At 45.5% G+C, this 70,047-nt stretch overlaps 3 protein-coding genes, 1 long non-coding RNA gene and 1 other non-coding gene across 8 annotated transcripts; 4 read left to right on the top strand and 1 right to left on the bottom strand.

Moving 5' to 3' along the window:
* Nucleotides 1–5,006: 5,006 nt before the first annotated feature.
* On the top strand, nt 5,007–7,268 carry CITED4 (Cbp/p300 interacting transactivator with ED-rich tail 4). The gene is made up of 2 exons (XM_009468396.2): nt 5,007–5,134; nt 5,384–7,268. Exon 2 carries the CDS (start codon nt 5,396–5,398, stop codon nt 6,008–6,010), a length of 615 nt encoding a protein of 204 aa, XP_009466671.1. The 5' UTR covers nt 5,007–5,134; nt 5,384–5,395; the 3' UTR covers nt 6,011–7,268.
* A 20,623-nt stretch (nt 7,269–27,891) lies between these two features.
* On the top strand, nt 27,892–41,966 carry STX12 (syntaxin 12). The gene is made up of 9 exons (XM_087760843.1): nt 27,892–28,100; nt 31,341–31,410; nt 33,118–33,217; nt 35,100–35,237; nt 36,132–36,175; nt 38,132–38,237; nt 38,687–38,759; nt 38,930–39,012; nt 40,505–41,966. The coding sequence occupies exons 1-9, from the start codon at nt 27,989–27,991 to the stop codon at nt 40,595–40,597; spliced, it is 819 nt and encodes a 272-aa protein (XP_087616969.1). The 5' UTR covers nt 27,892–27,988; the 3' UTR covers nt 40,598–41,966.
* Nucleotides 29,133–40,485, bottom strand: LOC148055340 (uncharacterized). 2 transcript variants are annotated; one of them, XR_015705467.1, is made up of 4 exons: nt 40,321–40,485; nt 40,126–40,240; nt 34,345–34,454; nt 29,133–29,332 (listed from the first exon to the last, which is right to left on the bottom strand). It is a non-coding gene; the product is annotated as an uncharacterized LOC148055340 (long non-coding RNA). The 2 variants fall into 2 exon arrangements; XR_015705468.1 differs by lacking the exon at nt 40,126–40,240.
* Nucleotides 41,967–43,276: 1,310 nt separating the features above from the next.
* On the top strand, nt 43,277–69,821 carry PPP1R8 (protein phosphatase 1 regulatory subunit 8). Of its 3 annotated transcripts, none has more exons than XM_087760841.1 (7): nt 43,277–43,431; nt 56,327–56,387; nt 63,052–63,205; nt 63,910–64,058; nt 64,732–64,876; nt 66,053–66,117; nt 67,127–69,821. In XM_087760841.1, exons 1-7 carry the CDS (start codon nt 43,370–43,372, stop codon nt 67,478–67,480), a joined length of 990 nt encoding a protein of 329 aa, XP_087616967.1. In that variant the 5' UTR covers nt 43,277–43,369; the 3' UTR covers nt 67,481–69,821. The 3 variants fall into 3 exon arrangements, with proteins under 3 accessions (XP_087616967.1, XP_087616966.1, XP_087616968.1); XM_087760840.1 differs by having other exon boundaries at nt 43,278–43,431; nt 63,838–64,058; XM_087760842.1 differs by lacking the exon at nt 63,052–63,205 and having other exon boundaries at nt 43,380–43,431; nt 63,838–64,058.
* LOC148055339 (small Cajal body-specific RNA 1) lies at nt 59,449–59,614 on the top strand. The gene has a single exon (XR_015705568.1).
* Nucleotides 69,822–70,047: the final 226 nt, after the last annotated feature.

Genomic DNA, 70,047 nt, shown 5'->3' with positions numbered 1-70,047 from the left:
ACTGCCGTGATGTTTAATAGCGGATCCTCCTGTATGCTGTGTGTCCTTGACATTTTCCACCCTTCATGGAAGAAAATGTGTGCTTTAGTGATTCAGATCTGGGCTTGTCCAACCCAAGATCTTCCCAAATGCCACAGTCATCCAGCTGCTGTGCCCAAGGGAGCTACTGCAAGCCAACAGCACGCAAGAGGAGCAGCTCACCTGATGCCTGGCGTCTTCTGGTAAAACAATACTTCAGGAATCCTTTGTGAGACAGCTGAGAGCTCCAAGGAGTTTAAGCTGATTTATGCACACTGCTGCCCTGTGTCTGCCCACCGCCAGACCCAGATACAGCAATGTCAGACAGTTATACCTGGTGGATCTCAGTCTAGGTCACAGCTCTGCACATTTCCAGCCTTCCACTGCACATTTCTGCTCTCTGCATTTGTCCTTCAGTGAGTGGGGGACTGCAAAGGGGCTTCTTCTGGACGGTTGTCCCTCAAAGGCAAGCTTCTCCCTTAACAGATGATATTTCAAATTGCTTTAGCTTCTATCTGCAGACCCCAATTGCTTTGAAAGTTGCAGGAGCTCTGCATGGACTTAGATGGGCATCCAGGAGTCTTTGAATCATGGGGCTCCTGAGATCCTTCCGTCTACACCCAAATGCATAGCTCACATTGCTACTCAAATTGTCCTGCAATCTCCATGCAAAGGTAAATCACACCCCACAGCAGTGGGTGGGTTGTAAGCTGAAACGCATAGTGAGAATCACTTGGTCAGAGGAAATTCCCCAAAAATCCTCCACCCGCTCTCCATTCATCAATACATCTTGCATCCTACAAAGCTGTTTATAAAAATTTTCTGTTTTTTTTCCCCTCCCACCCAAAACTGAGTCTTTTAGACTGTTGCGAAAAATAGATCTTGGACTGTAGATCAGCAATTGGAATTAGCAAGAACCAGTTCTGACACATGCAAAACATGGCGAGATAAAAGTGTTCACATCTCTGCTTACAAAAAGCTCTCACCCGTGCCACCTCTCATCCCTGGGGGGCTTTGGGGACATGATTTTATCACAGTAATACCACTGGAGCTGTGCAGTCGATGCATGATGATCAGGGATCAAATATGAGGAGGGAACATCTTACATAAACAAAATCATAGGTAACACAGACTCGCTGTACATCACACTGCAAGCACCCTCCTGAGAGTGAAAAGAAAAGGTCTGCAATGTGCTGGTGATCACATCCCTAAACTGATGCCCACCCACACGGATGCCTTGACCTGGGACACAGACACACAGGCGGTGCTTCTACCTCCCCAGTCATGCAGAGCCAAACTGGTGCCACTGGAGCAACAATCTGATTAATTCCCAGCCTGGGTAATCCACCCTCGATAACACAGGGCTGATGACACCAGTACAGCCAGACTGGGGAAGTCCCATGTCAGGAAGCTGTGAATGACACGCTCCTGGAGGTGGCTTATGTGGTGACTTCAGTCAGGGCTGAGCAGCTGACAGCCCCAGGGCTGGATCTGGTACACAGGCAGTTTATCTGCTTTCCCAGAAAGGCCAGTCTGTCCATGGGCTGGTGAGAGATGTCAGTATGTGGGGAGATGGAGGAGAGACTGCAAGCCTGGGGTTATATCGAGTCCTACACAGTGCCCTGTAAACACAGCTGCAGTGGTTTGGGTCCTTAATACTTGAGACCTCAGCATGACAAGGAACCACTGCTTGTTCTGGGCCAAAAAGACGAATGAGAGAGATGCTACCAGGACTAGTCATCCCTTTCCCAGCTCTGCTAGCTAGCCATTGGCTGGGCAGCGTGAAATGCAGCAGGCAGGTCTATGCTGGTCCCCGTAAAATAAAATATTACTGGTTCAAGAACGGCAAGTCCTCAAAACACAAGAGCACAGGATGATGGCACACAACATGGCAAACATGGAGGCTGTGGATCTGTGGACAACTCTTGCCACTGCAATGCCTCCCATCCCCCCATACCCTTCCTTTTTTCCTCTCAAAACACCCCAGTTTATGCTGGTGAGACATCTGGGGGACAACGTAACAAGGTAGATCAGAGAGTGGATCCCAGCCAACATAGTTCCATTTCTGGTCAAATTATTTTCAAACTGGATTAGTTGCTGATCTGGCTTGCCCTTTCCAAAGGAGAAGGGACATAAGTCAGTGTAGAGATGGAGGGGACTTTCACACTTGCGTTCAGCAAGTGTGCTCTCTCATCCGCCAATTTGATTCCAATATGATGGGCCATTTACCACCCCTGGCATCTTCTGTAATGCAAATGACTGTGGAGAGCCCCTTCCCACCTCTTACTCCTATCCAAGAATTCCTGGCCCTGATCAGGACTTGTGCTACACACCACACCTCTCCTGCGAGTGAGAGAGGCTTTTATGGCTGGATGCATCTGCAAAGACGAGGGCAGACACTCCCCTTGTATTTGTTCCTCACCTGGGTGTGCATCTGCATGTGAACTCTCGGGCAGGTAGGTATATGTATGTGAGCATGTATTTATTAGCACTAAAAAATGCATTTGTCAAAATCTCTAGAGTTAAAAAACAATCATTACGTAATTACATTAAACAATTAAGCAACTGATTCATCAGTTAGAGGCTCACCAACAACACCTGAAACCCATCCCAGCCACTTAACAAGGCAGAAGGTGGCACAAACAAAAGCGACTCCCAGAATGTCCTGGAGGTTAATGGCCCTGTGCTCTGTCCAGGTAAGAGAAGACGCTTTCCATTCCTGGTCGCTGACATGTGGAAGCTGATGGCTTCTGGGCATTATCTGCTCTGAGCTGCTGGTTTAAGGTGTTTTGATATAGAGATATTTCATATAAGTAACTCTTCAGGTCCATACTGTGTGGTTAGGCACTCACCCAAAATGCCCGTGCTGCCTAACTTCAGTCCCTTCATGACAGTATATACTTAGACCTCATTTCTCAAGTAATACAGTTAGCAACAAACAACTTCTTCAGCAACCTTTGAAACACTTTGCTGGCACGGCACTTCCTTCTGCTCAACAGGGTCCGTGAGCAGAATGAATACGCAGAACACAAAACTCCATGAAACAGCCTGCTCCAAGTCTCCAGAAAACATCTGTCTGTTATTATCGGAGCCGTGATCTGTAACGCTGTACTTAAAGGCTGCACAGGAGAGCACACAAACAAAGACAGAGTGAAGTTGGGGAAGCAAGTTTAACCACTGCTTGTTCTGGGCCAAAAATACGAGTGAGAGAGATGCTACCAGGACTAGTCAGCCCTTTCCCAGCTCTGCTACCCGGCCATTGGCTGGGCAGCATGAAGTGGAGCGGATAGGTCTACGCTGGTCCCTGTAAAATAAAATATTACTGGTTCAAGAATAGGAAGTCCTCAAGACCATCACCTGCCTTCCAAGTGGGTAACCATGCAACACTAATATCTTTAAAAAAGAAGTCTCTGGGTTCCTTCAAAACAAAAATTAAAGGGGAAAAATCACCACTGTGCTTTCTTACGCTACTGGAAAGCACCGTGTCCTGTAGAGACCACCAGTGCCGCCGTAGTCTAGGCCCATGGTAAAATAATTTGGTAAGCATGGCTCAGTGGGTGAGCCCGTGGGTTGCACTGGGACCCCGTGAGCCAAAACTGCACTCAGAGGTGAAAGACACTGCTACAGACAGAGTTATACCAGCAAATCTCTGCTTGTAACATTCACCTTGCTACCAGCTGGGTTTAGACGATGTCGGTGCATCCTTACTGGGAGGGCACTGCTGGCAGAGTAACCAACCATCTAGCTGATGCCACTAAGTAACTAACCTGAGTCACCTTGGCTGGCAAGGTCTCGCTACGTGGTAGTATCCCCTCGCTGACCCTGCCACCAGAACTGCCATTGAGCAAGGACCCTTCTCGTGACGGCCAGCAGCCTGCTGCACCAGGGCACACGCTGGCAGGGGCCAGTGTGCAGTGGCCCTGGAAGCGCTTGACAAAGGTCTGCGTGCAGATCCTTCAGTATGAACAGGAAATTCAGCACGGCCTCCGCAGTGGGCACCTGCGCCCCAGCCAGCCGTGTGGTCAGGCAGAAAGGCTTGGTCAGAGTGACACTGGGGGAGAGGAAGGCACTGGAGGGATGGCTCTCTCCAGAGAGCTAATCTTATGCCCTTTGCGGTATCAGAGGCAGACAGGGGCCCTGCTCAGGAAGCAGAGTGAATACAACACAAGCAAATAGCGTTCAAAATTGGTGCTTCACATGAATACACCACCATTCCCAGCACGCATGGGCTGGGAGCAGAAATGGCCTGCCTGAGGTTCCCCGGTCATCCCAGGCCCAATCCTTACTCCAAGGCACATAAGTGGGGTATTGAATAGGGACGACCCAAGTTTTCCGCAGCCGAGTATCCCTGGAGGAATTGTGGTGCCCATACCACACTGAGGGATCCCCAGCCCAGCACGCCAGGGACACTGTCCCTTGTTCCCAGTCGCCTCCATGCCCCTTGCCCTTGTTGATGCTGACACGGAACAGGACTGTGCATGCACCATCTGTGAGGACAGTAACACCAGGCAGCATGGCTGGACCTTGGCACCCTGCTCAGGAACAGAGCGGGCACTGGGGGGCTCCTGGCCCCCAGCAGGGTATCGGCGGGAAACTGGGGGCGCTGGGTCGGGGGCCCTGGATGCCACCCATTCCTTTCCTCCCCAGCCTGCCCAGGGTGTTGGCACCTCGGCTGGAAGGGGAGAGGGCCCGATCCCAAAGCCCTGACAGTGGGGATTTGCCAAGATCAGTGCCCTACGTGCTGGAGGCAGCCAGTCCCCCTCAAGCTGGGCCGTGCCGTGACAACGGAGCGTGTCGCGACCAGGGGGCGTGTTGCGAGCACGGCTCGGAGAGCCCCACCGTGCGGTGCCGGGAGCGAGCCGGGCAGCCGGGGAAGCGGCCGGGCCATTGTGCCGCCCGCCCGCCCGCCCGCCCCGTCGGGGGCCGGGCAGCACCGGCAGGGCCGGGCAGCACCGGGCCGCGCTCCAATGGGCGGCGGGGGGCCGGGCCGGGCGGCCCGCCCCTGCCCGCGTCCCTATAACTGCCGGGACCGCGACGCCCCGCAAACGGCGAGCCGAGCCGAGCGAGTGCGGTGCTGCTGTTGCGCGGACCCGCTGCCCGCCGGAGCCCCGGATCGGTGCGTACCCGCGCGGGCACAGCCCGGCTCCCCGGGGCGGCCGCGGGGCGCTGCGCGGGGGCGCCTCGGGGCGCGTCGCGCTGAGCTTTGTCCGGCAGCGGGACTACCGGGGAGGCTGCAGCGCGGTGCCTTCCTCCCGGGGCGAAGGTGGGGGGTGCTCCGGGATCCTCGGTCGGAGCCGTCTCGGACGGGAGTGGGAAGCGGTGCTGTCGCCGGGAGCCTTGCCCTGAGCCGTGTGTCGCCTTGCAGGGGCCTGGAGCCATGGCTGAGCACATGATGATGTCCATGAGCCACGGTGGCACCGGGCTGCAGAGCTACCGCATGGGGGTGAGCGGGCTGCAGGGACCCCCGCAGCACGGGCAGCATATGCTGAGGACACTGCCTGCCGCCAGTCAGATGATGCCCTACGGAGGGGCTAGCATGGATGGTGCGATGAGGCCGAGACCCAACCTCAGCGGACAGATGGGCCACCACCAGATGCAGAATGCGATGATGTTCAATGGCCCAAGTCAGCAGCAGCAGTACATGGGGCCGGTGGGCACCCAGCAGCTAATGGCTAGCATGCATCTACAAAAACTCAACACCCAGTACCAGGGTCACCCGCTGGGTATGAGCAACGGGCCCATGGGAGCTGGTGCCCAGCAGTACAGAGTGGGGCCAAGCCAGCACCCAGGCATGCAGCACATGCCCGCACCAGCGCTGACCTTGAACGTTATGGACACTGATCTCATAGATGAGGAGGTCTTGACATCCCTTGTCCTGGAACTGGGGTTGGACCGGATTCAGGAGCTGCCAGAGCTATTCTTGGGACAGAACGAGTTTGACTTCATTTCAGACTTTGTTAGCAAACAGCAACCCAGTGCCATCAGCTGTTGAGGGGCTTTGAGCTCCTCCTTGTGTCTTGGTGGTTTTGAGTTTGTTTCTAACTTCCTTTTCCACCTGCCATCCTCCTCCCTTCCCCTGCCTTGCCTTGTCCTGGATTCCTGACCTCCCCAAAGAGACAATCATCGGACACTGGCTTGCAATGGATTGTTTTTCTCTTCTGTGTCGTTTTTCATTTGGGAGTCTCTGGGGAGGGGGTGTGTACCCCAAACAGAGAGCAGATCAAGAGCTCTTGCTGTAGAGCTGCCTCTAAATGGCATTAACAGGATTTCTGGCTTAAGTAGAAATAATGGACTTATGACTTTCCACAACTAGGCTTTGAGCGCAGGAAGCGATGGGCAGCTGGCAGCCCTGCCGATAGCTGGATTTGCTCAAGGATTCTGTGGTGCCAGCGAATTTAAAGGATCCCCTGAGAGAGGATTGTCTCTCTGGTGCATGGTTTGAACCAGTTTCCCTTTGCAAACATGGGTGGGGTTAGATATTGGGACTTCTTACTGTGACAGTAAATAGGTCTTCAGTCTTGTCTGTTCAGCTCGGAAAGGGGGCACTTCCCTTCCAGCAGGCTTTTTTTTTTTAACTGGCTGAGCAAAATAAAGTATGCCTTGGGGAAGGGCGTGTGTATGTGCCTAAATGTTCATCTCTGGAACTTCGGATCTCCGACCTGTACAGCTAATCAACTGTAAAATTTACGAAGTGTTTGAGGTTGATTCAGGCATAAGGCTTAAAGCTGCAGTCTAGCTCCACTTTTTTCCACCTCTGAAACCAAATAAAGACCATGTAACTGTATATTCCAGATCTAGTCTTATTTATTTTCCTACGATTATTTATTTGCAAAGGGCTTCTTTTGTTATTTGGCTTTGGGACTGCTGGGAAGGATGCATGGAGAGTACTGCAGCTTTAAGATGCTGGCTTCAAAAAAAGAAAGCCTGGGATAGTTTTCAAGCTGCTCTGCAGATAGTCACTTCAACCTGAGATCTTTATGCTGAACGCATAGGACTGTAAATCCAACACCTTTCTGAATGTGATAAAGATGACTCGATTTCTAATTCCCTTACTCAGAAGAGGTTAAATGTAAAAGCTAGTGGGGTTTTGTTTCCTCTGCTGTCTCTTGTTTCCAGGCACTGTGGAAAGCTCCTGTTAACTCCTAGTTGCTGCTGCCCCCTGCTGCTGACAGCTCCTGGCAGCTGTCGCTCAACAACCAACTGAGAATGTACAGACGAATTTGCAAATAAAAGCTGAAATATCTCCAGTGTGCATTTGTTTAGTGCTTGTCTCTGGCACAGGTGCGGTGTGGTGTCGAGCATCGGGGAGAAGTGCTTTCTTCGTTCCCGTCAGTGGGCTGTGGATCCAGTCACTAGTGACCCCCGCCTGATACCTAAGTTGTAAGGATTGTGTTTCTAGTTTAATGCTTGGACTAAGTCAATCCTCAAAGTGTGGCTGGGAGGATGAGATGCTCCTTCTCCGTACTGAGGGCAAATACCTGATGTGGATGGTGCTGCCCTGTTGCAGAGTGGCTGCTGTTGCTTGCAGCCCTGCTGCTGGCTGATCCAAGGCGCTCAGACAAGTGGGTGGTGACTCCTTCTTTCAGACCAAGTGCAGCTCTGATAGCTGGGTTGCAGCAGAGAGCTCCTAGCAGAGCTGCAGCTTTCTATACCACAAAGGCTCGAAAAATCAAGACAGCCTTTGATCTCCTACTCTTCCGGCGCTTAGGTTTTTCTTTTTTAAAGGGTTCTCAGCCAGCCCTTTTGCAGAATTCAGGAATATTCCCATGTGTCCCTTTCCTGCTCTGTAGCAATGGGGCTGTGGATGCTTGCTCATACTGGAGTGGCTGGATCGCTTTGACCACACTTTGGATTGCCTGTCAGTGTCCCCTGGCCTTTTTCCTTGCACAACTCGAGCAATTGTTGGAGTCCTGTCCTGTCCTTTTGGTGGTTTGCCTGTGCAATCTGGAGAGCTGGTCAAAAATTAAATGGTAGGGCTTGTGTTGCAGGTGGGAGAGCCCTGCTTGGGCTCAGCTCTATGGTGGTGGGCTATCTGAGACCTGGAAGAGCTTTGCTTTCTCTGTGCATCTGTAGACTAGCAGATGGCTTAGTCAGCAGGTTGTAGGTAAGCAGCAAGGAGTTGGCAACTGGATTTATTCTTCAGAGTAAAAGTAGCTGAACCCCCAAATAAACAGGCATGTTCTAGGCTGTCAGTTGTGGGGGGTGCAGGCTGTGTGACACACCATTGTGGCCTACAGTGTCCCAGCTACAAGTGGGGAGCTATGTCCAGCGCACAGATGCAGGACTGTCAACTTGAGCAGTTTCTGCAGAGGCTTCCCAGGAACAGGAACACGTTTCTTTGTAAGAAGCACTTGGCATTTGATGTAAAATGGGCAGAGGAAGAATGTCTGTACGTCCTCTTGGAGGGCTGTGCACTGGGAAAGGGGCTGTTGATTTAAGTCGGAGCAGGGGAGCTGATATTACCAGAGATGTGGAGTGACTGGGGGGTCCCAGTCGGGATTTTCTTGGGAGTCTGTCCTAGCAGGCTCAATTGAGGTTATTTCAATGTCAGCTTTCATACAAATGCAAATTTCAGAGCAGGAATGAACTCCTCGGGTGTGTTACCTCTTCATTTTCGCAAAAGATACTGTTAATTGTGGTCAGCCTCTATGATTTCCTGGATAACCCAGGCCAAAAACACTTAACGATTTCTGCTACAGGCTTATTGCTTCTGCCTGGGTTAGACTGGATGAGTCCAGTGATCGCCTCCTTTCTAATGCCTCCTTGGTTTAGGTGCAGCTTGGACCACCCCTCTTCGTGCCGCCTGCTTTGTGTGCCCTGCATTAGGCACACGGGACCTGCTACAGCGGTACAAGCTGCAGCCTGGATGGCTCTGGTTCTCCCTCTCCACTCGGCTTTGCAGTGCAGCCTGCCTGTCCAGGTCCCCTGGCAGGGTGGCTGGCACCATGCAGTGAGCAGAGGTGCCAGGTGGCACAATGGGGTGACCCAGCTACCTGGGTCTGCAGACGAGCTTCTCAAAGTCATCCAAGATCACCAAAAATATAACAGGGCTGAACTCTGCTTTTCCCATCTAGCTGACGCTGACCTCTTCATCCAGCAGCGGGGCAGGAGGGCAGCAGGGTGTTGCTCCAAATCTGTAGGAGGCTGGCAGGTACCATGGTTGCTGAATGACAGTGCCAATCAGTTTGGGAGCTTTGAGGACATAAGTGAACTCCTCACATGGAGAGTTTGTGTTTACAGGCAACCGCTGGGAAGCACGTCTCCTCGGAGATACCGGGAGTCTGTTTTCTGTGTCGGGGAAGAAGGAAGGTTCTCCCACCCCACTGCCTAGTCCAGATGGGATGGCTGGGACACAGCCACCTTGTCCCCTCACCTAGGCTGGATCCCCCTGTTATACTCCAAATAGACTTTGTAGCTGTTCTTGTGAAGACCAGGTCTTGAGGGAGCCTCTGAGAGCATGTGAGTGTGAAAGTACAGTAAGACAGGGCTTTTCTCTACATCTCTGTCTTTGACCACATGTGCTCTCAAGGTGATGAAGTTTGCTGATAATGCTCGGTGATTCAGAGTAGCAAAGATGAAAGTCCAGTGCAGAGAGCTGGTGAAGGATCTGCTAATAGAGAGTGACTGGGCAATAAGATGAGCAATGACTGGTGAATATGAAATGATATATGTTGGGCTGATCTCTCCTGACTTCACACACAGTGCTGGGCTCTAAACTAACTACAGCCACTCAGGAAAGATCTTAGCGTTACTATGAATATTCCTATGAAAAATCTCAGCTTGCTGTTCAGGAGGAGCCAGACAAGCAAAGGGACGGTTAGAAATCATTAGGAGAGGAATAGAAAGCAGAATCAAACAGTGAATGCCTTACAGTATCAACATGCAGTTCAGCTGCATCCTGTGCACTGCCCACACTAGCAAATTGTCCAAAATTCTGGTCTGTTCAACAGAAAACTGATAACGTAAAACTAGAGACACTGTAGAGAAAGAGGAAATGACTGAGGCACAGTAATGTTTCTCCAAAGAAGCCACAAAATAGACTGGGACTCTTCAGTCAGGAAGGAGAAGGCTGGGTAACAGAGGTTTATAAAATAAGTGAAAGGGGAAGGTGACTAGGGAATTATTTTCCCCAGGTGTAATCGAAGATATCTGTTGACCTCTGGAAATTTAGGTGGCAGGGGCCAGGTTCAAACCAAGTGAACAAAGGCATCTCTGCAGGCAACGGATAGTTCAAACAGTGAAGCTCTTTCTGACAGCATGGGAGATATAGGAACACTTGTGGGGCTGCATGAACTCTTCTGTATGACCAAAAAGTCAGTTGACTGTTATGAACTGCGAAGAGTGGACTGGAGAACACAGCAGAGGCCATCGCTGTCTGCCACTGTATGTCTGCATGGTTCACTTCCAACTTGCACGCTGTGTGCTGTCCTTGTCCTACCATCTTCCTGGCTCAGAGAGGACGGGGTGGAAATTGAAAAGATTCAGAGAAGGGCAACCAGGATGATCAAAGTTGTGGGGCAGCCTCTGTCTGAGGCCCCACTAACCACAACTCTTCAGAAAGTATCTGAGAAGGGGTGCAGTTGTTCAGTCTTCTTCCCATGCAAGCGATAAGGCATCAAAGGAGACTGGCAAGTTGCAGGTTCAAAGCAAATTAAAGGAGGTGTTTTTTTCTACAATGAATGGTTGAGCTGTGGGACTCCCCTCCACAAGATCTTGTGGATATGTGAGGTTGCTGAGGGTCTGAGGGATGGCCAGACAAGTTCCTGGAAGAGAAATCTGTGAAGGGTCTCTAAGCACATAAAAATTATGTCTGGCTTAGGAGGTTGCAAGAGCAACAGAGAGCTAAGGGCTGGAAAACTGGCCAGGCATGCAGTATCGTGCATGCTTGCCTTGTGCTTGTGTTCTGCTGAAGGCATCTACGGGAGGACAATGTTGGAGGCAGGATATGAAACTATCCGTCAGGTCTTTTGGCCTGACCCAGGACATCTCTTATGCCGCAGGATGTGATAGGTGCTGAGACACATGGCTTCAAAGAACAGATAGACAAAAGACCTGGGGGTAAAAAATCCACCCTAATAAAAAGGTCCCGTTTCTGAGTCAGGAAGTCTTTGAGCACAGATCAGTGCTGGAGAGTGAACCTGGGAAGGACCACGGCAAGTGTGCCAGCATCCCCTCTGCCCTAGGCACTGCTGTCAGCCACAGGTTGAGGCAGTGCTGTGCACCCCAGGAACCTGTGGTCTGACCAAGCCTGGGGGTTACCCATCTCCATGTGTACCTGCTCTCACTGGCCATAGCTGGAAATCTGGGCATGAGCCAGAATAACACTGCCAAAAAGAGACAAAGTCCCATTTGCAGCGAAAGGGATTGAGAAGACCAAGTGAGAACTGCCAGGGAAAGTCAAGCCAAAAGCCCATCTAACCCTACCTGCTCTCTGGGATTGGGTAGTCAGGGAAGAAATTTGAGAAACCAAGTGATTGTACATGGTTCTTCTTACAATGCTCCTTCACAACTTTCAGAAAGCAGTGGTCCAAGGAGTTCTGAGCCACAGGTTACGTTTTTACCATGTTAAATACCCAGCTATGGACCTACCCACCCTATACCTGCAATCACTTTTTAATTCATAGGTACATTTTATTTCAGCAATATCTTGTGCTAGTGAAATCCACAAGGGAGTTACGAAGATGTAATCAAGCTCTTCATAAGAAGCTTAAGCTCTGTAAGCTCCTCTTCATTTTAAACCTGCAACCCACTCACTTTGTTGGGTGTCCCCTAATTTCCAATCATTTCTTGGTTACCTTCTCCACACCAGTAATGATTTTATAGTTCCTGTGATGTTGCCTCCTTAGTCTCTCCCCATTCAAGAATCACTTTGTGTTGTAGATTGTTGTGATCACCTTTTTTGTCCTGTCTCTAGCTTTATGGGATGGGGGAGGGAACAGCACTGGTTTAAGCCGTTGATGTGTCATGGATTTCTCCAATGCTATAATTAGGTCTGGTTGTTCTATATTTCAAACATTCACCACAGAACCACAGAAAGATTTAGACTGGAAGGGACTTTTGGAGGTCACTCAGTCCAATCTCCTGCTCCAAGCACGACTGTGTTCAAAGGCAGGGCAGGCTGCTCAGGGTCTTGTCCAGTCAAATTTTGAAAACTTGAGAGGATGGGATTTGTCTGGACTGTTGTTTCGGTGCTGCGCTGCTCTCGTTTCTTTCCTAATTTCTCCCTTTCCGGTTGGTTGCTGGCTGGCACAGGCACTGACCTAATGTTTTCAGAGATCTGTGTGCAGCGCCTTCAGATATCTCTCCCAAGGGATAATACTGTACTTGTAGCCACCTTTGCATGTACTGGCAGGGTTCTCTCTCCTATGAGCACTCTTGGCCTAGGAGATGGTGGATGGCCACCTCTGCATCTAAAATACAAGTGCAATTGTTGCCCAAATACCCATGTTCCTAAAAACCGCACCCCAGCACCATCCCTTTGTTCTCCCACCAACTCAGACACCTCCCAGGGGCATCCTCAATAGAGTCATTCTCCCAGCCACACTTCAGCTGTCGGCTTGCCCAGACTGACACCGTGCTGCCATGAGACACTCCTCCCTCTTTGCTGCTCATGAGGTGGTACAATACCGCTTCCTCCCTGGGCCTCCCATCAGTGAACCTTCGTCCCTGTGCCCCTCCACCCTGGCCACATCGACTTCAGGAGACAGTGCTCTCCCTGTGAGATCCAGGCCTCTTTGTCTTGGGAGCTCACAGTTTCTGCATCCTTCTCCCCTCAAGCCTTTAGAAAAACCTGTTTGAGTTTTCTTGATCATAAAATAGCAGGAGTAAGCTTTGCTCTGCTTCTCTGCAGCACATTTCTGGGGACAGTTTGTTCCTACTGAAGACAGCCAGGATGAGAATACAATTTGCTCTTGAGACATCTTGACTTTGCTTGTGAGTCCTCTGGACTACCAGAGGGGTAAGGAAGAAAGGGAATTTTACAATTTACCTCATCCTCAAACTCCAAAACACTGTTACTAAAAAATATTCAGTCAAATAGCTTTCATATTCTTGGCTACAAGAGAACTGTCTCAGATGTGGTTTTCTCCTCTAGCCATACTGTAAATGCTCCTAGTCAAATACTGATGTCTTGTAAGAATAAAACTATGGCTGTGCCTGATGTCATCCTGTGCAGTTCCCAAACCAAATCACAGCACTTACCTCAAAAGACAAGCTGGCTGCTAAGGACACCCCTCGCAGAAACAATGGCACTGTACCTATGGTAGGGTTTAATGGAATGCTCTGCACATTAGCTCCTGTCTTACAGGTAAGTCCTTCCTCATGTCCTAGCTCTCCTCCTAGGGTATGTGGCAACAGACAGAGGCAGGGGCAGGTATCAGCTGTGGGGCTGGTGCCTCCCAAGGAAAGCATTACCCCACCACCTTCAACTCCATCACACACTGTGTTTGGACAGCACTGAGACACTTGATTACTGCCAGTTAGCACAGGCTCCCTGACGATAGCATTGCCGCACTGCATTGTCAAGGAAAAAGACCAATTTGGATAAAAGAAGCCAACGGCAAACAGATGACAAAGAGCCTCACAGCTGCTGCAATGGGGCAGAATCACTTTGGCGTGGTGTGGGATTGCAGCCTTTCCCCGAGGGGACCAAGCAGGGCATCCCATGTACCAGGTGCTTTTATTGCTCACGGCAGAAACTAGAGTTAAGCCCGGTGATGTGAATGCCAGAAACATCTGTGTTGTTCCCTCTTCTGGATCCTCAGGTCACAAGCACTTGATGATGAGGATATCCCTGAGATGCATGGTGTTAACCTGCCTGAGAGAAGAAGAGCCAATGACCTCTTCCAAGGCATAGATCAAAACCAGTTCCTGAGTCCCTTAGCAGCTCCAGAAGCCCTCTTTTGACATGTCCTACTTTAGCCACGTAGTCCATGCACCACTGAATATCAGCTATCTCCTGCTTGATGCTGAGGTTAGAATGGAAGAGAGAAATTTCCTGCTCCCACATTCCCACGTGCTCCATCCCTGATGCAGAAGCTCCCAGTGAGGAGCCAAGAGGTGCTCTCTGTCCTACTCCTGATGCTACTAAGTCAGTATGAGAAGTGAAGCCACACAAACTTTGGGCCACTCGGCAGAGAGCCATGGCAGTTGAAACACATTGAATCCAGCCTGTCTTTCCCTTTGCACATTATTTAGGATCAGCTCACAAGTCCTGTATCTTTATCTGTAACCAAACTTGTTGAGCAGCAGTTTTGTGTCACAGAGAGGTTCCAGCACAGCTCACGCTGAGCTTTGCAAACCAGCAAGAGGAACCAAGGGAGCTAAAGCTGTCCAACACAACAGCCTGCAGCACATTCCCATCTCCAGCCATAGACATTGCTACTAACAAGTTATTTGCTACAGTAACTCCCTTCCATCTTACTTTGTAATGTCACTCTCTTTCCAGAATACACTGGACCAGGTAGGATATTTCCCTCTGTGAGCAGAGCTTGCTTTCTGACCCATCATGTGTGTTCTCCAACGTGCGCTTAAAACTGAGCTTTACCATGGCACCTCCCTGCAACTGAGGAGAGGGAGCAGGGTTGTTGCTGGGGTGTTCCCAGTCCCACTGCTGGTGCCTACCATCTCCTCTGCTTCCAGACCCCCAGAGTGTGTGCCTAGGCTTCAGACCAACAGTCAAAAGTCAGTCTTGTAGAGAAAAAATCTGTTGGTTTGAAGGTAAATTCCACTGAAAATTCAGAACAAGGCATGGGACAAAAATACTTGCAATGCACACAGCTCCTCTCCACAAAGCTAATGCCACCTGACTGCAGATTCATCTGTATGTAGATGACAACAGATAGCCTGTAAGAAATAACAGCATTCCCAGAGCTACAGGATGTGGCAGACATCAGGTCAAGACTTACTTGGATTTCTTCAGAGGGAGGAGGAAGGTCTAAGAGAATTTGGTAAACCTTAGAATAAAGTCTGTTGTTTGTAATTTCTCAACAGGATTGTCAGAGACTAGAAGGAGCATCTGGTACTGTTCAGACATCAGCAGAGCTGCTTTTCAGATGTGATTTAGGTACCTTTGGGGTCTGTCACATCTGGGTATAGCATTCTTACATGGATAAAAAGGTTTGAGTGGGAACCTGGAGTAAATGTGTTACAGATCATCTTCTTATCTGCTAGATTTGACCTCAAAAGCCTCATGGAAGATGTTTTAGTCCAGGCAAGACTATTGAAAACACCAAGAGGACATTACAGTCCCAGACCAAGAAAAGAATTTTTTTTTTCTGTGTGGTTAAAGATCTCTTCAAGTATATAAACGTCTTTGAGAGAGGCTTGTATACGGATCTCAAGTAACATTTGCCATGCAAAAGGAACTGACAGTCTTTACTAGACTTATACAGCAAATCCATTGCAACACCGAATTTCCAAACATTAGCCATTTCAAACAGTATTTTCCATCCTAAATGTCCTAGTTCATTTCTTAATTACACGGCTTTCCCAATAAGACAGCAGAAATGAATCCATGAGGGCAACATACCAGCACGAACAAATGAGCAAAACATCAATGAATGAACAGATCCAGTTCTCTGCTATGGAAACCGCGAAATTTCTTGCAATAAACCCATGAAATACCACTTTGTTTCTTTGGAGAGAAAGAAACTGACTGGTTTTGCACATGTGCATTTGAGAATGATCCAGATTCCTCCACTAGCGCATGAGACAGTCACCTGCTCAGAGTACAGGAGTTTTGTAGATACTCTACAGCCGAGGCACTAGAAATCCCCTAAAAACCCTCTTGCTGTATATCATGCTCTCTGCTGGGCTGCACAGTAGATACAGCACCCTGGATTAGAGGGGTGGAATTGGTAATTCAGGCATTTCGATTAAGGCAAGTGCACACAGCTTTGCCAAAGAAGCCACCTGCCTTCATACGAAGGCTGTTCTGCGTTTCAGGGGACAAGCCAGGTCCTTCTGTGGACTTCAACAAAATGATACAACGAATGATCCAGCTTTGAGAGAAAGGTTGATCCCAGGTCTGAGTCTGAAACTGCTGGCAGGCAACTTCAGAAGATGCCTAAAGAAGCAAGAGTCCTTCACTCAGATACAGCCTGCTGTGGTCCCGGGTGAAAACGCAGCTTTGTGAACCGGCACCAGCACCAAGTGCGCATCATATACCTGCTGGCCCTGGAATGCCAGCTTTGGTGAAATGACTTTTCCAACTTAAGGAGATTTCCGAGAGAACTGCTTTCATGTCCTTCTTCGTTGATAGCTGTGGGAAGCAGAGCTGCAGTCCCAGCCCCATCCTACGTGGGCTAAGCATTGACTGACCAGTGGGACAAGAGATCTGCGGCTGTAGCAAAGGATGCTAGAGGCTTTCTTGGCTTCCTCCGTAAGAGCCAAATCTTTAGAAGGGAGGACTTTGGGGTTTCCAGGAAATGGCAGAATCAGGTCAGGGTGTTTCTCTACCACCTTCTTGCTTATTTAGAATAAAAAACCATATCTGCCTGGTGCACTGGACTGTGAGGGCTGGTGTGACCTACACAGCACTGCCATGGCACTGGGTAGGGGTGAGAAAGCCAGAGGTGGACAAAGTTCTCAGATCTGAGATCTGCAGCTGAAGCATCCTCCTTACACACACCCAGCAGCAGCCTGGGGCTGACGATGTCCTTCTCTCCTCCTTTTCCTGACCTCTGCCATCAATAGAAGTGCCATGTGTGAGGGCTTCCCTGTACTCAGACACATCTCAGTGCTTAGATACACCGCATTCAAAAAGCAACCGGTTCCTTTCCTTTCCTCCTCCTGGCTGCCTCTGCAAGCCACCGTGGCTGGGTTTAACCTGCAACACCAGCAGCAGGGCAAAGAACCAGGCAACAGGTCTGTCCTGGGAAAACAGTGTGAGAAATAGGTAATAATTCACCTCCTTGTTATTAACAATGCACCAAATTAAATTTGGAGCCACAAAAGGGCAGATTTGGGCCTTTGCAAAACACGGGCTCCCCAGGTAGGAACCAATACCCAGCAAACAGCAGTGTCCATGGGGAAGAGCTGACACATGTCTCTGATGCATCACAAAGTAACACCATGCTATCCAGGACTGGGGGCAAAGGGGGGTGCCCTCCTCCTGCACCATCTCCACCAGTCTTTGCACAGAGAAGCAATGCTGTGGGGTCGGGGGGAAGCTCAGCTATAGCCTACCACAGCTCACCTGCATGTCCCTGTGGATCTGGAGGAGCCAGCCCAGGGCTCAGCATATGGATACACAGATGAGGCTCTGAAAGCACTGGCTCAATGTTTCATCTCTCTTTTGGGTCAGCAGCTCTGTGTATTCACATGTCTCTGGATCATGGGGAAGGACACCACAGTCAAGAAGACCCATGCAGAGCGGCTGTGCATCCCTCCCCAGAGCCAGGCAGGCAGGCTGGGCTCTCTTGAGGGTGCTACTGTGGAGTACTCATGGGGTGTAGTCCCACTTTGCTGCACCCGAGCCCCTGGTGCAGCAGGGATTACCAAGAGCTTCCACGTGTGCCTGCATGAATAGGGATTAGGGAAAGCAGCTCTTTACCAAATCCGAGTGATATTCCAGAGACAAAGGACTAAGCCCATAGCAAAAGCTTTGCAAGTGGCTGCTTTTGCAAGTATCTGATCCCAGCCCAATTCCCAGTTCAGCCTTTGCCCTGAAGGAGGGGGAAAGAGGGGGGGTCTGCACCTCAAGTCTTCGATAAAACTCTGTTGATTAGCAAGCACAGTAGGTTACTCTATGGCCCACCTCTCAGAAGTATTTGAAGGCTGAGGGTCTCTTCTGGGGCATGTGGTTGTTTCTGGCACATTACAACACATGATTTTCAGATGCTGGTTACAGTCTGCCGTTAGGTTGCTTCATAATTGCTACAGCAAGGTATGGACCAAGTCCTGCTTTTCCTGTTTCAACTGTAAATACAAAAGACAGTTGATTGCAGGCATTATAGTAAGTTGAGAAAATTTCTGACAAGTCAGCCAAGTCCTGTTGTCAGTTGTATATGCGCAGCTCAGAAGCACTGGGGCCTTTCAGTGTGCAGGGGGCTGTGCTGCATCCTGCAGCCTCCGGATGGAAGATTATTTCCTTTCCAGATTTGCCAGAAATATCCCTGAGTTCACATTTCCAGGGAATTCTGCAAGTTCAGCCTGCTACAAAAGTCCATGACCTGCTCACGACCACTGAAATACCAAGGGGGTGAAGAGACCTCAATTCAACAGTTTCCTGATCTTCTCCCACTCTGTTGGCTCTGAGCCACATGTCCATCCTCACGGCTCCAGCTGTGTTTGGTGTGCAGAGCCGCACTGAAATCTGGCTCTCCCTGCATGGCTGGAGAGCTGTGTAGTCTGCCCCATCCTCTCCCGACCCCTCTGCACACCTTCCTTTCTCCGACAGCGCCAAGACAAACATCAGAAGGGGACAGAGAAAAGAATTTCATTATTTCATTCTCAACCAAACTCCTGTGTATTGTTTTGCTAGGCACACTGGCCTTTTGTGCCAGACCACTAAGAGCCACAACCAAAAGCCACCACATCACTACAGGTGGGAAAATCTGGGTAATACTGCGGTGCTGTACTGTATGAGCAGTACCAAGAGCACACCTTGTTTGCAAAGGAGGCACAGCTAGGTCAGGGAAGGAGCAGTAGTTTTAATAATTAAACCTAGTCCTAGCTACCTCGGAGTTTCTGGTGGGGTTCAAAAGAGGATCCTAGTGTCCCTGGAGGACGAGGAGCTCAGCACTACCCCACAGAGCCACTGGCCTGCTGGAGCAAGACAGGAGGAGGTAGGAAGAGTGTTGCCTGGCATCCCTACACAATTAAACTAGGTAAAATCCTAAGAAAGGCATCTCACGGAGGTGAGATTTGAAGGTGCCTATTTCTCTCCTTTGACAGGGAAGGAAAGCTAGCTAAGGCTTGGAGACTCTGTTTTAGATGTCTCAGAGCAGACAAATCCTACCTCAAGTGTGTGCATGCAGTGAACACTGCACTGTTCAGCAACCTGGAAGGATACAGCTAAAACTGCTGCCAATTTGTGCCCGTACACCGCAAGGATCATGCCCTTTGGACAAGCACAACTGTTTCATGCATTAAAGCTATGACTGCCACAAATGACTAATTTCTCCTGCAAAGCCTTTGCAACGATCCAGAGCTGTGAATAGCACCAACTGCAAAGCCAAAGCGTTTAGGGCTGAATTAGATACTCACTGGAGTTCGGTAACTCCAAAGAGTTGTTAAAAGCTGTTGGTGCTGTAGCGTGTCCCCAGCAGATGGTCAGCAAGATCTGCTTTATTCACTCCTGTCTGAAGGATCGCTGGGTGAATTCAAGGCAGTGAAAGAAAAGCTGCAAGAGTCCCTGCCCCCTTGCAAGAGAAGGCTCACACAGCAGGCTGTTTATAAATAGCCAGTTTCAGGAAAAGGCACTTTCCGTTCTGGTGTCAGTACGCTGTAAAGAATAAACAGCTTTCAGGGCTGAAAAAAGCCCTCCTTATCTTCTCAGTATGCAAAACTCTGCATCTGCCTCCCTGTGCTCAGCAAGCTCAGGCATTCAGGGCACGGCAGCAGGGCAGGAGTCCCCCCGGCCCAGCAGGGAGGCAGGCAGGGGACCCTGGTTCACGTCCTGCACAGAAGCGTTCGCTGCAGTTTTTACACGGCCACCAGGCAGAAGGCAGCCTCGTTAAAGCGGGATGTTCAATCAGTTCCCTCATTTCTGCACTGCTGACCTAGTTTATACGGGATCTCAGAAAAACGACGAGGGGCTTGAGCATGCTGAAATACCGCCAACAGTGCAAGGGCACAGCTTCTCATTAAAGCACCTTACCGCACTTTCACAAATCACCCGAGCTGGACCACAGGCTAAAATACATAGATTTGATAGATGAATTCTCTGTTGTGGTGTGAGAGTGGCAACAACAGAGCTAGGAGCAAAGGGAGGGATCCTGCGGCTTCTGCTCTGAGCGCAGGGCAGCTCAGTCCAGCAGCACCAGGTGGGAACTTCTTTAAGGACCCAGTTTAAGTCAAAGCGGCTCTCAGACCTCTCAGTAAAGACAGTTTCTGAAATCCTGGCACTTTCTGAAGAGCACACCCTCACTTTCCCTTTTGTCTTCATCCCTGGGAGCCCAGGACTATTTTGATGCCTGATGGAAAGTGGGACAGGAGGCTTTTTCCATTCGTAGGGTGGAGGGGAGGCAAAGCCCCACAGATAGCTGGGTCCGCTTCCACACCAGGGCCTTAAACTCAGCTTTTTGTAGTAGCCAGTGTAAAGCAGAGGAGAATCAGGACACGCTGCAAGGAGCCCTTTCTCCCCATCCCAGCATGGCTGTCCCCAAAAAAGGAGGGATGTTTGGGTGCTGGGGGCGTGGTTGCTCAGGGGCCATCAATGGTGACAGCATCGCCCTGGCACGGGCACCGCCAAGCAGCCCTGGTACTCTGGCGGAGCCAGCGAAGGCGGGAAGGGTCCCCAGACCCCTGGCGCCCAGGGCCACCTAGGGCCACCCAGGGCCACCCAGGGCCACCCAGGAACTCCCACGGGGCGCTGCTGCCACCCGGTGGCACCGGGCGAGAACCACGGCTCAGTGCAACCACAGCCCTGCGGGAACTGGGTGCTGGCGGGGGGGGGCTGGGTTTCAGGCCACTGGGGTCATTTTTCGGAAGCTGGTGCTGGCCCCCTCTTTCCCGCAGCCATGCTGTTTGCTCCAAAGACGGAGGGATGCATGGGCTGAGCGTAACGGCGGCGAAACCTTCACATTTTGCACCCTCAGAAATCGGAACAAGAAGCCAGAGCCCTGGAAATCCTCCCCCTCACTGAAGCAGACTATACTGTAAGCACACCAGCATTATGGGGATCTCCCCCAAAACTATTTCTGTTGCCTTAACTCCTTCTGCAAAACTCCTCTTCTGCCCCATGAGCTCCCCATCTTCTCCCCCGCCCCCAGTTGGAGCACAGCCAGTCCTGGTCTGCCTGTCAGCTCTGCTCCTGCACCAGCACCTCATGCATTGGGGACTACCCCTCGAAACTGCTTAGCCGGTCAGGAAGCTGCAAGTGCCTTCAGATGCTTTCTGTGTCCTGGATCCAGGTAAGCTGGATGTGCCAGGGAGTGGCAGCATGGCCCAGCCACTACAGCAGCACAGGACTGGATTCGTGCACCTATTGTAAGAGAATGATGGTCTCTTATTAAGTCTAAATCAGAACTTAGGTGGCACAGGTCTCCTTTCTAGCTCTGCCACAGACTGCCTGTGAAGTCTTGGACAAATCATTTAGTCTCCCCTCCGTTCCAGTTTCCGCTCTGCTCAACGATGCTGAGTCCATGTTTCATAAAAGCTTTGTGATCATTGTCCCCGTGCTCAGGTAACACAGGTATGAAGGGCACGATAACCCACGCTGCTGTAGCCAGGAGCATCCTTCTCCAAAAATCTCATCTGTGGCCATGCACTAGAACAGGGCTGTAGCACTGAGCCCTACAGACTCCCAAAATCCTGCATCGCCTGGCATTACCGATACACAGAAACGGTCCAACTGCAGCAAGTCTGAGGTCCGCCGAATCCACTGTGCTGCCTGCATGAGCAGCCACAACCAGCTGCTCCCGCCAGAAGCAAAAGCGATTTGCCATGAGACATCTTCAGAGAGCCTGTGCTTTGATGTGTGCAGCACAGCCACCCTTTGAAAACTGCTGAAAGCCTCTCAGGATTATCTTTTGCTCTCATTGTCATCCCATCCTTTTGCTAAGCATCCCTCAGTTACTTCCTACAGCCGTGAGTTCCATAGGCCAATTATGTGAATTGTTTTGAATTTCCATCAAATATCACCTTGTTCTTGGTACGAAACAAAATATAGATGGCTGTTGAAAAACTTGCGGTTAACCAAGATTTTCCAGCTGACTGTCCCACCTGCTCCCCAGCCCAGGACTGGTGGCATGCAGACACAGCTGTACTGCTCCAGGGCCACGTGTTCCCCTGGGTTTTCGAGTGTCCCCCACCTCCCTGTCTGCACCGCATGCTGTTGTCCAGTTTGTGCAAGGTTTTCCAGTGTCAGGAACTTTACTGACTTTAACAGTGAATTGGTTTTGTCCCGTGCTGGCTCAGCTCTATCACATTATTGTTGTACAGATGCTCTTGGTTTGCCAGCTATGGATAGCTGGGGCTTGTCCCTGCTTTACCATTGCCAGATACCATCTACGGCCTAATTTTAAAACCCTCTCAGATGCTCAGCTCCTCGGAGCGTTTGACCTCCCGATCAACACTGCCGTAGCCTCTCCTGAAATAAGTCAGAGCCAACAACTTCATTTCTGTCTGGTGCGGAGACTGGTTATTGCTGTAAGCACAGCGGGAACACAGAGGTCTCGGCAAGGCACAGGGTGAGTTTGGTGGAGGGGAAGCGAGGCCTGGCTGAGCGCACAGGACACTGTCTGGTACCCAGGCAGCAAGACAGCTCTGCTGACAACTCCAGTCCCCTGTTTTGTCCACACAGCTACAGGTCAGTTCATTCGCAGGCTCTGTTTCTAGAGAATTCCCAAGGATTTTGAGGCACTACAGAAAATGAAGGCAGTCTGTCAGGTCTCTGCCACTCCTCTATGCCAACATGCACCAGATGGTCAGACATGTTATCACCAGTGTCCTGTCCTCCGCATCCCATCAGTGACAGTCATCAAAGTGTGGGATCCTGGAGACAGACTCTCCTGCAGAGCTCCAGTGCCACCTTCTTCCTCCAGCACGGTCAGGAGGATCCTCCAACTCATGCACGGTACAGATATGGCATGTCATTTGAAAACACAGCAGAAAGACGGGTCATGCTTAGGTAACATACCCAAGCAGGACTGAGTGCATGATGCCTAAAGAGGTTTCCAGGGCTTCCCAACCCACTTTTCCTTACTGCTCAGGTTCCAGGCTCTCCAAACATCTGGCCTCCACGACCTGCTCACTGCCAGCCAGAGGGCACTTCCACCTGGCAATGAGCTGCTTTCCACGACTGACCAGGAGCAGTAAGTAGCAATTATGTGAAAAGTACCTCTAGAGCAGAACTGATCTTGTCAGGCAACTCTGTCATCACCTCCTTGCCTGCCAAACATTGCTGTGTTCACTAGGAATGCCACTTTGCACCTATGCACACCTGTGGTCTCAAAACCAAAAGCAGCAGCAGGCAGAACCGCAGCTTGCTGGGCTTCCAGGCATCACCTCGATTGTGATGACCCACGGTGCTGCTCACTCTGTAGTTTTCCTTCTTTGTATCCTCTCTGTGCTTTCAAATCTTCCTTTCACCTGACAGGGCTGTAGTGCATACAAGGAAGCGGACACGATGTTTTCCACATCCTGTTTCCCTCTCCAGGGATCCCTCCAAATTAGATTTATCTTTGTGAAGTTCTTTGAAAGATCTCTGAAGACTCTGTCATGAAGAGGCATTACAGGCACTCTGGATGTGCCAGTTGTTTTCTTCCATGATTGGATTTAGCCTATGAAGAAGAAAGATCCTAAATTCACGCCAGCAGCATGCAAGCTGGTGACTTTTGTTATGGCAATTCAGTGTAGACAGCGGTGTGTGAATCCAGCCTATCCTTCCTTGCATATGTGTGCTCTCTCTGCCACCCACTATTGCTCCCCACAGCAGTTTCTTGGGGGAGGATTGTTCCTTCAGTCCCAGGACAAATCTACCACCGAGAAAGGACTAATCCTGGAGATTTTTTTAGATAGATACATCTAGAAACTAGGATGAATTCACACTGCCGAGTCTGTAGGCAGAAATGCAGTGCAGGTGCAATCCCCGAAGGGCAGCACCGAGCACTGGCGGAGGACACGTGCATCACCCTGCGTTGTGCATGCCACAAGCTTCCTTAGACCCGAGAGATTACCCCGGTGGTCTGCGAGTCGTTCCTCTTCTTTCTACTGCTCATTTGGTCTGCAGGCTTCCTTTCTCTGTAGATGGTCCTATTTCACTGAAGAAGTGTGCAAAAGAAGATACTGGCAATTCTTCTGCATTTGAAGAACTGGTTCTCCAAACACTGAATAAATGCCCCAACTTAAAACCACTGTAAAATTTTTTTCTTAAAACCAAGCTTTACTTTTTCCACAGGGATGGACAGAATTGGAGCTGGGAGATCCAGGTACACAACACAGATTGACTTTGCGATCAGTTATGCCTGATGATGATGAATGTATATAGAGTGTGAAATAGCTGGCATCACGAAGCTTGAGCTGCTCTCCCTTCCTCCCCCATCGGTCAGTCAATGTGTGCAGTGAGATCTCATGACCCAGAGATTCCCTTCTTTTGGAATTAACATTTTTATTGGTTTTTCCAAAAAAAAACACCAACTCCCAGGGCACAAAAGCACCTAGAGAAGACGATGGTGCTTTTCAGCCAGACAATATCGAGTGTAAATCATCAGGCCAGAAATTTACACAATAAAGCACGTCCATCTTCAAGACACTGGCTGTTTGTCTGTCACCTCTTCAGAGCGGACACTGACAAAACAGAACAAAAGAGAAAGAAAAAGATCTCTTATTCTCTGAGATGAGAGTGTCATTATTCTTCAAAGGAAGGGAGGGAGCGTGGGATTTTATCACAGCAAATGCACCACGCTAAAATGGACACTCTTTCAGAAGAACAGCTCATCCAGGAGAACGTACTGTACAGCTTGGCTGCAGCCAAACAATTCCAGCATCATTACAGACCTTCAGAAACCATGAATCTGATGCAGCCAAGACAGCAATCCGGATTTTCACAGTAACCTTCTGTCAAGAGACAAGGAAAACCCTTTTAAAGTGCTGCTTCTTTTCTTTAAAGGGTATTTTCATCTCCTGACAACAGTTTGCTTATTTAGCGTATGTAAAAGAGACCACTTGCAGCACACATTATTTGCTACCACAGTCCAACACCACCATATGTTTGTTTTACTTCTGTTTATTTTACAAAGCCTTTCTTAGGAATATAATGTTGGAGGGATGAGGGTTATTTCTCCTAGAATACTTCTGAAGCTGAAAAGCAAGTTCCAGTTTGTTAATACTCTTAAACAGAGTAAAAAGCGGTGCTTCACTAAAATTTGTAGTACTGTTTATTGTTATTTACTACATTCTATTTCAAATTAGTTTCTGTCACAAATGTGGTCAACCTGGGAATTTTCTGTGCTACTCTCGGTGCCCTCTCCAACGCCTGCCGCCTTTGTCCTAAGCCCCTTTTGGTGCTCACCGAAGATTTGTTCAACGTGAACAAGTGTTTTGACAGTTCAGGAGCTGCAAGTATTTGCCTACATGCTGTTTCAAGCAAACCAGCGGTCAAACCAACCTCAACAAACTGCTCCTGTCCTTCACGTTGAATAAATCTCTCTTGCACATACAGGTTTCATCCATAGCCCTGCTCTACATTTACCATAATTTTGACCTGTTGTGGACACTTCTGTAATTAGAAATTTGTTACTGTATCAGGCATTTCTCAAAGAAATATTTACACTCTTACTTTTAATCATACATACACCGACTTCTTTGCTTCTTACAGGGCATGACCTCAGATCTTTTATTCAAAGACTGGATGTACTTCTGTTAAAACACTATAGCTGCTGTAGAAATGGAGCAGAAATGGATGTTAACTTAAATTTCTTTACTCTTTATTTGAAAGCTAGCATTGTATTGCTAGCCGAACAAAAAGAGGTAAGTTGAGAAACTGTGTAAACATATTATGATTTTTTAAATCATTTTAAAATGTAAATTGTTTTCAACATTTAAAAAGGTTCTCTATTTTTTATCTAATTGTTTTCCTCCTAGTTTATATTCTGATATTGCTAAAGTGATTATTTTGTAATCTCTGTGAATACACATTGAAATATTCGTGCTTTTTATATCAAAATATCTCACTTTTATTGTGCTTATAGTACAGAAATGGACACACCAACAGCTTCACTAATAAATAAACACTGAAACGCAAAACCAAATACGGAACGGGACCGAATGAAAACCGAATTGCTTCAGCGAGGCGACACGTCCACCTCCCCTGTCTGCACCTGCCACCTGAAACCAGGGAGAACACGGACTCTTCAGTCACTGATGCATTTTGCCTTTGACTGACACCTTAAGCGTGGACTTACCTGTGCAATAAATGTTCACAGTAACTTTGGTAATTTATTGGAAGGCACTGTTAGCAGTGAAGCAATTTTCTTCTTTAGAGGCTGCATTTTCAGGTAACGGGGCTATTTATACCAGCAGAGTGAGGACCGCTTTGAGTACCACTTCAGGACCGGCGCAAATGTTTCTGTTTGTTGACAGCAATCATTTTTTTTAAGTTCAGACACTTTTTAAGTTCAGATATGATTACCTCCAGTGGTGGCATTAGAAAAGCACCTACAATTTAGTTCATTATATATTTTAAGCTGAAATTAAAGCAGGACAAAAGGAAACTAATTTTACAGCCTTGGTTTGATTAAAATCAGTTATCTGACCAAAGAAATTATACAACTGATTATTCAAATTAAATTGCTCTGCTGTCTTGAAACAGGCATTTCCCCAGGAGCCAGTGTGTGTGTGTCATGTTTTGAGATGCAATTTAAGTTTTGAGATGCAATTTAAAGTAGTGTTATGTGGAAAGAATCTCATAATTGTCTTTGACAGCTCTGTAATAACGGAAAGATAAGGGATAAAGTTTAATTGCAAATTGTTATGTATGCTCTACTTCTAAACACTTACTTTGTTATTCTCCCACTGTTTATTGACCAATTATAAATTCTAGGCCTTTCAGAAAGTTTAGAGCATTCACTGCCTTTCAGAGGCGCTACAGCAGGATTTATCTCATCTAATGAGGCCTAAAACGGGAGCGATCTTGTTCGGCATTGCATTCATGCAAGCACAGGTTATGACTAAAACAACCTTGGCTTTATCATAGAATCACCGAATGCTTTGGGATGGAAGGGACCTTTCCAGGCCATCCAGTCCATCCCCCTGCCATGGGCAGGGACATCTACAACCAGACCAGGTTGCTCAGAGCCCCATCCAGCCTGGCCTTGAATGTTTCCAAGGACAGGGCATCTACCACCTCTGGGCAACCCCTGCCAGTGTTTCACCACCCTCATTGCAAAAAATGTCTTCCTCATATCTAGTCTGAATCTCCCCTCTTTTAGTTTAAAACCATCACCCCTGGTCCTGTCGCTATTGGCCCTGCTAAAAAGCCTGTCCCCATCTTTCTGATAAGCCCCCTTTAAGCACTGCAAGGCCGCAATGAGGTCTGCCCGCAGCCTCCTCCTCTCCAGGCTGAGCACCCCCAGCTCTCAGCCTGTCCCCACAGCAGAGCTGTGCCACCCTCGCACCATTGCTGTGGCCTCCTCCGGCCCCGCTCCAACAGCTCCATGTCCTTCCCGTGCTGAGGACCCCCGAGCTGGACGCGGGGCTCCAGGGGGGTCTCCCCAGAGCGGGGCAGAGGGGCAGAATCCCCCCCTCGCCCTGCTGCCCACGCTGCGGGGGATGCAGCCCAGGAGACGCTTGGCTTTCTGGGCTGCCAGCGCACATCGCCGGCTCATGGCCAGCTTTTCGTCTGTCAGCACCCCCAAGTCCTTCTCGGCAGGGCTGCTCTCCATCCCTTCATCCCCCAGGCCCTGGCAGGGACAGGGCGCAGCCTCCCCTCACAGCCGCCTGGCGGCGGCACCGCTCGGCAGCGAAACCGCGCACTGGGAGCCGCGGCTCCTCCGCAGCGCCCCGCCAGGCGGTCGCGGGGCCCCGGGCGGCCGGGCCGGGCTCCTCCCCAGCGCCTCCCCCGCCGCCGCGGCGCCCCAGGCCGAGCGCCCCCCGCCCGGCCGCGCTCCCCGCCCCTCCAGCGCGCAGGCGCCGGCGGCCGCGCCCCGCGCATCTGCGGGCGCTCCCTCAGCCGCGCCCGGCGGCGGCGGCAGCGCATGCGCGGAGGCCGGCGGGGCGCTGTCAGCTGGGCCCGGCGGAGCCGCGCTCCTTCCCTGCCTCCCCTCCCTCTCTCCCTCCCTCCCTCCCGGCCCGGCCCGGCCCGGCCATGTCGTACGGCCCGCTGGACCCCTACCGCCCCGGGGCGCCGCCCCCGCCGCGGGACTTCGGCGGCATCATCCAGACATGCAGCGCCAACGTGCAGCGCATCGCGCAGTACAGTGAGTGCGCCCGGGGGGGAAGGGGCGGCCCGGCCCCGGCCCCGGCCCCGGCCCCGGCCGTGAGGAGCGCGGCGGCCGCCGCGGCGGTGGTGCGGAGGGAGCGCTCCCCGGGGCTGGCGGGGGCTCGGCCGGGGCGGTGTCGGGCGGGCGGACCGGGGGCCTCCCGGGGGCGGGGGCCTCGCTGCCAGCCGGCGGCTGAGCTTCCTTCTCCATCCATTGTAATTAAGCGCTGGCCTGGGCGAAGCAGCCGCTCCGGCCGCTTTAGATGCGGGGTTTATGTGGCTCTGGCCGAGCCGCGCTCCTCCCCAGCAGAACTGAAACCCGCCGCCACCCCTGGCAGGAGCCCGGCTTCTCATCCGCCTTAGGCGCCTTGGTGAGGTGCCCGAGTGGCCGCGGGGAGGCAGAGGCCGTCCCCCGCCGAGGGCCGGTGTGAACTTGCCCGTTGCCTCGTAGCTGAGCCGGCCGAGTTCCGCAGGGAGGCGTCCTGCTGCCGGCAGGCTGCCGTGGAGGAAACGGTGGTGCGGTTTCTTGGTCATATGGTTGTCGTTAGGGAAAGTTATTGGTATCGTAAGCTAATCATTGAAATCCTAGTATTGATCGCTGAAATACTGCTTACTAAATGAGTCGCTTCCAAAAGAGTCTTTGATATAACCCCTTCCTACAGATACCGCCTTCGCTAAAAAAGGCATTAATTACCCAAGTACCCGTGCAGTGTTTTAGGGGCAAGGTCAGTTGAACATGTTGGTTTCTCTAAAAGTTGGTGACTTATCCAATTTGACTATACAAAGCTATTAACATTGCTGAAACTGCTTTGCTTTCACTCAGTCATGTTCATTCCCTCTTGGTATAGGCATGGCTGCTAGTTGAATTGCTTCTAAGTTCACCAAATAACATGGGTTGTCTGGGTTTTTTTCTTTCTTTTCCTTTACACCCCCCTCCCTTCCATGGGACTTCTGTGAGCTTCCCCTTCGAAGCAGTTCAGCTTCTCTTTCTCACAGGACAAGCTTCCACTGTCTCATGGCCAGCAGCCATCCTATCTCAGTGCGCTGCCTATCTCAAATGAAACAAATAGCCTTACAGTTTTTATCAAGGTGGGTGGGAACACACAGAACATCTGACTTAACGTTACAGTAATTAACTTTATTACACATTTTATAAAAGCTTTCCATTCAAGCCTAGGAGGAGAAGAGATATTGAAGCCTTGAGCTTGTCCTCGTTTCTCCTTTCATTCCCTGTAAGGAAAACAGCAAGCAAACAGTGGACACAGCTGACTATTATTCACTCCTTTTGGGAAACTCTGTACAGAGTTAGCATTTCACACAAAATGTACAGAAAACTTTTGACCTGAGCTGGCAAAACTGTTGCTTGCAAGACTGTTACATTACCTGAGCATCTAGAGCAGAGACTGAAATGTTTTAAGTAATCTTAAGTGTAAATTAGTCAGTATGTGGAAGGCTTTACAGCCTAAAATTGAAAGGGTTTGGAGACTGAAAGCTGTTGACTGAGGGGGTCTCTCTGTGTTGATAAGTATACCCATCATCCAAAGAGTAATGGTCAAGAGCTCCAACCCCTTCCTTTGGCCTCCCAGACGCTTTGCTCTCATTTTGTGTAGGCTCTGTGCCTTGCTGTTGGCCGAAACAAACTAAGCACAGCAAACTGCTGAACCTGGCTCAGATCAGGACAAAAAGCACGTTGCCTGGCATGGAAATGGGATTCATGCAAGAATCTCCCCCAATGGACAAAAAAAACACATCACAGAATATCTAGATGTTATAGTGCAAATACCACTTGCAAAGTCCTTGATATCGGCGCACAGAGTATAGTCCCCGAGCTGTTTGTCAGCTTAGCTTGACTGTGAACTTTTCTGACCCTCCTGGGGCTGACAGAGCTGTGAAAGACGTGCAGTCTTGCTTTCTAGAAGCCATGTTCACCTGAGCGTGTAGGAAGCTGCTAACAGCTCCTCACTGTGTGAGCTAACAGAGGTCTAGAATTCTCAGTGAGAATACTCTTACTGGATGCAAAAGCTGGAATACTTGCCTAATTGCTGATTAAATCATATTGCAGCCTTAGCTGAGCAGCCGTTGTTAATAAGCGATTGGACATCACTTTAAAAGAAGTGACAGTTGTAGGAATCTGATGTTTCTTCAGCAACACGTTTAATTAACTGAAGTGGCTTGCTCCAGGCTGAAAGCAGAAATTACACCAGTAGGATGTCACCGAATTGGAAGTAGCTCTTGTTAAACTCATGGGGTATTTCAACTCAATTCAGCTGCCTGTAGAACTATATTAAGTCCTTGGTCTTGCCTCTTTCAATGCTTGGTGGGATAGCATATGACTTCGTGATCAATTTGAGCCAATCAAACTTTGTACTGCTGTCATAACTGGTGCACCCAGCATCTTTATTAATGTTAAAAATTGTGCAGCTGCAGAATAAAGTGGATGAGCTTGTTGATCTGTCAAAAAAAAAAAAGTCTTCTAAGGTAGAGGGAGCAGGGAGAGAAGGTGGTACTTGCTTTTCAGGTAGGTTAATGGTTTGATGTGATTCATGTGGTTGCATGAGCACTAGTGCCTACACAAGGAAAACAGTGGAAAAACATAGGAGATGGGGAGAAAGAGGGCTAGAATCTCTCTTCTCGCTACAATGTGATTTCGAATTGATGCAAGCTAACTGTGAAGTGCACCATTGCTATCTGCTGGTCTTGAAAGATTGTTTGTGCCAGTATTGTGAAAGGTTTGTGCTATAATGAATAGAAAAATTCAGAGTTTTTTTTTTTTTTTAACTGATAGCAACCCTTGGCTTTTTTTTTTTTTTTTAACAGAGCCCTAATAATTTAAGTAACTTTAGAATATGTAAAAGTGGCAGCGCAGCATAGTAAAGTTGTTCTGCAGCAGTGATAGCCTAAAATAAAGAAATAACAAGGCTGGTAGAAACAAACAGCTATGTTAGTTGGTCTGGAAAGGTTGAGGAAGAGGAGTGCACAAGCTTTTAGCTCCACAGACTTGTCTTCAGAGTATGTATGCCTCACTATCACTTTCTTATCTGAAAGTTAGTCTTTTAGGCTGGATCATGTCTAAATGGGGATGTTTAAAGCGAAGAATGTAAGTGTTGTCTTACCAGCTTGAGTTAAGTCAAACATTGAGAGAAATCCTTTGGGGAAAGTTAGAAGAATACATTCAAGAAGGAATAAAATACACTAGAACTTGTCTTACTGACTCATCTTGTGATCTCTTTATCTTCAGCTGCTCAAATAAAGAATTTGATGAGCCAGCTGGGAACCAAGCAGGATTCCAGCAAGCTTCAGGAGAACTTGTAAGTATTAAATGAGCTGACATTTGTATAGGTTCTCTTTCATTTCTGTCTGTATTCTTAGAGGAACTGGGTTACTTGCTTTGGGGAGATGCTTTATTAGATAAATTTAATACTCCTACAAACCAAAAATGACTAGCTGCATTAAGTAGTTTACTGGACGAATTAAGGTGTTCCTGCAGGACTCTGGAGAAGCCATTCAAAACTGCTGGATAGGAATGGTTAGAAACAGTATAGTTTGTTTAAAAAGGGTAGTAGTACATCAGCCGTGCATTAGCTGTACTCTGAGGACTAGCCATAGTAGCTTCGCTTGTGGTTTAGAGTAGATGAATGCCATGCTAGGTACTTGGTCCTCACATAAAAGCAAGAAGGAAAAACAGCAAGGAAGACCCGTAATTGATGAAAAAGTAGCTTGTAGTACAGATGAATTTAGGCACTACAAAGATTAGCAATCCTATATGGCAGCCAAAACACCACATGTAATTTCAGAAGAATAATATGCCAGCGGGGGACAATAGAGAAGACATTTAAACAGGCCTAGCCCAAACTGACTCCTGGAGACCCTCAACAGGGAGCCTGTATGTCTGTGCAGCTTTTACAAACTTGAAAAGCATAAATAGCAAGTTCTGAGAAGAATAATTTCTGGAGTCATAAAAGAAAACTTGAAAGTCAGTCCTTCCATTTAATTTCATTGTAGAAATGGCCCTCCTCTTCAAGGTGAGAGTGGTTGCACTCCACAGGTTGTCAGCTGCCATGCAAATTTAATACAAAAACGCATGGGTGGTTTTTTCAGCTCACGTATTGCAGGTCAGCTTATACAATAATGCAGCCTGAATACTTTGATTTGTGTATCTATTGGGCTGAATAGGTGACTTTCACTTAAGCATCTTGTATCCACTGAATGCCAAAAAAATGGTTCTTGTTTTAGTATTTTGTGTCTTCCTGGTTTGCAGTATTGGTTTTTGTGCATATGGCTGCAAAATAAAACTTGTGGTTCTGTTCTCTGTGAAGCACTAGCATTCTTTCGAATAAACTGTGTCTTTGATGTAAAAGATGATGTCTTTACATTAAGTTCAGTGTAACTAATGTCTTTCTGTATTGTGGTACTAATGAAGGTGCTGCTGCACTAGATTCTTTGCAACAATAGCTTTAAATTGCAATGTTGTTGGAAAACATAAAGGCTCAAAGGAAAGCCTTGCGTTTCCCAAAGTAGCAGCTGGATCATTCTTCTCTCTGACCATTAATTTTCACAAAAATGTAAGAATTTAATATCTCTGAGCCTCTGTACTTTTGTGAAATGTACATTTAACCAATGGAGCTGGCGGTTGTCAAGTGAACCGTTAGTTGCCAATTGGTACCACAAGGAATTCACCGTAGAGGAGTGATTATGTTCACTGAATAAAGTTGTCTCTCTCTCTTGAATTCCTCTCTTATGCCATTGGAGAAAAATCTTTTTAAAACTACTGAATTATACTAGTTAGCAGGGAGCACAGAACTTCTTTGAATCTTTTTTTAAAACATAGTCCAGATTCAAGTTGATGGTAAAAGCTAAAAGTACATCTCGGTTCCATTAGGGTGGAAAAAAAAAAAAACACCATAAAGACGTGTGATCTCAGAACCCCTACTTGGTCATTATTTTGGAAACTGAAATGCTCGGAGACTGCTTTTTAGGTAGAAGCTTGTGTAACTGCTTTTGAACTTTTATTTCAGACAACAGCTACAGCATTCTGCAAACTGCCTTGCCAAAGAGACCAATGAATATCTAAAGGAGCTGGGGTCTCTACCGCTTCCTCTATCTGCTTCTGAACAGGTAGGCACACAGAATTTGTCTGGATGTATTTTTAAATCACTCATTTCATGAAACTAGCTTAGACCGCAACCTCAGAAAGCTTGAGCTGGCACAGCTGAAGAGACAGCAGCCTTTTGCAATGAAGAATGTTGTTGAAGTAGGGAAACACATTAAACTGGCTTCATCCTGGCTGCTTATATGACACTGGGAAAACAATGTTTCCCAGTGGCAAATAGGTATAAAACTTACTCGCATGAGAATAAGAAGCCCTAAATGTTTGGGGAAAGCTGAGTATGCAATTCTGGGTTTTTGAGTAAATTTCTGAAAAAATAATCTTGTTTACAAAGTGCCTGGTGATGCAAGGCAGCGTTTGAGGATAACAACTCATAGCAAACTGCATGTCAGTATGAAATGTGGTCACGCCAAAAAAACTTTCCCTTGCATGTGATTTATTAGCCGGGGGGGGGGGGCTGACTCACCTTGCTCATATGTCAATAAAGCAAAATATAGTGCGGCCACGATTATGACTTTATCTCTTGCCAAATAGTCTTTTGAGTTCCCCGTCCCTGTGGGAAAGGGAAGGGACAGTCCTCTGCTGTGGGCGCTTTCTTGCTCTACTTTAAATCACTACCACAATGTTGATATAACTGCTTTTGTGATACTGTTGTGGGATGACCTGTGGATACGGGACAGCAGATGTTGTTTTAGTCTAATTCTGTATTTAAAGGTTTATATGCCGGTTGTAAGCATGGCCACGTTTTGCTTGTTTGTTCAGCAAATATTTTTCAGTTAATCTCCCTCTGGTGAACAAAATCCTGTCATCTGCATCTCAGTGAATGCAGCAGTGACTTTTGAAGCCTAGTGAAGCCTGTTCGAGCAGTCCAGTCAAAATCTGCAGGAGCTAGCATCAGCATGCTGAGGATCTCCTCTGGCAGAAAGGTTGTTGCTTCCAGATGGCTCAGATGGAAGCTGCAGTGTATTATGAGGCTGCTGTAGTGGCTTATTATAAAAAAAATTAATTGAAAACATTTATCTCCTTGAAATGGCTGTTGAATTGATGCAAACTTGTTGAAGGATTACAATACTGGAAAGCCTGCAATTTGAGACAGCTGTTGGGAATCTCTCTAATGGAAAACATAAGAACTCACCAGAGTATTGAGTGTCCTTGGGACAAGCTTTTTCAGATCTTCTTGTTTCCCATAACTGAGATGTCACAACACTCGAAGGAGACATTCTGTGGAGGCTAAATAAGTTGGTACTGTAAAATGAGGATGAAAAGGAATATTACAACTAATGCATTTGGAGAAAAGGTAAACTAAAATGGTTATCAGGACTAAGAATATTCTCTGATCAAATAACACTAGCCTCGTAGTGTGTCATGGCTGGGAGAGAGAGCTTATGAAACTGGGGTAATGGGTGTTGTCATTGGTTCTGGAAGTGTGGGGCTCCCTGTATTTGTAAGAAAGTTAAGGGAGTTGTCTTATCAGGACAAGAGAAAGTTAAGTATTACCAGGTTAACTAAGTAGAGGAATGGAGGGTAAAGGCATTGTAGGTATCCAAAAGGTACGTAACTGAATGTGGTAGATTACTGGAATGTGATTTGAATAAAAGTAACAGTGTAGAAGACCTCTGTACTTCAGACTTAAAACTAGATTGAAATGAGAGAACCTTATTGCACAAAAATGTTCTGCAGTAGGCAAGGCGTAGAGCATTTGGTATAACGAATTAAAATATGGTGGGCTTTTTGTTCTCTTCAGTGCCCCAGAATGCTGGAACCAAAAGATCACTTGAATGCCAGCATTCATTGTTGTTATTATTGCAATGATGGTTTTTTTGAGAGTCTGACAGTTACATTATCGTGAATGGGAGTATGTGAACACTTGCTTTTGTTTCAATTCTTTAGCGCCAACAGAGGCTTCAGAAAGAACGTTTAATGAATGACTTCTCCGCGGCCTTAAATAACTTCCAGGCAATACAGAGGCGAGTGTCAGAGAAGGAAAAAGAGACTGTAGCAAGGGCGAGAGCTGGCTCCCGTATCTCTGTAAGTATTGATAGGAATTTTGTATTGATACAGTGAACTACAAATCTTTGAGAGATCTTGTACTTGCCTACCAACTTCATAGCCATCTACTGACACGTTACTGAGCGCAGATGAGGCCTTGGTGCATCAGTTTTGTCATTCCAGATGTTGTAAGTACTAGGCACTCATTTCAGCGTGCTGCTGGTCAGTTAGTAAAGGAGGGAAGGAATCCTGGTAGTTGCAAATGTTACGGAGGATGAGATGGGGAGTCAAAGTATAGTTAATGGTAAAGTATTGCAGGCTGCTCTTTGCTTGATGTCAGCCCTAGACTATAAAATTTAAGAGGTCAGTTGGAAGCTTACACACCTTAAATTATACCTTAAATCTCACACTATGTTTCTTTATTTTGTTATAGCTTCTGTCCTGCTAATATCTCCAATTTACGTTCAAACTTTCTCCCTGTTATGTTTTGACAAACCCCTGTGGCTACTAAGAATTCATAATAAAAAGGCCAGTGAAAGCATTTTTCTCCCCTTGCCTTGAGAGGCTTTGTGTTAAGCATGCATTCTTAATTTCTACAAGGGAACACATTTATCAGTTGGATTATGCTCCAAATTTTTGTCACGTGTTCAGAAAGGAAGTGACAATGACGGCTGATCTGAGTAAATGGACTAGCTGCTTTTGATCTCTCAGTTGCCTCTGATTTGCAGAGACATCCTGAATCTAAAACTTAAATCTAAAGATGAATCTAAATCTAATCTTAATTAACCTCAATTAAATCTGAAAGTTGAAGTGACAGTGGCATTCTCAAAGAACTCTCTGGACAATATATGCCTTTGTCTTCAAGATACTCCTGTTGATTTTGTGAGTGGTCCTGGTAGTCTGCAGGACTAATAACTCATTTCTCTCTTCCAGGCTGATGAGCGGTTCAGAGAAGAACAGCTTGTTTCATTTGATAGGTAACAGCTTCTCGTACTCTTGATGTATAGTTTTAACTATGTATAACTAAAGTTTTTGTAGTAAGATATGTTATTCTAACTTGGGCCAGGGTCTGCTAGCTGAATGCAAAGCAAAAAGATTTGAAATGCAATTATTACAGTACTTGTAATATACAAGGTAAAAAATTGACTGCATATGACAGTATTTTATGCTCCTTAACTGTAGGTTGTGTGATTACTGCCCCGAGGGGAATAGTAGAGTCCCTAGTATGTGGCAGCTGGAGCTCCTGGTTTTCTGGACTGTGAGCACAAGATTACCAGTCGGGATTTCCCTCACTGTGACTCTTTCCACAAAGAGCTGTATATTTATTTCATGGGCTTGGGTGTTATCTAGCAGCTCAGTTGGAGCTATTACAGAGTAGTGGTTGAGGTTGCCTTAAATTCAGAAGTCCTGGACATTGCACACTGGCAAACTAATCCTAGAACATGCACAAGACAGCATTACTGTCACCTGTCAGATAGTTCTATCGGTTTTGCAGTAACGGTGTGCCTGCGCAGTAGGTAGGTTTGTAAAATGTTATATCAGCTCTACAGTGTGAGTAAAGAGAACTCAAGACACTCCAGAAGTATCTGTGATTACTGCATTGGTTTCTACCGTGCATATGTTTGAGGAAACTGGGATGAAATCTGTTGGCCCCATCTGTATAAATCCTTTAACTTTCGAAACCAAGAGACCAAGCCTACATGTCTCATCTGTACATCCTCCCTCTGGAAACTGCACTTCATCTGATCAGCTGCTTGGTGTGCATCCCCTTCGTTAGCCCTGTGCTTTCACATACTGAGTCAGGAGTGAAAACCCCAGGTTGTTCAGCTATGCAGATGCTGTGATAGGTTGGAAGACCTTGCTCACTAAAGCAAGGGGAACCAGACAGGTCCCCGTTCATGCAGAGGCTCGTAGCTCAGTGAGAGATACTGGCACACAGCAGCTGCTCCACATTTGAAGTTGTTCTTGTGTGCTATATATCAGAAACTTCTGCCTTAAATATCTGAAAACCCTACTGCCATCTCAGAGCTGAATTGCTGGGATGGTCAGCTGTCTCTGACCTACTCATGTAGTTTATCTTCATTTCTTTTTGGCACTTTGAGACTTTTAAAAACTTACTATTTAGTGTTATATACCTAACACTGGAATGTTACGGTGCTTTCCAGCACACTTCTCTTTGAGAAGAGGGGGATGTTGCCCTTGAAGAACTTTCTATGGTGAACAGACAGATGGCCTTGTATTATAGGTACGGCCTTCGCTATAATTGGTGTAACTTGTGCAGCAGTTACGAAGTACCAACTCATCGGGAGAGAGGTAGACTGGGATGCAGAGTTACTTGGTTTTTAACACCTCTTTTGATTTAATTTGAAGTTCTGACTAGACTAATGAATTAAAATACTAAACCACTTTATTCTTATCTCCAAATGCCAGATAGCAAGTGAGAATCTTTGAATCCAGATGCTTGTCAGGTGTTCTTTTGTTCTGATAATGTTGTGCTTGCAGGCTACTGTCTATCAAAACTTTCACCCTGATTTCTCCCTTTTTGGGGGATGGCGAGAGGGAAGGAAGTTACAGGTTTTTGGATTGTTGGGGTTTTTTTCAAAAAAAAAAAAAAAAAGCAGAATTGCAATAAGGAGGTTTCTTCTATAATGCTATAGATAACTGTCACATCCTAGAACAGAGTATTCTATGCAAATAACGGCTTTCCAGTTTCTTCACTTTCCCTGATCTGTCCCTTTTTCTCAGTTGTTGCAGTCTGTAACTGCTGTCACAAATCAGTTCTGTCTCTCTGTATACAGTTGCAGGGCCAGGAACCTGGGGGTTGTTCTGTAGGAAACTTTTCCACTTTAACTCGCTGGCGCTTTGCTGTAAATGGAGTGTGGAAGTACCTATACTCAGAGAAAGAGTCGTACTTTCTTTCCATCTCTTTCCAGTGGTGAAGATTGGAATCAAATGCAGTCTCAGGAAGAAGATGTGGCAATAACTGAACAGGACCTTGAACTCATTAAAGAAAGAGAAACAGCAATCAGGCAATTAGAGGTGACCAGTAGATCCTGCACAGTTAACAGTATTGGGAGATAAACCAAAGGAGTCGTGCAGTGCTAACTAATGGGATGGGCTGAGGAGATCTGAAGGTGGAGGAACAGAGTTCCTTGTAGAGAGGATTGATGCCAAGATCAATCTCCCTGCTCCTGTTGAAGGAGACTAGGTATATTTTCCTTCGGCGTTGACTGGGGGTCCTTCAGAGATGGTAGGAGCAACTCGCGTTACAATGTTCATCTCAGTTCCATACTGCGCTAATTGCTAGCGTGATGAAACAAATATTCAGTAGCAGGAATATTGTAGGCTCGTGTCAATCCCAAGTTCCATAGGTAGTAGCATCACGTCACCTCAGTCAGTGAATGACAGTATCCACTCTGACACTTTGAGCAATGGTCAGAAAAATTGTAACCAATGTTTGTTATAACTTGTCAAACTGTTGTCTTCAGGCAGACATTTTGGATGTCAATCAGATATTTAAGGATTTAGCCATGATGATTCATGACCAAGGAGATATGATTGGTAAGTGTGTTTGGATAATAGGAAGTTTCTTTTTAGTTCAATTACATATTTTGCCTACGTAGATTAAATTTTCCAGTATTTTGCATTAAAAGTATTGTATTTCTGATTATTTTTTTTTAAACACCGAAGCTCTGAAATATTTTACAATGAGTTCTCTTATTTTTCCATAGATAGCATAGAGGCAAATGTGGAAAGTGCAGAAGTCCATGTGGAAAGAGCCAGTGAGCAGTTACAGAGAGCTGCCTATTATCAGGTAAATTCTGTATGCTTGCATTATTGTCAATATACAGTTGAGCAATAATGGAACGGGAATAACAAGACACATACTGAGGACTACAGCACACCAAACAAGTTATTAAAAACAGCTTGTGCAAGCTGGCAGTCACTCAAATTGTGCTGCAAGGAACAGATAAAGCACTTAAGTCAAAAACACAGTACTGAAATTACCCTTCTACTTCAGAGGGTATATTGTCAGTCTGTGCCTTCATGTAGGTGTGCTCAGCAAGTTTAAGTGTTTAGCTGTCTGCCGTTCTCAGGAGTTAACAGAACAGTTAAACAAGAACAAATTCTCATGTTGTATCCACCTTGTAAACCTATCAGCCAAGACGCTGATGTGCAAAAATCCTTGCCCAGGCTTGGGAAACTTCTGGTGACCGGGATTTGCAGCCCCCTTCTTTCTAACTGCTGAGTGTCTATCCCGTAGTCTGTCCTCCCTGTCCCATCAAATCTCTTGCAGTGGTTCTCACTGCTGCTTAAATCTCCTTTGTGTATGATATTCAATGTTTTCTGTAGGTTCCTTTCATCACTATTGTCCCCATAGGTTCAGGTTCTGTGAAGGAACAAGGGATTCTGCTTCAGTCAGTCCCATACAGAGTTTCAGGGCTGGGACTTCAGGCTTCCACAAGATAAAAAAATTGGACTCTTTCAAGCTGTTAAGTGGGGAGGCACTAGGAGGCAATAAAACCCCAGTGCTGCTGCAAGGGAGGGAAAGTAGCTTTTACCATCTGGCAGCACTTCGTAGTATTCTCTCTCCCCATGGCTTCCTTCATAAAATTTTGAGGTACGTTATAAATCTAAGTTTGGGAGCTATTGGACATGCATTGGATGTGTTTTTCTGGATGGAGCTGGAAGTGGTTATATATAACGATCCTCAGATCCTTAGATACCAAGTTAAAAATATTTGGTGTATATGGACAGACTGTAGTTTCCTATGATGAATAAAGTGATCAAAGCTGTAAAATCGAAGTACAGTAACTGTATATTAAATCATTTGAACTGTAGAAATGCAATACTATTTCTACACCAACTCCAAGTGGCCAAGGGGAGATTGTATCAGAGAACTGCTTAGCAGTTTTATTAGTCTTACCTGGAAAATCTAAATAGCTAGAGATGTTTGGCTTTCCTTTGAAGCCACGGTGTTGTCCCTTGGTATGAAAAGCATATGGTAGGTGTTGTCAAGTTGAAGTAAAGCTTGCGTTTTCCTTAAGAGAAGCAAAACTTGTCACATTTTGACTTAACTGTATTTCTTAGACTGCTGTGCTCCTAAAACTAAAAACATTACCTGTAGGATCATGCAGTTTAAGGAACATGTAAAAGCGTTCGGTCTACACTGGCTACTTCTCTTCAATAAGTACGGGTATCAAGTGCTCCAGTTCGCCAAAGTTAGTAACGTTAACTGGTAGGCTTGCTCTTTCCTCTTGTCATCTGTTCCTGGTGTCAGTGGCTTTTTTTTCTTCTTTTATTAGAAGAAATCCCGTAAGAAGATCTGTATCCTGATTCTTGGTCTTGCTGTGGCTTCTATAATCATAGGATTCATTATCTGGCAGACGACAAAATGAAATCTTCACATGGAACCTAGTCTCATTGCTGAGATTTTTTTTCCCTCAGAGCAAACAGGCTGACTAGTCTCGGAAATGAGTTAACCACCCTGAGAGAGCACAAGCTGGACCTACTTCTAGTAATAGATATTAGCAACTAATGTGCAGATAACTAGTATTTGGAATTAGTGAACCATGGAGACAGTATTTATCAGTTTATATACAAATTATATTGTTTTATGTAACTAAAATATTGTGGTTTTGCTTTCTGTAATGTATTATTCCCTGTCCCAACTGTATGCTGAAGTGTGATTGATAATTGGAGATGTCTTGTTTTTGACAAGTGGCACAACTTTAACATTTTATATGTATAGGTAACTTTGTTGGACTGGAATCAGAATGACATTCAAAGAGGGCACAACACCAATTCACATTACCTTAATCCAGCAGTTTCTAAAGTCTCCAGTATCTGCCCCATGGTTTTATTAGTCTCCAAGTGGCTGTGGTTCTAGATTCTCTTGAAGAGAAAGATGCTACAGGTTTGAAAAGCAAGGAGAAGTATGCATGCGTGACAGTTGGAACCGCTGCGTGCTGGTCAGTTTAGCCTTCAGACTCATAACAGTGGTCTTTAATTTTTTGAGCGTGGTTGGGGTTGGTTTTTTTTCCAAAATGCATCATTTGAGGACAGGATGTTCTTTGACTTATAATCTAACAATGCAACTTCCTTAGAGAAACTAGCTGGTGGTTTTTTATTGGACTAATAAGTCTCTTCCAATGCTGACTCTCAAGCACTAGAAATATAAAGTTTAGCTGCTCGCTCCTAATTGTTTTTAGAAGCTTCCCAGGAGAAAATCACGCAAAGACGAGGAAGTGGGCACCTAAGTTTACAAGCTAGCAAGATAGATGAGCATTAGCTGAAATCTTGCTTCTGAAGAAGTACTTTTGAAGCTCACTTGTAGTGTACTAGTAAATATTATGTGTGGTTTGTGAACATCTGGCATTTTCCATTCTTTATGAAACAGAAAGTGCAGAAACTGGCTGAGTGAAGTGCTAGGTTTTTCAGACCGAGGATGTGTGTGCAAATGAAAAAGACCGCTGGTTCCAACTGCCTTGCTAGTAGAGATGGACAGAACGTAGCAGCCACTTCCCACTTCGATGTAGCTCTGAACTGACATGCACTGAGGGAACAGTAATCTGTCCAAAGCCCAACGGAGTGTGGTAAATGCAGCATACTGACCCATTTTGTATTTAATCCTTATTCTATGTCTCCTGTATAATAAAGTAAATGTGAAAGCTGGGAAGGGAGTGTGTTCTCCCAATTGCACAGTGGTTTGCACTATTGCGCCATCATTCCATCTAATAACCGTCAATAAACACTTTTAAAAGCCTATGTCAGAGCTTCTTTCTCGTGCAGTTGAGGCATCGGCACAGGTATGTTTGCAGCTCCCTCTGTAAGCAGGGTAGAAGACTTTATATCAGCAACAGCAGTGTTTCCTCCAGCTTCAGTTCTGTGGTCCCTGACTCTTAAGAATGAAACTAACTGAAACCACTGAATTACTTGGACACGGACATACACAAAACTCCTGGGCTGAGCCCTGTGCAATAGCTGATCACGGAAAAATGAATCTGATGCCCCAGAACAGTGTTGGGTCAACTTTGACTAGTTGCCTGTTGCTAGAACTTCAAGTCTTTGCTGAGCCTGTATGGTAAAATTTGGGAAGGCAACTGTGTGTTGTTCTGCTCCTTATTTAAAACATTCCTCCTGAATGGTAGAGCCTGCTGCAGGGATGTCTCATCTCCATGTGAAAATGAAAGCACTTACCCCCTCAGCATGCTTAAAAGGGAGCCTGGGTGTGTTATTTGTGGGATCCATCCTCACTCTAGCCTGTTTTAGTCCTCTGGAAACTGGAATTGAGAACAGCAGTCCAGCTCGCTGGACTCGAGATTGCTGTAACTGCTTGACTCCTTTCTCCTCTTTACATCATTTAACTTAGTGCTGGAAACTGTTTTTAACAGCAGCCTTGACTAATGTTTCTGAGTGTGAAAAATCACCGTCGGAAACTCTCATCGCTGCTGCTGCGGCATTCTGGCACGAAGCGTTCCTGGCTCTCGGATCTCTTGTCTACCAGTCAGGGAGATGCTGGAAACTCACTGTCGGCAGCCTGGCGCTCGCCGTGAGAGCCGGTGCGGGGCCGAGCTCGCTGCGCTGCTCGTCGAGGTGGCGGTTCCTGCGCTGTGGCGGTTCCTGCGCTGCTCGGGGGCGCCGGGGCCTCCGAGCAGCAGCTGCTGGGGGAGCTGCGGGGATAATACTGGAGAAATAAGATTTTTCCCTCATACAAGCTCAATTGTCTGCACTTGTAACAGAGTACGTGACCCGCGTTACCTGCCATCTAATCGGTTTTCTGTCTGCTGTTCTCTAAAACGCTGAGATGCTAAAATGGGGTTGTGAAAGCCTGCCCAGGAGGGTCCCATCCGGGTTGCTCCCCTGCTGTTACGCTTCTACCGCCCCTCCCGGTCAGCCCCCTCCGACCCCCGCAGCCGCGAGGGGGGCGGCCGCCGGCTGGGACCGAGCAGGCGCCTCGGTGGACGGGGAAAGGGAGCAGCGAAAGGGCCGGGCCCCGCGTCCCGCTCGGCGCCGGGCCGCCTCGCAGCGGGCGCCCGGCCTGGACGGGGCGGCGAGGCCCCGCCGCTGGGCCCGCCCCGCGCCGCGCGGGGCACGCCGGGATCGCCTCCCGCGCCGGTCCTCCAGCTTCCCATCCTGCCCTCGGCCCGCCTGAATGGGGCAGATGCAAGATGGCGGCGAACGCGAACTCCGCCGGCGGCGGCGGCCTCTCGCTCTTCGAGTGCCCCAGCTGGTGAGCGGGCGGGCCGGGGCCGGGGCCGGGGCCGGGGCCGGGGCCTGCTCCGCCGGGCCGCTCGCCTCCGGGCGTGCCGCGGGCCTCCTGCGGCGGGGCGCGGGTGCCCGCCGGGGCGGGCTGGGCCGGGGGAGTGGCGGCGGGGCCGGGCGCGGCGGGGGCCGGGGCTGCCCGGGCGTGCGTGGGGCGGGAAGGGCCGCGGGGCCGAGGCCGCCTGCCCGGGCCTGCGCCCCCCGACCCCGCCGAGCGGGGGCTGCGGCGGCGCCGGGCCCGTCGGGGCTCCAGGCGGGGCCGCGCAGCCCTGCGGTGCGTCCGGCGGCGGCGGCGGGCGGCCTGGGCCGGGCGCCGCCGTGCAGCGCTGGCCGAAGCCCGGAGCGCTTCCCGGGGGTGCTGCGTCCCTTCCCGGGGGCTTAAAGGGAACGTGTGATGTCGTACACGTTACATTTTCTGCTCGCGTTGTGTATGCAGTGCAAGAAATCTGTCGGCTTGAAACTAGCCTGGATTTTTATTCTACTGAGTTAAGAAGTCAGGGGAGAGCGATGTGTTGGAGAAGCAGTATCAGGGCCACGGATTTGGCTGGGTTTAGAGTCGTAGAAAAGTCCACGTTGGAAAGGATCTCTGCAAATCGTCTGGTCCAACCTTCTGTTGAAAGCAGGGCCTAAGATTAGGTTACCTGGGGCCCTATTTCATTTGCTTTGAATTTTTTGATACATTGCTAAATAGATTGCCCTACCATCTTCTTTGGGTGCCAGAGCATTCATTATTCAGGGGACGCATGCAGTTATATTTTAAATCACATAGAAAATGACACAGCGTTACAGCTGAAAAGTCAAGCATTTGTATATATATATGAGCTAGCTATGTATGTGCGTGCACGATTGCAGTCTTTAATTGCATAGTCATCCGGTTTTTACTACAGGTCCCCTACGTTTCAGTGCTCTGATGATAGTGCTCAGTGAATGGATGCTTACTGAAGATGCTTTTTAATTTTGACCTGGTTTGTAAGTGCCTGCTTTAGTTAGTAAAACCATTAACTCTCTCGTGGAAGAGAATTGCTCGTGTATTTTAGTATTTTATTTGTGCTGAACATATACAATAACAAACACCTATATGAGACAAGATGGTGCTCCATAAAATGATGACACAATAGAGTAGGCAAAGCCAAAAATTATTCAGTGTTAGTACTTTCTGGATATTCAACTTGAAATTTAAAATATCATATCTTTAATTTTTTCTTAGTGTTTTTATACAAAAGTGCTCACAACTTGCATCATATTCTGTGGTAAATTTGAAGACTTCTGCCTTTGAAAGCTATAGATTGAACAGCTGGAGAAGTGTAGCTTGTGAAATGCTAGTTTCAGTAACTTGCATGCTACTGCAGCAGAACTCCTAAATAAATACCACCTGGAGGGGAGGACTGTAACCGCTATAACTGTGAGGGCCTCTTCAGCTACGTACTTTCTGGCTTCCGCTACAAACAGGGCAGGGTCTTACAGGCAGACAGCTTGCTTCACTGTGCTGGCGCTGACCTGATTGGGTTTTGAAGCACAGTCCATTGCACTGAACGATAGAGAAATGGGGTGTCAGGGAGATGATCCAAGCCAGAGTTTTCACACCCAGGAGTAAGGGCGTCATGTTTGGGTGCCAGGGTCTGTTTCATTCTGACATTTCTAAAATTTCTGGTAATTTGCTTTTTGCAACCTGAATGTCCTTTTACTATAATGTTCCAAAATCCTTCTCAGGTAAAACAAAGCTCGTATATGGACTCTCTCCTTATGCGTTCTAAGGAGGCTCTTTATTTTCCCTTGCACCTCTGTTGTACATATGCATATTGTAATATTTTAAAGACCGAGTTTGCGCAAGCTGTACGTTTATACCAGTGTAGTGAAAGGCCTACCTGATACAGTTTGATCTTAGACAAATTGTCATGTGTAGATGTGGCAATTAATATCGGTGAAAGATTCGTTTTAAGATAACTTAACATTTTTCCTTAATGCTCTTTTTGAAGCAGGTAAGCTGTTGTCTCGTAAGGGGGGAAAAAAAACCCAAACAAACCAAGAACGTGTAGCAGGAAGCCAATATGGATAGCTCCCAGTTACAGTGTTTATATTCTGCTGAATAGGCAACTGAAAATGGGAAGTATTAGGTAGTTATGGCTGGTGGTATTCTACTGCCTCATCTGATAGGAGGGAGGAGCTCTCCTGCCAGGTGGATTTATTTACTTCTGGTTTATTTTTCTAGTCTGCAAAAAAAGTAGAATATATTTCATGTTAAAGCCTGACATGACTTCTGCTGGCATCTACTGAATTACAGACTCTAGCTCACAGCTTCAAAGTATTTATTTCTTTCAGAGCAAGCCAAAGAGCACACAGTTATGATATTGAGTAAGTGATGGATCTTGCACAGGTAGGATTCTCCAGAGTGAAAATGGGTTGCAGTAGCAGGCTTGGACCAATTTGAAGCTCTGAGTACCAGAAAGTCTCAGTGTAAATGTATCCTGCAGGCTCCCTGATGTCTTACGCAAGCACTGAAAAGTCTTCTGTGTAGGTAGCAGTGTAGATCTTCACAGGGAGAGCTTTGGGTGACCAGAAACCATGGAGTTGCAGAGAGGCTTTGTGGTCAGTAGCAGCTTCTTCTGTAGTGAATTATCTTCAATCTCATCAACCTATATTAAAATCAAAATCGCAGTCTTTACCTATGTATTTATTTTTCTGCCTCTAAGTAGCGGGACTTGGGGCCTGCAAACACCGATCATATGAGAAATGTATCTTAAATATAATCGACGAACTAGCTTTTTTTTCCTTGTCTTTAAATTGTTGCCCATGCTTTTGAGGTTTGCCTCCATCATTGTATCTGTTCTTTCCTAACATGGATAGTGTTTTAGTATGCAGTTTTCAGAAGAGACTCCTCTACTGAAATTCAAGGGTTTCATCTGTTTTAAGTTCTGCTTTTGATTTAGTTTTTATGCTGTTACAGGTTACTTCTTCATAGTCCATAAAATATTTATTCTTTCTTTTCTTTTGTTTCCAACAGTTAAACTAGCTCAAGACAGATGAAAAATAATGAATGCTGTCTTGTAGTACTCGCTTATGTCTGTACTTGTTTATGCACGTACTGTAATTTAGACGTACATGTTAGCAAAGACATGAGCTATGCATTTAAAATTGGAATAAAGTTGGAATAAAGATGTTGCCACTACTTTCTGTGGGTTAAAATTTAGCCATGCCATGAGATTGGAAAATGCCTTCAGATAACAATTACATATCCTAGTTTTATTAAGACTTTTGCATACCTTCTTGAGGTGGTGTTAGTGAGCAAAAGTAATTTCCATGGGGTACAAATGGTCTGGGGTGCAGTTTTGGGGTGAGCATCAGATGTTTAACGGATAGTGCCTGTCTCCTTTTGTCCTGGTTTAACCCGCATTTGGGATTGTGAATCTTTCTTTACTCTCTGTCTTGACACACCATTAGTTGGGATGTCAAGCTTGTTCTGGAATGTGCATACATTTGAAATAGTATGTTTTAAAGGCAACAGTCATTCCTCTTCAGTTTCTCTGAGCCAAGAAGAAGCTATTCCTGGCAATGACTGTACACAGATTTCTGGAGAAGATGAGCTCTTGAGTTCTGGAAATTCCACCTTGTCCTTGAAGTTGGGCATGAAGGTGTGTACAGTAGTCACGCAGGCCAAGATTTTTAGGAAGTGGCTAAATTTAGATTTCTGAGTCCGCATTTAGAAACCTAAATAATTGGCCTAATTTTCAACTAACACAATAGAATTAAAGTTGTCCTGTCTATGTCCTTAATAGCTACAACTCAGAATTTCTCTTTAGTCTGGGTAGGACTTACTTCAGTGAGGATGCTGAGTTTCAGCTGGATATAGCTGTTGTAACCCAGGTGGCACGTCAGCATTGAATCTTAGCCTTGTCGAAGAGATACTGTCAGGTAATTTGTAAAACTTGAGTTCTGTTATTCGGCACTTCTAGCTAGCATCACAGCCCAAAGCATTAACAGCTTTGTGCTCTTTTTCGGAAATGTTTTATTTTTGTTACTCAATGTGCTCCTTCCAGAGTTAAGCTCAGCTTGGGCTTTCCTTCCTCCTCTTGGCTGTCTGTCCCTGCTTTTTCCCATTACTCTGTAGTTTTGCAGTAGAGGGTTTGCCATCAATGGCAGAAATAATCTACGAGATTCCTCACAGAATCATCCTGATGTTAGGCACAGAGCAGCAGACTGGCCTGTAGCGCACAAGGTAAAGAAACTGAAGAAACACATTTCTGTTTCTAATACAGCAGCAAGAATTCTTGCTTGTAGATGTTTTAATCTTTTAAAAACCTACGCTGGAACTTGTTTATGTTCAGTGGCATCTCTCTTAAATATTTCATTACTAACCATTCTAAGCAATTGGTGTCTTCTGTAAGGCCAACAAATCCGTACATGTAGCTGCTGTGGGAAAACCTGAGCTTCACCGTGTCCAGCTGTTATACTACAGTGTGAAAGAACTAATTATTCAAGGCAGGGAAGTAGATGTCTGCCAAAGACTGACTTTGTCAGATGAACCAGCTTTCTTCAAGACTGTTTCTTTCAGAACACGCCGGAAAGGATCGTTTTAGGGATCAATAGAGGGGTGCATACAAAAACTGTGAGTATAAGGAATTGACTTTGAGGAGGCAAGAGCAGGTGAATAGTCTGTGGGCTGACCTGACCCTTTTAGTGTCGGGGGTTTTTTATTAATTACTTTGACAAAAGTGACCACCATGCTCATTAGTGACACAAGCATGGCCAACATAGAGGCCAGAGTATCATCCAGTCTTTTTGCTATAATTTGAAGACCAGAACAGTAAAAACCAGATAAAATGCAGAAGTGTAAGATGGAAAATAGGGACTAAGAACAAGAACTTCTTAAAGCCAGAAGCTCACTATTCAGAAGTAAAAGGACACAAGTTCATATTCAGAAATAAAAGGGACGTGTACACAAGTACATAGGCTAATCACAGAATGACCATCAATCACTAGTGACATACAACTGTTCAAAAATAGAGAGAGAGAGAGTAATATTCTACTGGATGTGTAATAATATATATCTATTTGTAAGGTAGGGAAGTGTCAGTGCGGTTGTAGAAGGCACTGATGAAAATGCATAGTCTATGTGTAACCTGTACTTAATAAAGCTGAATTCAAAGTGGAACAGATGCAGTGGGAAGATTCATTGATGGGGAAACAGCAATCTTACTTTGAGGCAGAACAGAGCTTTAGTTGTCTAGTAAAATAAAAACGACACTGGTTTACAGTGGCTGAAGTATTTTTAAGGAGGGATAGTATTGGGGATTTTTTTTTTATAGCTGAAGGGAAAGAACAAAAAAATTAGGATGGAAATCAAAGGATTTGGTCAAAAATTTAGGATGGAAATCAAACTGTCAGGATAACAAGGCTTTGGAACAGCTTTCTGGTAGGCATAAAGGTTACAGCAAGATGACCTGCAACAGCAGTGGTTGGACTTGCTGATTCTGGGGGTCCTGTCTTTTCTTCCTCTGATTTCTACAGGTAAATTACACTTCCAACATACCAGTTTTTGCTCTGAAAAGGTAGGAATAATCTTATCAAATAATCATTGCATTGTTGCTCACTACTTAATATTCATTTTCCTATTTAATTCAGTGCCATTTGAATTCATTTTTTTGGTGTCATAAAACCTGTAGTTCTCTCTAATAGAATATTTATGGCCCTGCTCTCAGGAATTAAATTTTGTATACAATTTCCAAATTTCACTGTATTCCATGGAGACTTTGTTCCTGAGTAAGTAACCAAGGGAACCAGAGTGAACCAGTAAAATCTAGTTCTGTGTGGAACTGCATTGTAACAAGAAAACATACACAGTGCCAAGGTGAAGTTGGGCAAATGCTTTAATACAAATGGAATGCTTTGTTCAGTTGAGGCAGCTACGTTTCTCATCAAATCTTCCATAAAATATTCCTAAAACACAGTGCAATTTTTTGTGTTCAGGAAAGGTCTGTAATTATCAAGTTTGAACCACAGGCTTTTTTAACTGTATTTGTTACAGCTGGAAGTTTGGCAAGACTTATTTTAATGGTTATAAGAGTAGAGGAAATCATAAATGCCTCCCGTCAACCTGTACTTTTTTTTAAAGTTCAAACGCCCTAACCATCATATTTCCTCCAGACATAACAAGGTTGGATCAGAATTATTGGTCAGCTCTTTGTGCAGCCCTCTTCTTCCACATGGGAAGAAACCATTCTACGTGAACTAAAATAATTATCTGAAAGATTTTGGCCTTAACTCTGTCATAAGACCTCTTTGTATTGTCGAAATTAAGTCATCCAAGCAAATTCCAGTGCTAGTTTGGTCTCAGTTTCTGTGGTGTGTATGCTGTGCTTTGAGAAAGGCATATGACTCATTTCCATCGCTGATGCACAACAACTTTGGGTGCAACAAACATCTTGGTAAGAGGAGGATTTTTCTCTATTGACTTCTTTCTATAGAAAAGAGCATAAAACCAGCCGTACTAATTGAAGACAACAGCCCAGATGGTTTCCTATCATATTGTGGTAGTGGCCAATAACTTACGCCTAAGCCTGAAGTACTCCATTCCCTTGCGTGCACTCCAGGCTTTTGGCCGTTAGAAGCAAAGGGGGTTTATGACCTGAAGACTATCTGGGTGGTCATATTTGACAACTAACTATTTCTATTAAACTAAATTTCTATTAAGTAAACTACACTAGGTTTGTAGCATTCATTAAGAGGACTAAGGGAATGGATGCTTGCCTGTTTTTTTCCAAGCTTCTGAAGTGATGTACTCCTCCTCCCCGCCCCCCCCCTTGCGTGAAGCCATCCGTACTGGTTATCATCCTCGTGCCCTTCTCGGCAAGAGAACCAGAACTAATACAGCATTCAAGATGTGAAAACATTGTCGTTCTATAGTTTCCTTCCTTATGGTGTCTTTGCTTTGTCAGCTGTTGATGAGTGGTCCTCTGATTCTTTCTGAACATAGTCATGATGGCTGGAGATCCTTCCTGAGTGGCACTAAGGAGCCTGGAGCTCCTGGTTGTGTTTGCGTGGTTGAGGTGGTCTTTCTCTAGCAAGTACTAGCACTCAAGAGTGCTGATTCCTTCCCCCCCCCCGGGATGTTTTCTCGAGCAGTGTTTCAGTATCGAGAGATTCATTTGCAGCATTGTGGTCTGATTTGAGTTTCCTGGATAACTGTTGTCATAAGTGATTTTTCTCATTTGTTTGTTGGCTCCTTTTTTCCAGGCTGCATATAAACATCATAGAGCCCTTGCAGAACCCTGCTCCTTCCTGACTCTTAATCATTTACATTCCCTCGTGGATTAGTGTTTCTTTTCCCTGTCACACCTTAATTTCCATAAGACCATTTGATAATTTTGTCAAAGCTTTTTTAAAAATGCCAGTCTAGGGTAACGATAGCCTTGCTTATATCGTCTTGGTTGTCTCCAGTAATTCTGGTAGACTGTGTGATGCTACTTGCCTCCTCAAACACATGAATTCTTTCTCTCAAGTATTATTTTTAAGTATTATCTCAATCAAAGATACAGGAGGCTGCACTACAGATGGTTAGCCTAGGCTCCTCTTCAGTCTGGAAAAGGAACAACTGAGAGATGTTGGGTGTCTTGAACAGTGAACAGAAAGTCTGTAGGAGACAAGTGTTTGCTGTCCTTTTGAGGAGAACTAGAGTTTGCAAAATTAAATTAATAGCAAGTAGATTTCTGTTCAAATAGTGGAGAGGATGCTTCAGCTCTATGTAGGTTATCTATGAAATGGTTTGTGTAAGATTCAGTGAATGCATTAAGTTTACATGGGCTCTTAGAGCAATTGATGTAGATAGCTATTTAAACAGATAGCGACTATGGCTCAGGAAGTCCTTGAGTTGGTAACTGTTGGAAACTGGGAGAGAATTACTGTGTGAGGCACCCGATACTGGTTGCTGGAGGTAGTTTTTGTGTTGCAGAAGGTTCCTTACTCTGGGTTTGTCAGTTTGATCTGCCTGACAAAATTCCACAGGAGTGTGAAAAATAAGTAGAGTTCTTGAAGTCATACAGAAGCCAGCACTGCTCTCTGGATTAAATAGGGCTCTCATTTTACAAGAGAAATGGTCTAAAGGAGCATGAATACAGTATTTTTGGCCCCCTGTGTAAATAGTACACCTCTTGTATGCATGTTTTGAAGAGTATAGTTTTAAGGAAAGTTCACCTTCCAATAAAAAAAAAACCAAAACCGAGACATACAAAAAACCTCAAAACCCCAAACCGCAACATCCCATTAGGAGTATTTTGAGTATGAAAACAGTCCATTTTGTAACTCCCCATCCGTTGTACTGGTAGCAAACAACAGTCTCAATTCCCTATTTCTCATCATCCGTGATATATGACCACCTTCTCTTGCAAGAAGTCAACTGATTTGGCTAATGAACATCAGTTTTACCCAGGTACCACATTAATTCTTTTCCCAGGACATTCATAAGTAGAACGGAAACCATTTCACTGCTTGGTTGTATTCTGTCAAACAAGGCATTCTTTCAGCATGGTCACTGTCGGCTTGGGATTCTTACCCAAATCTGCCCAAAGGAGCAGATTATGTGTAATTCAAAACAAGAATTGTCGTGTCCCACATATCATCACATTTCCAAAGGATAAGTACTGTCGAGTATTGAAGTGCGAATTAGATGACTCTGTTCTGGTCTGGCTATTGTTCGATTCCGATCTGTCTGCTAGTTCTGCTCAGTAATACAGTTTCTACAGCTCTGCTCTGTACAGCTTCCTGAGGAGGGGACATGGAGAGGGAGGTGCTGATCTCTTCTCCCGGGTATCCAGTGATAGGACACATGGGAATGGTTCAAAGCTGCGCCAGGGGAGGTTTCGACTGGACACTAGGAAGCATTTCTTTACCAGGAGGGTGGTCAAACTCTGGAACAGGCTTCCTAGAGAGGTGGTCGATGCCCCGTGCCTGTCAGCGTTGAAGAGGCATTTGGACAATGCCCTTAATAACATTCTTCAGCTTTTGGTCAGCCCTGAAGTGGTCAGGCAGTTGGACTAGCTGATGGTTGTAGGTCCCTTCCGACTGAAATATTCTATTCTACCAGTTTCCCAGTCAGAACTTGACTTTACTGCATGTAGTTTCCACATCACTCCTGAAATACGCTTTAAAATTAGCATCATCCGTTGATACATTCGTTTCTCTGACAGTGAGGGTAGTTTAAGCAATAGATTGCTAAACTGTTAAGTGTAGAAAACTGGAATTTGATATCTCTTAGAATGCTTGGCTAAATACCATCTGGGTTTTGCATTTTGTTGCTTCTTTTTATCAATTCTCATAAACTTTCTCGTTCTGACACTTCTTTGAGTTCCTTGGACTCAGTGAAGAAGAGCTCTAGTGTGGCATGTCCTCTCACCTCTTCTCTGATGCAGAGAATTCATTTAATGATACTGTTATGGTCATGTTCTCCTTGCCAATCGGCCTCGTTAGTTCTCTGGAAGGCTTCTTTTCTCCCAAGTAAGCCTTAGGCAATTCAGTAGGCAGTCTCAGCATACTTTGTCTCAGTTAACCTTACTGAACTAGTGATCATTAACAATTAGTCCATTTGCAGGTCTTATTTTAAGGTCACTTGCAGAATGGTGACCTGTAGAGAGCAGAAGACGTTCAGGCGGTGGGGACCGTGATACGCAATCTGGAAGGTGCAGAACAGCTTCTTGTTTCTGTCTTTCAAACGCAAGCACTTGTGCTGGAGCCAAGTTCTGATGCGAGATCATTTTTCTTGGAGCAGTGCTAAGCCTGGCTGTTCGTATGTGTTCTACGGAGAGGAGAGTCTGTTGACCTCAAGTAACTCTCCATCCTTCAGAACAGTGTGGGAAAATTAGTGGATATTTTAGCACGTTAGTTAGTGGGAGAGGACTTTTTTTTTTAATATGAGGAGAAAAAAATGCTTTCCTAACAGCACAGTACCAACTTTCTAACAAACTTTCTTCTAGTAGATTTTTGCAAGAGATTTCCTTTCAATGTTTTCCTTCCTTGATGCATGAGGTGAGGGGTCTGAGAGGGCAGAGCATGTGAGGGGTTGTTGATACTTCCAAATACAGCCATGACTTCGGATCTTTGCTGACTCTGGATCTAATTAGTTTTCAGTATAGAACTGGAAAATCTTTCTACTTTTTTCATTAAAAGACCTTCCAAGTATCTAACTTCAGCAGCCTAAGCTATGACATTGGTTTAGTTTGTTCCAAATGGAAGTTCTGTACCAAAAAAGATTTCTGTGAGTTTGTTTTGATGTATTGTAATTGGTATTTACAGTCTTACTGTGTTCAGTGTTTTGCAGGCATAGGTAGATAGGGGAAATACTGTCTCCAAAGGATTCTCAGTCCAAAAGACACCAGAGAACAGATAAATTTTTCAAGCATCTTAATTCATAGCTGAAGGCACTATCTTGTGCTGCTGCTGGGCTTTTTTTCTGTGTTCAAAATAAAGTTGAAGGTAAAAGCAGAGTAAAATAACAGCAAGGGTGAAACTAAAAGTAGGGGGGGTAATGAAAAATCAGAGATTGTATATGGCAAAAGACGACCATCGGACAGGATTCAGTCTCCAGCTGAGGAAAGTGGTTGTGCTAGAGCACTTGGGAGCTTTCCGATCACCTAACGGGTATGTTGAGGATGTTGCTAAAATGTTTTTAGGACAGACTGACCATTGGGTATCCGGGAAGAGATCACTGAAAAGAAAAGCAGAGGCCAGATTGAGTAAGTAGACTTGCTTGTAGAGTTAATTTGTTGAAAGGTTTACCTATTTGGAAGAAAAAAAAATAAAGGTGGGGGAAGCAGCTTTTGTTTGATCAAAGTAAAGCAAGCTTTGTGAAAATTATCAAAAGTTGTGTTGCAGAGTAACTAGAACTTGGCAGTTTCAGTGGAATGGAGAAAAACAAGTTTGCCAGTGCTCGGGGGCAGAAAGAGGAAACACTGAGAAGTGGACGTGAATCCGCGAATGAAACCTGTCTGTCAATGAAAAATGAGAGCTGAGATCTGAGGGGAGCACAGGAGGAGGCAGCAAAACTCAGGTGCAGCCTGGCTGTATGATCCCAGAGCAAGACTTAAGAGGGGGCAGTCCCCTAGCTGTACTGGAGTGACTGGAAGAGTCAATCCTTGTAGAACTCATCAGACGGACTCTGTATCTTCTTCGGGAGCATTTTTACTTGCTGGTCTTCCCCCTCGCCACCATAATCCTGTTTCTAGGAAGCAGTCACCATTTTAGCAGATTGCCCTGGAGCTTTGCATCCTCTGCTTTTGCTGCTGCTGTTTTGTTCATCCAAAAGAATAAGAATCAGTATCAGCCATATCTATCTTATTTTGTTAGGATGGGGTACTATCCATAGTCTTAGAGAAGGGCTTGGTAAGAAAACTTGTGAAAGTCACAACTGGCATGTTCAAGAAGGGCCAGAGAGAGATCTGAGCAGGCTAGTGTAATGGATTTGGAGCAAGAATGGAAAATGCTTGTGCAATACTGGAGAAAGAATTGAAGTAGAAATAATAGAGGACTCTGTTCTTGTATGAAGTTATCTAGGAGAGCATGTGTGTAGTAACCAGATGACCTGGGGACACAAAAGAAACCTTCAAATTGTAAGGCACGTCCCAGAAACGTGAGCAGCTATATTTAGCCCCCTCAAACAACTTCAATTACAAGTGACCTTTCTTTCTTTTCCAGCCATGCTGAGAATGTCGCTACCCGTTGTCGCTGTTCTCTTGGCTTGCTCTGTGCCGTGAGCAAAGCAGTAAATGGGAATGTGATCTCCCCTGCAGTTGTTCTTCAGAAGGGCAGCAGTGTAGCTGAGAACTGGGTCACTGCTGTTGCCTAGAAAGTTGGTCCAGCCATAGAGACAAGCAGCAGTGCTGTATCAGTGAAGAAGTACTAGAGATGCAGATTTTGCGATATCTGAGCAGAAGAAGGTTTGCTGTCAACAGCCAAAGATCCTATGTAGTGAAGGGCGGTGTATTGACACCACGGCGGTGTCCTGGGTTTGAGCACTGTAAATACTAAATATGGTTTTGATGCTGCTAATGCTCATGGGTTCTCCCACATATTAGTGGTGTTTTGCTGTGCATTGCTGAGTCCCACAGGCCTCTCTGCTCCCTTTGCCCAAGTGAGAATACTGCTGTCTGACTGGTGAATCTGCTTCACGGGAGGTGAGCGGGGATGGGGCTGTAGGGCTGGGGAGCTGGGCTGCTCTTTGTTTGACAGTTGGGTGGAGGAAGATTGTACTGTCGTGGAGCAGGGGTCCCTCTGCCATGTAATACTGCAATCTCTTCCACGTTACCTGTGTTGGTAGGAAAGCTTGATTATAGGGTGAGTGTGGAGGAACATGGGCTATTGGCCAACATTTTTATAATATTACAGGTGTGTGGAGCCCCGTTCAGGTTTTTCGCCATTACCAGTCCTAGAGGGGAAGGGTGGTAGAGGTTTCTGTTCCTCTCAGCAGCTAAGGGTAGAGATCTACTGTTTTGAAGGTAACATGACAAAACAGAGCCCTTGAGCAGGCCCTTAAGCAAACAGTCCCAGCCGATCCCCTTCTCTGGTTGTTAGCCTCTTCCTGGCCTCATATCTTAGGAGTTCATTTTGTAGATTAGCTGTTTTTCACCTGGAGAAGTAAAGCTTGAAATGCCTCGTGACCTGTTAGCTTAGCTGTTAATATAAAAAATCGTGTTTTATGTGTTGTCAGAAGGAATCTGCAGGGAGGGAAAGAAAATTATGGGTTTTCATATTTTCCCCAAAATAATTCTGCTTACATTTGTGTAGGTTTGGTCTGTAGCTCTAATCGAGTATTAGCTCTAACACTAATAAACCTTTTAATAAATATTTTGGTACTATATTTTCCTTTCTTTATTTTTCAGGGCAGGGAAACCGCCACCTGGCTTACATCTGGATGTAGTCAAAGGAGACAAACTCATTGAGGTATGAAAATAGGTTTTGTATGTGTTTGGTGTATCGTATACATATAGGCACCAGCAAGAGAACATTTCCCAGCATTTTCCACACTTACTCATAAGTATTTCCTTTCTCTCTCATATTCATTATTTTCAAATCTTTTTGGTTTACCCTGAAACTAAAGAATGAAGTTAATTTTCCCTTGCCTGTAGTCTGAGGCTGTCTTATGCTAGGCAGTGCTTCCATCAGTTATCTTCCGATTAGGTGCGCTGTTTGAAGGGATACAAAACTGCAGTGCTCAGCTAGCAAACAATGACACTTTGACTCCTGAACATTAAAACTGTCCTAGTAAGAGAGAGAGAAAAAAATCATAGAATCATTTAGGTTGGAAAAGACCTTTAAGATCATCAAGTCCAACCATTAACCCAGCACTGCCAAGTCCACCACTAAACCATGGCCCTAAGCCTCACATATCCCTGGCTTTTAAATCCCTCCAGGGATGGGGACTCAGCCCCTGCCCTGGGCAGCCCGTGCCAGTGCCTGATTAGATAATATATAATTGTAAGGGAAACTCGATACTTTGCAGAGCCTTATTTCTTCCAAACGTATTTTTGGACCAAAGTTGGCATTTTGTTCCCTACAAGATACCTATATAGGAGGTATCCGACTGCAGCCAAGAAGGCACCTCGTCTTAGGAATTTCAGGAGCAGAAACTCGAACAACATGGGGAAAGAAATCTCAAATACAAAAGACTAAGAGTAAAAATGCTTCACTTTGTACTGCTTGTTTGAGATACTTGTCTGGTCAGTTTATTTTTTATTTTGTTTTACAGTAAGGTTAACTAGGTATCCTGTATTTTACAGGATTTTTGCCCTGTCCTATAGTATGGAATATAGTATGATTTTTCATCCCATGTTCTAGATCTGCGAAGTGTTGTGATTAGCACAGATACAATGAGTTATTTTTATTACAGCAAAGGCATTTGTCTGATATACACCAGCTCATTCTCTATTTCATATTTTGTCTTATATCACACTAAAAATAGTAAATAAAAAAAAAGGCTCTTTAACATGGGTGACAGAGAGGACCGAAGCCAGTGAATGTGTTAGCTGTGGAGAGACTCCTAACTCGCAATTGACTGAAACAGAGAAAATGTTTCTGGGCAGCAAAAGTTTGCAAAGTTGAGCCAACTTTTCTGAACAGAAACTTGGAAAATTAAGAACTGAGTGTTAGATCAAGAAAGATTTAGGTAGCTTAAAATCTTGGCCGGTTTTTAATGTGTGCTACCACAGGAGCATCAGACAGTATTAAATGTTCCTTCTGGTGTCTAGCAGGAGAGATTTACTGTTTAGAATTTGGTTAAGTTAGCAGAATAAGCTTTGCATAGGAAAGCAGATGGAGATGTCACAAATAGGTATCTCTCAAATAAATTTGTGTTTTCCCAGGCCAGAAACCAGGAAAATGAAGCTTTTCTTTGTAGTCCATTACTGTTGGTTTTACAGACTGCTTGGAGAGAGTGCTCTTACTCTGGATTTAAAGACACAGAAAATTGGCAAAGCCAGTCTTGACCTAAAAGAGATCTTTGCTCAGCCTTAGTTTGAAAAGAATTAGATACTAAGACACATTTACTGCATCTTCAGAGTAGTTCACTAATTCATATAAGACATAGCTGAATTGGTTCATACCCGCTACTCGGACTACGTTGGAGCTATCCTTCACCAGATATATCTATGGCTTTCAAACCCTTTGCATTGCATTTGTCTTCAAGCCATGGACCGTGTATTCTGCTCCTTATGTTCAGGATCATTTTCAGAGATCAGAGGGCTGTAGTAGGACTGCTGCTCAGCTCAGCCTTCTCGTTGCCATCCTAGCAGCAGCATCTGGGGTAAGGATTGTACTTGGCACTGGATTTTCCAGTATTTTTTTTTTTCAGGCCATGTAATGAGATTCAGTGAGCAAAGCCAAATGGCAGTGACTTTGGGTTTTTTGGTATGTGGCAGGTGGCCAAACATAATGCAGCCTTCCCACCTGGGAGACTTCTTGTATGAGGTTTTTCTTGTCATGTTTCTTTTGGATTTTTGAGTGTGGAGAGAGAGCTTTAGGATGAAAGAGTTTATGTGGAACTCTCTGCTGAATTAATCCTCAGGTACTAGGTAAATGTCTGTCATGGGAGTCCTGGTCAGGACTGGAAGAAAAAAAAAGCAGAAAAATGGCTTATGGAATCTGAGGATGCACCATTGGTTTTGGCAGTGGATGAGCAAATAAATTAATTAAGCAAATAAATTGATAAATTGACAGTCCGGCATATCGTCCTGGTGGTGTCAAACTCCAAGGCTGTGCTGCCCGAAGCTTTGGGACCTACAGGAGGCCCAAGTTGGCTTCGTAAGCTTGGGGTCTCTGTCCGCATTGGGAAAAGGGGTGATACAAACATCCTGATTCCCTCTTCCGACCATCAACTCTCTTGATAACCTAACAGAGGTTCTTTTTGCTGTCATGCAGAGCGCTGTTGACAGCCATTTCTAGTCCGCTATCCAGCTACTCTGGGGTTCAGTAGAGGACGTGATCACACAGAGGTTACAGAACGACTGTAGAGTTTGTGTTTTACCTCCTGAACATCTGATGTTGCCTGTCAGCGTTACTGAGATCAGCGCGGTACAGCTTGCCCGCCGTTCAGCGTGTAACGCGCGCGCTGAACGCTGCGGCAAGCGGCGCCCAGGCGCCGGCACCTGCGCGTGTAGCAGAGAGGTCTGGCTTGCTGTCGTACTGCTGTCTGCTGACGCAAGAACCAGAAGAGCTGGCCTGGTGGGGAAGTTCTAGCAGACTGTTCCACGCAGCATGCCTGCTTGTGTGGTTGCTTTGTGGCCTCGCACGCTGCATACAGGTGATCGCTTACGTCCTCTAGGCTACGGTGGTTATGTGAGACAACGTACTGTATGTACATATGGGAGCTGTGCAGCAAATTAGCAGCATTTGAATGCAATCCATCTGTTTCCCTTTTTGGTACATCTGCCAAATAGTTTTTCAGTTTTGTGTCTTATGGTAGACAGCAGTAACTAAGAAAGAACATGCCTAAATCTCGTGGGTTACTGAGCACTTGATACTAACCGAGCCATCCGTATCCCAGGCCTCGTGCAGAGGTCTGAGGTACAGCTTGTGATTGCTGGGTCTGAAAAGTGCGACATCAAAACAAGCCATGAAGTGTTTAAGCTCAGTGTATGAAGAATAACACTGGGTTATAACTCAGAGGCACAGAAAATTTTGGAAACATTATCTTGAAGTAAAGGCAATAAAATTTTCTCTGCTGATGATTTGTTGCAATATTTCCAATTTATGAATTCGTTTGTGTCTTTGCGAAGTCTCTTGAAATGCTGTCAAGTCAGAATGTTATTGGTTTGTGTGTAATGGGTACAAATGAAAACTTACAGGCCAGTTCTTTTGGTTTCAGTTGTGGACAGCAATGAGAAATTGTTGGACCGATTTTTATGGTACTTGAAATCGTGAGATAACTGCTTGCGGAGCTGAGCACTGAAATGTGGAGTAATGAATCGACTTCTGAAGATCCACTTGTTTGTATCAGAGTTGTGTTTGCATAGGATTTTTTTTTTTTCAAATACACAAGAATAAAAGGAAAATTTAGTGCTGGTCTTTCTTACGAAGTGGAATCACAGAATTCATTAGTACAAATGTATTGAATTTGGGAAGATTCAGTGCTGAACTGAATGAGTAGGTACTGCGTAATATTGGACATAAATCCATTGCTATGAAGTTGAATCCCCAGAAAACCTAACTAGCATTTCTCAAAAGATGTATTGTAACAAACACTCTGGTATTCACAGATCAATAGCTGGATGAAACAACTGTGATGTTAAGGGAGAGTATCGCTGAGATTAATGGAATGATATGTGTTGATTAAGGCTTGCAGAGACAAGCATAACAAAAGTATGCTAGCATGAAGAATGTACAGGGAGGAGATTGATCTATTTACAGGTGGAATTAAAAAAAAAAAAAAGTGAACTAATACTCAACCAGAAGGGGCTGAGGAAACCAGGGACTAGTTTAAGCTCTTTATCAGTGGCTTATACTTTCTGGTTAATTGTGAGGGGAGGGTGTTGGGAAAACCAGCATTTGTAAAGAGACAGAAAGTGATAATAAAGTAGCCATGTGAGAGCGGAATCCAGTAGACTGTTTCAGTATATTGATTTCTCAGTTTTTTAATCTGAATTACACTGAGGCTTCGAGGTATGCTATTCCCCACCAGACACAAAGAGATTCAGAGGAGACACCTGCATGTTTTAAATGTCCCAGTTGGAGGAAAATCACTTGCATTTTGCATTTGCACCTCATTTGTCACCAGATAATGTACTTGAAGGTGAATTGCTAATTAAGCTGTGATTCCTGTCTTACCAAATGAGATGTGGACTCACAAAGAAGATTTTTTTTGTTTGTTTGTAGTTAAAGTCTAAGTGTTGATGCTTTTGTGGATTTTCTGCCAGCCTATGCATCACTGAGGGTACTGATGAAGCTGCCATTCTATCTAACTGTTTGTTTTCCCAGAACTTCTTGAAATTTAATATCTTGTAGTACTGGTTGAAATCGGCCAGTTGGTTGAGAAGTTATTTGGTTTAGTAGTGGGTGTCGGGAGCTGATGGATCCGCACGCAGCTTGATCGCCTAAATCTTGCTATTTTAAGAAAGCAGGCCAAAATATGTAAGTCAGTAGATTTCACAAAGCATTTACTCTCATGAAATTGTGCTTAAAACGTATACCTTGAGTTAGCTGGGAATAAGACATTAGCGGATTATTACTACGTAAGGGACCGATTAATTGTAAAGTTGTCATGATGTACACTAGTATGGAGTTGAGTTGTTCAATTAATTCTTCTAGGGACCTAAAAGAGAGAATAAACATACAGAAATAAATGAAATACTTATTACTGAATACCAGATTATGAGAACTTGCAGCATGGGGGCTGACAAATGTTCAGCAGAACAACGAGAAATCCAACCTAGAAAATGTAGAACACATCTTGGGGGGGGGGGGGGATCTGAAAAAAATCAGTGGGGGAAGGGAATGACATCTGAATGCAGCAGCGCTAAAAGCCTTGAGGTTCATAATTGGTGGGCAGGTAAATAGATGTAACTTTGGTGATTTGTAGTAGAAAATGAGGTCCATGTGATTTTTATGCTTGTAGATAAAGCAGAGGAATATAAATACTATATCTTATTCTGAGCTGTCTCTTTATTTTCTGTACAACTTGGTGGTGCCACAGAAGAAGTAACTGGGTGCTCATTGTGTCTGTCTTTCTGATAGCTCAAAAAACCCCAATTACCTGTAATTAGTCTGATACATTAGCTCTTTCTAGCTGAGCGTGTGGTTTATACAGCTGGCAAAACTGAGGAGCAAACAAGTGATAGAGGGGAATGGTGCTGCCAGGCAGGGAGGCCCTTCCTCATCACAGCCCTAGTGCGTATAATCCATGGCTTCGCGAGAGCCACCTGGGGTACGCATCTGACTGAAGGCAAGCTGATTCAGTCTGCTAAAACAGCAGTAGACAAATGCAGCAAAAAAGTGCTTTGCAAGCTGAAAACTTTGCTCAGATGTGTTGCAGTCTGATTGAGGAGAGGATTGTATAGTGGGGAGAGGAAGGAGGGAGAGGGGAGAAATCCTTCTGCTCTAGCAGGCAAAATATTAATTCAGCTCAGACCATCTCATGAAAGCAGTGCTTTCCTGAACTAAGATCTGGTTTTTTTCTGATGGAAAATGTATCATCAGCATTCCCGTTATCATGCTATTGAAACATTGTGTGGGCTTTGGTAAATGTTTCAAAAAGCAGGAGAAGCCATCTGTTAACAAATCTGTAACGCATTGCCAGCCTTTGACTTGTGCAGCTGGAAGCAAGAAAACACAGGTTAGATTAGGATCTTGGGATGCAGTGAAAAAGAAGGCTGCACTGCTTAGGTACTTCAGCATTTAGGCGCAAGGAGTTCCTTTCAACAACGTTGTCTGTTAATAGAACTATGCTGTGTACACTGTAGGACTGTGTCAACATGTTCCTTTGCTTTTCAGAGATGGTTTATGTAACTGATATTACAGTGTGTAAGGTCTTGTTTGAAGAAGAGATTAGAACTAGGATGAATTAAGAAGAAACGCCTAAAATTAATGGCTTACTTGAATGGACTAATATGGATTCATATCACAGTACAGATTCTGTATAGTTTTACATCTTTATTATACAGGTCTGAAGTCTCCTGGATGTCCATTTGTATACAGAAATATAATTTTGATGTTCTGTATCGGACTGGAGACCATTCAGCATAGACTCCTGACTTAGAAAGGCCCAAGGTCGTCTCCCTCAAGGAATGTGTAAAAATCGCTGGGAGCAGATGTGAGAGAGGATCTCTTGTGTAAGACAGTCTTGTGCTTTGAAGAGTTATTGTCCTTCCCAAGCTCTCTTGTGTTGGCTGTTAAAGAAGGGAATAACTGGGACTCTTCCATATTCAGCTGTTCTGATTTTACAAAGAGAAGATTCGAGTTTCTGTATTGAACAGTGTCAGACAAGACTGAAATATTGATTAGATGTTGATGCTTTGTTTTGAATTTGCTCTGTTTATTCATGTTCTTGAATTTTTTCAGGAAGATCCAAAAGATTATAGGAGTCTAATATGCTTCTCTGTTTGATATTCTACCTCAGAAACTCATCATTGATGAGAAGAAATACTATCTCTTTGGGAGAAATCCTGATCTGTGCGATTTTACCATTGACCACCAGTCTTGCTCTCGGGTCCATGCTGCCTTGGTCTATCACAAACATCTCAAGAGGGTTTTCCTCATAGATCTAAACAGCAGTAAGTAGTGTGACATTTAACCAGATAGAAATATGATATTTCAGTGCTTAAACATTTCTGAATCTGAGACACTTTTTCCTTTTTTTTGTTGTTTGCACTGTGTGGATAGATGACTATAATCTGAATTAGCATCCTAGTGAAAGATTGGCAAGGGTCAGGAGCAAAGGAGTGTTTGCTCCAGTCAGCTTACATCTGCTTCACTTGGTGTTTAAAACGACATTTCTAGACTCTTAAGAGGCTAAGGGAGAGGAGGAAAGTGACTTGGCCTTCCCTTCACAATTTTAATGAAGCTTTCTCTTCTGAGGGTGGTTTCCCAAGATCTAAAACCTAACATGCTGGTTTTTTCCACTGGGGGAGTGATTCCAGACATGGTACATTGGGACCTACAAGAATCCAGAAAGTGAACGGTGTTTGTCATTTATTTCCCTGACTTTTTGAGGACTCCTCATGTATGTTATCTTAGTTTGTGAGATGGTAGGTAAAATGTACATAGCTAATGTTTTCAGCAGTACCTCAGTGACTTGTATCTCGGAGCAACCATGTGCAGTTTTTTAACTTCTCAAGACCTGAACTTGAGTGCTGTGAGCCCAAGCTGATGACTAACAGACTATTTTGCATTTTGATGTCTTCAGCACATGGCACGTTCTTGGGTCATATCCGTTTGGAACCTCACAAACCCCAACAGATACCCATTGACTCCACAGTTTCATTTGGCGCTTCTACACGGGCATATACTCTGCGAGAGAAGCCTCAGACACTGCCATCAGCAGTTAAAGGAGATGAGAAGATGGGTGGCGAAGATGAAGAGCTCAAGGGCTTGCTGGGCTTGCCAGAGGAGGAGACAGAACTTGATGTGAGTACGATGGCACTTTGTACCTAGATGGCATTTCCAGCTAAATGGATAGCATTCCTCACTTGTTTGCTTGGGTTCAGGTTCTTAATTTCTTGGCCTTGAAGATAGTCTGAGGTGTCTTCTGCTGGCAGGTAACACACAAACCAGCTCATTCTGCCATAAGCCTGTGACCATGCTGCTTCGCAGAATCAGTGACCTAATAATCCTACTATTCCAATGGTCTTCTCAAAAAGGCTTGCCAGGGAGTATGTGCTCTCCAACTAACGTTACCCCAGGTCAGGGGTGATTTCCCACACTGTTCCCCATCGCCAGATAACAGTGAATGCTGCCCTGTTTCCTGCAGTTAGCTAATGAAGAGGGAGAAGGCAGCGTGTGTGGCATTCACAGGATTGTTGAGGTTGGAAGGGACCTCTCAGGGTCATCTAGTCCAGCCCCCTTGCTCAAGCAGGGTCAGCTAGAGCAGGTTGCCCAGGGTTGTGCTCAGTCAAGTTCTGAATATCTTTGCAGACAGAGACTCCACCACCTTTCTGGGCAACCTGTTGCAGCACTGGAGCACTCTTTCTTCCTAGGGGTCTAAAGCTGAAGTAAACAGTGTGCTGTGGTCTTTTGATATGCACAATCACATGATTAAATCAGACTTCATACACTGTTTCATCTCCAAATTTGTTGTTAGAACCTGACAGAGTTTAATACAGCCCACAACAAAAGAATTTCCACGCTAACCATTGAGGAAGGGAACTTGGATATTCAGAGACCAAAGAGAAAACGGAAGAACTCCAGAGTGACATTCAGCGATGATGATGAAATCATCAATCCGGGTAAGTAGTTTGCTTTAATCTTTAGTTGATGCCTTTAAGGCGCTCTTTCCAGTATTCTCACAGGGATTCCTCATGGCTGCATAGGGATAAGGAGAACAGAAATTTGGCAGTCAATATTTGGGATCTGCTATTTCAGAGAAGCTCCCGCATGTCTTGCTTATGTCTTTGACCTCTCTCTGTTTCTTCTCTTGTACCTGTAAAATAACTGCATGATTTGTGCAGGACAGGGATGTCACACTCAGCTTCATTCTTCAAAATTCTGTCAAATGTTGGAAAGATCTCGTGGGTCCAAAAGGAGGAAAATGTTTTAAATTTTTTGCCTTCTTTAGAATCTAAATGGGAACTGAACTCATTTTGGTTTTCATCTGTCCCTTAATGCTTTCCTTACCCGTTGCCTAATGGGTATTTGTCTCAAGCTCAGAGGTTTTTTGCTATTTGTCTGCATATCTGAAACAAGTCACTTGTTCAAAACGATGCTTCTGAAGATGTATCCAATTCCTAATTAGTCATTTTTCTCCCTTAACTGCTTTATATTAATGGCACTCCTATTAATGATATTTTATATGGATAATATTCCTATTAATAAGAGTAGCTTATTAATGAGTATGCATTTTAAAGTATAGTCAGGAGCTAGTTTCATTTGGCAGTGTATACCACCCAGAATAACCATTTTGATTTATGAGGTCATGCAATTCAGTGCTCAGAACATCCTAAGGTAAACAGCAGTCATTCGCATTACAAAAAAGGTAATTTTTTCAGACTTTCAAGACTCTACATTGAATTCTTCTGACTCCTCCTTCAAGGTCTCCTAAGGACTTCTGGGGCTAGCTGTTGTGCCTTTGAGCACATGCAGTGCCTTGCCAGCAGCAGCTTTCAGCCCAGAACTCCCGTCTGATCAATGCAAACTGGCTCTCCGTCTGTCCGCTTTCCCCGTTCTCCGTTTGAGTGGAAGCCTTTCTCACCGGCGCATCTGATGAGCCTGCCCTGAGCCAAAGCCACTAGGTGTCCCCTTAGCTCCTCTCTTTACGTGGGCACGCTTGTGCTTACCGAGAGCTACTAGAGCACTGGCTTTCAGAAGGTCCACATGCCAGTTCTTCATATAGGTTCCTTTACCTGACAGGTCTTCTATCTTCTCCTGTATTCTTACTGAAAGCTTCACTGTTCTTGCATTTACAGAGGACGTGGACCCTTCTGTTGGGCGTTTCAGGAACATGGTACAGACGGCAGTAGTCCCTGTTAAGGTACAGAGTAACTCCCAACTTTCTAATTAATACAGTACATTGATGAACTCGCTTTATGAATGACACCTTAGAAACATAACGTTCTATGGTGGAAAGCATTTTATTGTTAAGCAAAAGTCATGTTCAGGTTTCACAATTGTCTTTTTTTTTTTAGCAGATTTGACCATTTCCCTTCAAATCCAGCTTTAGCTCTTTTCTTTAATAACACAGGGGATCAATGGCAATTTTTTTTACCTACCAAAAAGAAACACTTTTCAGAAATTCAGTATGGTAGTTCTAGACATCAGTTAAAATTGTGGGAAGTGTGGAAAATAAAAAGTAAAAATAAGAGGTTGTTTGTTTAAATACTGTAAGTGCTAAAGATTTCATAAGGTTGTCTACTAGAACTAGCAGGGTTTAGACTTTGCTCCAGGATGAGTGTGTTGCCAGTGCTATATTTAATTTGAATATGCTAGGAGTAGAGATTTGCAAAACTTAAGGGTAGCTAAGCAACAGTGTAATACCAATTTTGCTTGTTGCTCGTATACAGTAAATAATGTTGTGGAAAAGGATAATTCTACATAAACCCCAGACTGCAGGAGAAGATTCAAATGATCGAGAGTTAGTCAAAATCATCCAAGTGATCTACAAGTTGCAGTTTCTTACTGTGGGGGGAAGGAGGGTCTGTGTTACTGACTAAAGACCTACTTGGTCTTGTGTTCAGGACAAGCTCAAGACTGGCAAGGATGTACAGGAGGTAAAGAGATGCTCAGACCTGATCTAAGTTAAAGCTGAGCTTTAACTTCTGTCACCCCTTCCTGCATTGTGCACCTTTGAGAGTTTATTAGTAAGTGGTTTTCAAGGAAACCCAGAAGAAATCTTCTGGGACAAAGATTGGGACATGGTCTGTAACCACTTTATACGTGGCTGGCCTAGGTGCCTTCTTGGAGAAAATGACATTGGCATCCAGTTTAAATAGCTTGCTTGTTTCATGTATTTTGAATAATTCTTTAAATACTTCCGTCTACAGAAAAAACGTTTGGAGAATCCAGGCTCATTGACCACAGATGATTCTGCATCACGACGTATGCAAAACTTTCCCTACAGTGGAGGATTATATGGTGGTTTACCTCCAACTCACAATGAGGCAGGCTCCCAATCGCATGGCGTCCATGGGACAGCACTCATTGGTGGTCTGCCAATGCCCTACCCCAATCTTGCCCCAGATGTGGACTTGACTCCTGTTGTGCCCTCAACAGTTAACATGAACCCAGCTCCAAACCCTGCTGTCTTTAATCCTGAAGCTGTGAATGAACCCAAGAAGAAGAAGTATGCAAAGGAGGCATGGCCGGGCAAGAAGCCAACCCCTTCCCTACTGATCTGAGTTGGGTTTTGTTGAGGGAGGGTGGGAGTTACGAACTCCAGAAACTGTTTATGTGCAGTATCGTCTTTTTAAAATTTCAATGTCCTAACCAGATGTAATACCAAGATTGGAGAAGTGAAATATCCTTTAAAGATCTGTCTTCAAACGTTTTTATATGTCTGTTTAAAAGAAAAAAAAAAAAATACAGTTCCCATCTCCTTTTGAACCAAAATATCTGGCAGCGTTTTCTTAGCAATTACTGGCCCCAGAGGTCTTTACTCTGAATTTTGATCCATAAGGTGAAGGGGCAGAGTCATACAATTTAATTATTGTTTATGGCATGACCCTACAAATTTGTGTATTTAGGTGTCATGCTTACTATGAGTACTGTTGTTCCTGCTGGACTAGCTCATAGCGGGTCAGCTGTATCGGAAGTAAATGTTTGTGGGGCCAAGCCTTTCAGAAATCCCATTGGTATGAGTTCTAAAACTTGCAAAATATAGGTCAGCTTTTTATTTTTTTACATTTTCAAAACCCCACCGATGTGGGGCATTATCTTTTTTTGCTTGTGTGTTTGGCTACAGCTTGTTTTAATTTCCACCTAAAACACTACAGCATCCTGTTAGTTCATGAGAACGTGGAGTTGAGATGGCCAAGAACTAGGTGGGCTTCCTTAGCGATGGACGTACTAGGTGGGCTTCCTTGTACGATGGAGTGCTGTGTGGATGGATGAAGGGGTGTACGCGTGGAGGGATCGGAGCTTGTGTCGGTGCCTACGGCAGCGTGCAAGCCTGGCAAGCCGAGGAGTGTTTGCTGGATAGGCGCTATCTACGCTGTACAGACAATAAACAACAGAGTAGCCTTGACTCTCTCCCCTGTGATAACTTAAGGTGGAGTTAACACAGAGGAGAATGGTTTCTTTTAAACTTCGTGGCCCTTTTAACTTAGTTTCATTTTTATTTGCAAACGAGACTTGTGAACTTAGAGTGTATGTGAGATGCAATGAGACACATAAAATAACGAGCAGCCATCAGCAGTGTCAGAGGACTTGCACATTTAACAACTAACACCACAATCTGCACGCTATTCTGGCTGCCAGTAACGGGGTGAGAATTGAGTGCTACTTAAAGCTAGAATATGAATTCTCAGTAGAGATTCTGCCTCGCCTTGAATAAAGCTGTGTATAAGATGGTTTCATAATAGTACGTTTTTTGACTACTTCATCACTTTTTCCCATAAAATGAGAAGCTTGATTTGGATTGTTGCTCTAGCCCTTCAAATCCTCGGTTTTAGATTTCAAAATCTGATTCGCATGTATTCAGACACTATGTCTTTATACAAGGTAAGGCCAGAGCTCTGTTTTTCTTAGGTTTACTCTGGATTTTTTTACATTCTATAATGCAGTTCAGCTACGTAGTCACGTTCCTTTGTTTGGGGGATTTCTGCAGGAAATATGCACTAAAATCACGGTAGTATACCCAGCTGTTCCTTGTGTACAGTGCTGTAGCTACCTGGCTACGTAGTGGTGTGAAAATCTGAGGGTTGCCGGAGCGGTGCTGTCTTACAGCGCGTCTGGTGTGCTGTATGCACTAGACCTGTTTGGACAGATGCTCCAAAATCAGCGTGACTTCTGCGTCTGCAGAGTGATTGCTTCTATCATGTTATTGAGGTAAAAAGGAGCTAGTAGCTACCCCATTTACAAGAGCGATGGCTTTAGAGACTGGTTTGTTCCCCTCCCCACACCATCATATCTAGCTCAGACTATTCTATGGATGAATACAGTACCTTCTTCATGATATAGTTGTGCCACTCTGTGTTTAGTTGCTATTGAATATGATTCAGTCCTCGGACGTTCTGCTTCCAGACACTCCATGCTGCCTCTTAAAATCTTTCTCCCGTTATTTTTAGTTTTGCTTCTTTCTGGCATGTAGAATTTTCTTTTTCCAGCCAGTCTGCTTTATGAAGGCAACTCTTTAGGGTAAGACTAGTTAGGGCAAGTAAAAGTTCAACAAGTTTTCTTCTTCCTGTTTTTCTGTTTCGGGGGCTTTTTTTGGAGGGGAGTGGGTTTTTTTTGTTTTGGTTTGGTTTGCAAGTGGCTCTTTGCAAGATTTTTCTTGAAAAGGGAAGCTTTACTGCTTATTGTTTTTTAAAGCTCTTCTCCTCCCTGGGTTTGAACAAGCTCTCATTATTTTAGAGCTTAGGGGCCATAGCTGGCCAGTACAGGAGGGGACAGTATAACATCTAGGGGCTTTGTACAGAGGTTTGTACACTTGTGTAATATGTAATAGGCCTTTTCACACTTTCTGTTGAGCTTTTTACCTGTAACCTTTACTATGTTGTAAATTAAATGCAGATTTTGCCAGTTTGGAGAGTGTAGTGTGTTCGTTCCCAGGCTACGCTTCTGCAGTTGGGACTGTACGTTGTTTTGTGGCTTACTGAAGGATTTCTGCCGTGGCAAAGTGCCGTTGTCGCCGCAGGCCTTGTTCGTAGGGGCTGGCTCAGGCTGCAGCTCTTAAAGCTGCTCCAGCTTCTTCGCTCGTGACCTGCTTTGCTGCCTTGTGCTGCAGCGTTGCGCTTTTGCGCACCAA

Source organism: Nipponia nippon, unplaced genomic scaffold (genome assembly GCF_047370975.1).
Source record: "Nipponia nippon isolate SJK-2023a ecotype South Korea unplaced genomic scaffold, ASM4737097v1 scaffold_23, whole genome shotgun sequence".
NCBI lineage: Eukaryota > Metazoa > Chordata > Aves > Pelecaniformes > Threskiornithidae > Nipponia > Nipponia nippon.
This window is presented reverse-complemented; position numbering and strand designations above follow the sequence as displayed.

Bases quoted from the DNA above. Each gene is read 5' to 3' on its own strand.
- STX12 (XM_087760843.1), top strand. From the start codon at position 27,989: ATGTCGTACGGCCCGCTGGACCCCTACCGCCCCGGGGCGCCGCCCCCG. The intron at 28,101-31,340 runs GTGAGTGCGCCC...CTTTATCTTCAG, and splicing joins GCAGCGCATCGCGCAGTACA to CTGCTCAAATAAAGAATTTG. The intron at 38,760-38,929 runs GTAAGTGTGTTT...ATTTTTCCATAG, and splicing joins TGACCAAGGAGATATGATTG to ATAGCATAGAGGCAAATGTG.
- CITED4 (XM_009468396.2), top strand. From the start codon at position 5,396: ATGGCTGAGCACATGATGATGTCCATGAGCCACGGTGGCACCGGGCTG.
- PPP1R8 (XM_087760840.1), top strand. From the start codon at position 43,370: ATGGCGGCGAACGCGAACTCCGCCGGCGGCGGCGGCCTCTCGCTCTTC. The intron at 63,206-63,837 runs GTAAGTAGTGTG...TGATGTCTTCAG, and splicing joins CCTCATAGATCTAAACAGCA to CACATGGCACGTTCTTGGGT. The intron at 66,118-67,126 runs GTACAGAGTAAC...TTCCGTCTACAG, and splicing joins CGGCAGTAGTCCCTGTTAAG to AAAAAACGTTTGGAGAATCC.